At 40.6% G+C, this 72,089-nt stretch overlaps 1 protein-coding gene across 5 annotated transcripts; it reads right to left on the bottom strand.

Annotated features, from left to right (window-relative positions):
* Positions 1–16,745: 16,745 nt before the first annotated feature.
* ZNF326 (zinc finger protein 326) lies at positions 16,746–60,031 on the bottom strand. Of its 5 annotated transcripts, none has more exons than XM_081087100.1 (12): positions 59,609–60,031; positions 57,129–57,173; positions 51,124–51,159; positions 50,917–51,028; positions 48,381–48,786; positions 45,856–46,054; positions 42,049–42,163; positions 36,533–36,680; positions 35,068–35,167; positions 30,669–30,799; positions 27,969–28,064; positions 16,746–18,203 (listed from the first exon to the last, which is right to left on the bottom strand). In XM_081087100.1, the coding sequence occupies exons 1-12, from the start codon at positions 59,622–59,624 to the stop codon at positions 17,790–17,792; spliced, it is 1,818 nt and encodes a 605-aa protein (XP_080943226.1). In that variant the 5' UTR covers positions 59,625–60,031; the 3' UTR covers positions 16,746–17,789. The 5 variants fall into 5 exon arrangements, with proteins under 5 accessions (XP_080943226.1, XP_080943227.1, XP_080943228.1 ...); XM_081087101.1 differs by having other exon boundaries at positions 48,381–48,522; positions 59,609–59,763; XM_081087102.1 differs by having other exon boundaries at positions 48,381–48,497; positions 59,609–59,751.
* Between the last annotated feature and the right edge of the window lie 12,058 nt (positions 60,032–72,089).

Genomic DNA, 72,089 nt, shown 5'->3' on the forward strand with positions numbered 1-72,089 from the left:
TTTGACCTGACTGAAAAGAAGTAAGAAATGGTGGAACTTGAAAATGACTTCAGGTTTTCTCACTATGCAGAATAGAGTCAGACACTGCTGCAGTTAAATATTTTACCCTTTGTTCTCCCTGCATGATCTACAGTAATAATCTGCTTTGTGTTGATATTTACTGCTGTGTTGCTGACAATTACCTGAAAGAGAAGTTGGGGTGCTTCACTGGGCTGGAAAAAGTTTAGCTAAATCAGAAAGCAAGTTTATCAATCTATAATAATCTATAATAATAAAAGCATAATATGCTAATTAGACCAGACAGCCTTCCGGACAACCAGGAAGCCAGGGCTGTGAGGGAAGCCCAGGTCCTGGGTGCCAGAGGGAAGCTGGTGCCGGCAGCCAGGGGAAGGAAGGCCTACTCTTGCATGAATTTCGTGCATCAGGCCTCTAGTCCCATCTAATAAAAGAGAAACATGGTAATTGGCGTATGACCGCTACCCTTCCCATTGGCTAATCAGGGCAATATGCAAATTAACTGCCAGCCAAGCTGGCGGCCAGCAGCCAGGCAGCTTGAAACTAACATGAGGCTTGCTTGCTTCAGTGACAGAGGACTCCAACCTTTCCCGCCTGCCACTGCAGGCCTCCGAGCTGCAACTCTAAGCAACTATGTAACAAATATAGACGCTAAACAAAACCACAGAAACCTGTTTTAGTCCGCCGGGCTTCAGCCAGCAGGATCGCAACATTGTTTCAAATACAGAAAGTAAACAAAGGCCAGAAACCTGCTTTCAGCAGCGGAGGCCTAAGAGCTGGAACCTCAGAGCTAAAGCTGGCCCAGAATAGAAAAAAAAAAAGAAAAAAAGGAGTGGTTGGGAGCTTCAGTCACCCGCCAGCCTGAAAACAGCCCTCAGCCCCTCACCCAGATTGGCCAGGCACCCCAGTGGGACCCCCACCCTGAAGGGTGTGTGACCAGCTACAAACAGCCATCATCCCCTCACCCAGGCTGGCCAGGCACCCCAGTGGGGACCCCCACCCTGATCCAGGACACCCTTCAGGGCAAACCAGCCGGCCGTGCACCAGGCCTCTATCCTATATAGTAAAAGGGTAATATGCCTCCCAGCATGGAGATCAGCGGAGCCGCGAGGCCTCCTGGCACCGGAACCAGCGTGACAGGGGGCAGCGCCCAAACCCCCTGATCGCCCTGCGGCTCTGTGTGTGACAGGCTGCGGTGCCGCAACCCCCTGATCGGCCCTGCTCTGTGTGTGACAGGGTGCAGCGGCCCAACCCCCCCAACCCCACGGGCCCTGCTCTGTGTGTGACGGCATAGAGCCATAACCTCCCCATCGGCCCTGCCCTAAGTGTGACAGTGGCGGCACCCCAACCCCCTGATCGGCCCTGCTCTGTGGGTAATAGAGGGCGACGCCCCAACTGCCCCCACGGGCCCTGCTCTGTGTATGACGGGGTAGAGCCATAACCTCCCCATCGGCCCTGCCCTGAGTGTGACAGGGTGCAGCACCCTAATCCCCTGATCCGCCCTGCTCTGTGTGTGACAGGGGGTGGTGCCTCAACTCCCCTATCAGCCCTACTCTGTGAGTGACAGCAGGGAGCTCCCCAAACCCCTGATCGGCCCTGCTCTGTGCGTGACAGGGGGGGAGCTCCCCAACCCCCTGATTGACCCTGCTCTGTGCGTGACAGGGTACGGAGCCCCAACCCCCTGATTGGCCCTGCTCTGTGCGTGACAGGGGGTGGCGCCGCAACCTCCCGATCCGCCCTGCTCTGTGCATGACAGGGGCGGCGCCCCAACTCCCCAATCGGCCCTGCTCTGAGCTCGACCAGGGGCTGCACCTAGGGATTGGGCCTGCCCTCTGACACCTGGGAGCGAGCCTAAGCCAGCAGGTCGTTATCTCCCAAGGGGTCCCAGACTGCAAGAGGGCACAGGCCGGGCTGAGGGACCCCCCGTTCCCCCCGAGTGTACAAATTTTTGTGCACCGGGCCTCTAGTATATATATAAAAGGCTAAGTTGACTTGCTCATATGCGATACATATAAAGTTCTCACTGGCGCCAATCACACACATGTGTTTCCATCTGTCATGTCAATCATGGATTTGGTTGATACTTCTATTATAGAGAAAGGGCAAATAGCAATATTAAAATATTTCTTCTAATTAATTTCCTTTCAATGTGCAAGAATCCATGCATGGGGCACTAGTCCTAATATAATACAATACAAAGAAGGAAGACCTATTCTTTCCCATTTTGCTGTATATCTCTGCTCACCCATGAAGATACTTGTGTAGTTGTGGCAACATGGATTGGCTGATCAGTTATCTCAATACATATTTATTGAGTGCTGCCACCATTCTAAGTGCCAAGGACCCAGTTCTGAATTAAAAGAAAAATTTCCCACCTGGCCAGTGTTTCCCAATGGTTATCAACCTATGAACTAGGAGGTCACAGTTCCATTCCTGGTCAGGGCACATGCCCAGGTTGCAGGCTCAATCCCCAGTAGGAAACGTGCAGGAAGCAGCCAATCAGTGATTTTTTTCTCATCATTAATGTTTCTCTCTCTCCTTCTCCCTTCCTCTCTCTGAAATCAATAAAAACATATTTTAAAAAAGTAACCCCAGAGAGTAACTTAGTGAGCAGGTAGGTACAGGTGAGAGCAGAACTGGAATTACATTTGTTACTATATATAGTCAGTATCCACAAACAAGTGATTAATCCTAATGAAATGTAGGGAAACATTTGTAACAAGAGAAGGAAAGCTGTTCAGCACTTTTGTTTTTCTTACTCAAAATCCTGTGCTTTCTTGGAAGGCTGCATCTCCAGGCTCCTGGCAGGCGCATGTTGGGAAGAGACCAGGTTAAAGAGTGGAGCACTGCCTCCTGTTACTTCCAGCAATAATCCCACCACCTCTGACCACACTTCCTCCTCTACTGTTCCGGGGTGTGGGAAGAGCTAGGGGTCATTTACGATCTCCGGAGCAGAAGGGTCTCCCTGAGGTCTGTACGACTTGTTTGTTATGTGTCGTGTCTCTAGATCTGGCTTCTTGGCCCTCTGTGTTTTTTATTTGTTTGGAAACCAGTGTTGTCTGACAGACCTAAGTAGGTCATTCCTGAATTGTAACTGCTTTTCAATAATCTATAAGACTCCTAGGGACAAGAATTGTGCCCCTTTTGTTCATAACTGCATCTTCCCCTCCTAGCATGGGTGTCTGGCACACAGTAAGCACTCAACATATATTAGGTGGATAAATAATGCATCATGAAAATGAAGTCTCACAGGCTTATAAAAATTAAACAGATGACACAAAGCAAAATAAAGTAGCTGGACACATCTGATTTTTAAACAAAGGTCTTTATTTAGAGACATATACTTCCCAGAGAAAAATAATGGGTAACAGTCATTCTTCCAGCCAGCTCATTTTTTTGAGCCTCTTCCTTGTGCTATGCACTGTGCTGGCTGGAGACAGGAACAAAGAAAACAATATCCCTTCTGGAAAGCGAGGCCCAGAGCACGGAGTGAAGAGAGAAAGGTCTAGAGCATGGCTTATCTGTGTGTAGAGGAAGAGAGGGTCAAGGAAACCGAGGAATGCGTCCTAGAATTGCTGAATCTAAGGTGGCTTTGAAAAAAAAAAAAAAATCCCAACATCTCCAAACCGAACATTTAGAGTTCAAACCCCACACCCAACTACTTTTATCTAGACTGATGATTCTCAGTTGGGCAGAATTTTGCCTCCCAGGGGACATTCGTCAATGACTTCATGACGGCGTGTGCCACTGGAATCTATTACGTAGAGAACTCAGATGTTGCCGAACATCCTCTAAGGCACAGGAGAGGCCCCCACAACCAAGTCTCCAACCCAAATATTAACAGGCCAAGATAGAGAATCCCTGATTGAGAACGAGAGGAGAATTAGCAAGTACTATGCAAATAAACCACAAATATATCATTTAGTCAAAGTTTCTCTAATGCAATTAATGTGACAACAGAAATCATTTAATTAGCTGCTTCAAATGTAAGTCAATTAGGTAGAAATAATAAATCAATTAGTTTTTTGTGATAAATGTGAGTAGAGTACTTAAATCTCATGATATATACAATTCAAATATTTATATTAATCCGTCATATGACAAGCATTCCTTGATTAGAGTTAGAACATGGCTTGATTAGAATCCCAAAATTAAGAATGTTATACTTAAAAAAGAAATCGTGGGTTCTTTAATAGCTTTCGGCTTCTAAGATGGAAAAGGCCTAGCCAATTCCTTCTGAGTTTAAAATTACATTACACAGTCATATGTTCAGCATCTTTTAGCTGGCTACGTTTGCTCCCTATGGGAAGTTTATGTCTTGTAAAAGGAGTTTCATGCAGAATACAAATCGGGGGTATTACATGAATATCTCTTGAGGACACTGAGTTGTGCAAACAGCATCACTTTATCTGACGTAGTAGCTTTGGATTGGTCTTCCAGTTCACCCTGGAGTTGTCTGGAATTACAGATCAGGGACAAGGCTGTCATACCCCAGCTGCTACAGAAAGCTACTGGAAGAAAGGGAGATTTATGAGTGTTTTGGTTATACTGAACCAAGCATACAGGAGCTATGCAACAGGGAGCCTGGTGGCTCTAAATTGTAGGCATTATGCAAAAGGATAATGCAGGTGTGGGTGTCGAGGGAGTCCTCTTGGAGCAATAGGACGTCTTTACAAACTCTCTAAAGAATAAAGTTAACAGTTATTAAGGAACACCACCCTGCTGTTGCCAGCGCTGAACTTTCTATCACAGGAAGAGATGCAGGGGATTTTCAGGAAAACATCTGTCATTTAACAGTGACAGTGACCTCAGCGCTGACGAGCAATTCAAATCCCAGTTGAGGGGAGTTCTGTGAGTTCTGTAACTCTTTGTCGGGGCTGAGCTTGGAGCTCCAGCATGAGCAGGTTATTAATATCCTCGTCAGTTGAGGATCTCCAACGCTAAAGGAAAAAGTTATTGGGAATAACTATAATTGGTTCTGTGAGGTGAGACATTTGTGATTTATTTCCTTTTGATTATCAAGTCGTGATTTTGTTCATTTTGACCAAAGTCCTGGGGAAACTTTATAGAGTAATGAGTAGCTGTAAGGTAATCTACAAAACAAGTTATGAAAGATCAAAAATAGGTTAAAATGAATTTGAAAAAAAAACTAAATTTCTGTGTTAATTTCACATAAGGATTTCCCAAGCCAATACATCCTTTTCTCTTTTATTGCTAATCAAAAATAAATAAATTAGCTGTGACATTCAGGTAACAGTGGGAAAACTAAAACAAATTCTGAGAGCCAAGTAAGCATTCCAGACAGTGCTAGGGGTTTACTCAGACTCATTTAATTTTTGTAGCAGTGTGCAAGGACAGTAAGATCATCTTCATTTTGTAGATGAAAAAACAGGCTTTTCTTCATTTAAACGTTTTTCCCCAAGAGGGACAAAACTAGAAAATGCTACATCTGGGATAGGGATAGGGAACAGCAGGGCAGCAAGATCTGCTGCCACAAGGAATTACATTTTTATTTGTGTCAGACATACGAATATTCAAATTCATCACTTGAAAGAGAAAGCATTAATACTGTGAGTTGATCGTCAGCTCCCCTGAGCTCCATGCCCACGTGTCCCTTTCCTGACTGGCTATCACCATCTCACTGTCCCACAGGCAATACCATTTCCACATGCCCCCAGAGAGATGCACCACCTTCACCCAAACTGGCTCCTCTTCTGTCTCTCCTACTCAAGGATCAGTGTCATCACCCACCTGGCTGCAAAGAAATGTGGTCTGGGAGGAAATCCACAGGAACTGTTAGCAGTGCTAGTATCTGGTGGTGGGATTCTAGGTGTTTTTTATTTCATTCCTTATCCTATATTTTCCAGATCCTTTTAAATTATTTATAAACATGATGTATGATTATATCCTTATTGTTTAAAGACAAAAATCAGAAAGATTAAAAAGTCACCATTTTCCCAAGGCTATTTCCCTCCTCACTTGTAAACACTATGTCTTTCAGACTTTTTATTTTGTACTAGTGGCCCGGTGCATGGATTTGTGCACATTGAAAGGAAATTAATTAGAAGGTGGCTGGCAGGGCAGGACTGGGCGAGATGGGCTGGACACACCCTGGAGTCAACCTCCTGCGGTCCCTCCCTGACCGGCCACACCTGGATGGCACCAGGGCTCAAAGGAAATCTGCGGAGTGAGCAGGGTCCCTCCAGCAGGTGGGGTCCCTCAGCCTGGCCTGCCGGGATAGGGCCGAAACTGGCAGTCCGACATCCCCCAAAGGTTCCCGGAGTGCAAGAGGGCACTCTGCAAAGTTGCTGTCGCTCCGCAGCTCCTGCATTGAGCATCTGCCCCCTGGTGGTCAGTGCGCATCATACCTACCGGCCGCTTAGCTTTTTATATATACTAGTATACATAAGTATATGGGGTGGGCAAAGTAGGTTTACAATTGTAATACAAACAAATAATACAATAATTACTAATACAAGAATGAAGTTTTGCATACTCATAACTATAAGGCTACTCTGCATTTACTTTATGCATTTCTATACAAATAGTTTGGAATTTATATAGTTACATATACATATATAATTTTCCTAAGTAAAACTTTAAAACGTACATTCTACTGTAAGTAGCCTTTTTCCTCTTCGCAATATATCTTGGGATATTTTCATGTCAAAGCATAGAGATCTCTCTTATTCTCCCTAATGGCTAGAGTATTCAATTGTTATGACTATAAATAATTTATTCCCTTTATGGCTGAATATTTAGGCTGTTTCTAATTTCTCATTATTACAGATAATGCTGGGAAGACCATTCTTATAGATGCACCCTGTCTCAGCAATTCTTAGACACTTCCCGCCTGCCCCACATTTTACTATCTTTGGGTTGGAATGCATCTTACAATTGATGGTACCTTACCATTGCTGTTGGCCACGGGGTTTTTGTTGCTTAAAAATCTTTTTTTGACAACTTCTGGTAATAGTAAAAAAGCATTAGCCTCAATACATTTTAGATTAGATGAAATAAAGTATCTTTGCATTCATGTGTATTTCAGGCATTTGTGATTTCATGCTGGGGTCCAACCCCAGCAGGTCTAGGGGTCCCCAGATGTGTGGACGGAGTCGGCGAAGACTATCCACCCTCTTCCTATGGTGGAGTCCTATCCATCCCGTGTGCGGGGGGGCTTACCTAAGGGTCCCTGTTCGGGCACCAGATGCCGGGGTCAAACCCCAGCAGGTCCAGGGGTCCCCAAAGGTGTGGACAGAGTCGGCGAAGAAGGAATGACACAGAGACAGCGTTCAGTTGATCAGCAGCCTAGCCAGTATCTCTAGCCAAGTTCTGGTCAGGATCTCCAGCGAAGTTCTGGTTAGGATCTCCAGCCAGGTTCTGTGTCCATGTTCTCTTGCTAGGTTCTCCAGCCAGGTTCTGTAGCCATGTTCCCTCACTAGGTTCTCCAGCCAGGTTCAGTCACCAGGTTCTAGTCAGGTTCTCTTGCCATGTTCTATCCAGGTTCTGTAGCCAGGTTCTGTCTCTAGGTTCTTCAGCCAGGTTCTGTCTCTAGGTTCTGTGGCCAGTTTTTGTCCAGGATCTTTTGCCATGTTCTCTCACTAGGTTCTGCCTCTAGGTTCTGTGGCCAGTTTCTGTCCAGGATCTTTTGCCATGTTCTCTCCAGCGAAGTTCTTCTGTCTCTAGGTTCTGTGTAGGTTCTGTGTCTAGGTTCTGTGTCCTGTTGTCTTGTTACATCTGTATTTATACCAGTTGATTCCAATCCTATCAATCTCTATTCCAAAGGTTAGGGTGTTTCTTATCTCCATTCCAGGGAGTAAAGATTATGTAGCTTAAGCATGATTGTTCGTAGTTAAAGTGATTAATTACCCACCTGGCACTTAGTTAAGAGGTTTTATTCCCTCCCTAACTTCAGGGGAAAATCCCTACCTGGGGAAACAACCTTTCTCAGAGAGGTGACCTTGGTTAAAACACATAGTGCCAAGAAGGTGAGCAAACATATTAAGAACAGTATGCCATATATGCCAGGTCCCTTGAAACAGCAAGGATGGACCGGCTCCCGGAAATTTCAGGCAAATGAATAGTTGTTTATAGGAGAGATCAGATAATATGTGCATTTTAAATTTTGCTACTTCCAAATTGCCCTACAAATAAGATGAAACAATTTGTTCAGCCATTCACCATCTGGTAGAGGGCCTATTTTCCTCACCAAAAGTGGCTATTATAAATCTCTGAATATTTATCAATGTAATAATTGATATGCTGAAGTTCTTTATTAATTTAATCTTCTGTGTCATATATACGTATTGCAAATGTCTCCTCCCCTCTCAACTTTGCTCAGGGTCTTTCACCCTGCAGTCGTTTCATGTTCCAAATGTGTCGCTATTTTTCCTTAGGTCTCATTTTTGGGGATTATATCTTTTTTAAAATATATTTTTATTGATTTCAGAGAGGAAGAGGGAGATATAAACAGCAATGATGAGAGAGAATCATTGATCGGCTGCCTCCTGTGCGCCCCCTACCAGGAACCGAGCCCATAACCTGGGCATGTGCCCTGACCGGGAATCAAACCGTGACCTCCTGGTTCATAGGTTGATGTTCAACCACTGAGCCACGCCTTGGGTTTATATCTTGCTTAGGAAAACCTGCACCCCAAAATTATGATTTTCCTACATTTTAGCACTTATGTACTTTGGTTTTCTTAACCGTTCTCTTTAATCCACTTGAAATGTATCTTTGTGCACAGTGTGACATGGGCAGGTACTCCCAGTGTGGCTATTCTGTCTCCAATTCATTCACAGGCTACTTCTTTACCCATCATTTTTAAAACTGTATCTTTATCATATACCATATATCTACATATTATTTTCCTTTGTTTCACTGATTTTTTGATACAGTATGGTAGTTTTGTTTCTAGTAAGAAACATAGTCAAATTTTCCTCATTGTTCTTTTTAGTTTTTCTTGGTTACTTTGCATATGAATTTCTGAGTCACTTGAATGGCATATGTGGCTAATAGTAGCCTCATATCCATTTCCCCCTTTCCTTTAATCCAGTGGTTCTCAACCTTCTGGCCCTTTAAAACAGTTCCTCATGTGATCCCCAACCATAAAATTATTTTCGTTGCTACTTCATAACTGTAATTTTGCTACTGTTATGAATCGTAATGTAAATATATGATATACAGGATGGTCTTAGGCGACCCCTGTGAAAGGGTCGTTCGACCGCCAAAGGGGTCGCGACCCACAGGTTGAGAACCACTGCATAGGACCCCCTGCTTTTTAGCTGGAAACACAGACATATATAGAATAAATACAAATCCCAGCCTTCTTGGCAGGAGTGTTCGTGTTTTAAGCAATGGAATTAACATAGATACGTAGGTACAATTTCGGGCAACTGTTCTCAAAGTTAAGGTGTGTGACCGTTATTCTCTTCCTGTCCATTGACCAGAAGAGACAGGCTCACTGGAGATCAGAGGTTTGGAAGCCAGGAGCATGTTTCTGATACCTGGAAGGGCACCAGCAGCCCTAGATTGCCCTCCTGAATTTTTATGAGACACTTCAATCTTATGTAAGCTACTGTTAGTTTTAACTTGCTCTCACAGCCAACATTAATTCTAAGTAACAAAATCCCATTGGAATTGGAATTTATAAATTCATTTTAAGGTAATTGATGTCTGGACAAAACAGTTTTTATAAAGAGGAACACAGGATATTTTAGCTATTTATTCAGGCGTCTTATACCCTTCATTAAAATGTAGGGGTTTTTTTTCCATAGGTATTTGTGCTTTCCTGACTCACTCTTAGAAAGCATATAGTTCTTTACCCAACAAATACCCCGTGGCCAACAGCAATGGTAAGATGCCATCAATTGTAAACTACATTCCAACCCAAAGTTAGTAAAATGTGGGGGCAGGCGGGAAGTGTCTGAGAATTGCTGAGAGCATATAGATTTTTATTGCAAATGGGAATTTTTAAATCACATTTCTAATTGTCTGATACCGGTCTATAGAAAGCTGCAAATTTGTATGTTAAATTCTTAAACAAAAATACCTCTTATCAGAGCTAATAGTTTTCCAATTGATTCTCTCAATTGTACTGCCTCCACAATCATACTGCCTAAAATAATGGCTGTGTTGTCTCTCCCTAATATTTCTATTTCTTTGGGTTAAGTGACTGTTGTAGAGCCAACAGGCTTGCTCTGACTTGAATGTGGACATTTGCTGAACATTTTTGGTAGATATCCTTAGCCAAGTTTCTATTCCTAGCCTGACAAAATGCAAACGCTACTTTGTCATGACAATTCTTTTGGATTTAGTTTGCTAATGTTCTTTCAATGATTTACATTTGTTCCTGAGATATGTCTATAGTTACCTTTGATGGACAATATTTTAAAATATGGGGTATGCTAGCCTCAGAGACCAAATTGAGAGGTATTTCAGGTTTCTGTATAACCTGGAACAGCTTAATTAAGAGTTCACTCAAAATTTCATAAATTTTTATTTTGTTTAAACACAAGCATTCTAAGAACATGTTTTCTTTAATATACTGATTAGAGTTGTATTGGTGTATTGCTATCCACTTGTTAATTTCTAGCTTATTGGTAACAGGATGCAGCCTGTATGATTTGTTTGTGGTTTACATCATGGTCATTTTCATATTTGAAAAGACTCTTTTAAAGTTTGTTAATTGTATGATTCAAAACCAGTGTCCTCAATTTTGAACTCTTCATCTGATAACTTCTGAAAGAGGTATGTTCAAATACTGAACTCTGATTGCAAATGTGTGCCTTTCTTCTTGTTCACATTTTCATTACATAGTTTGGTGTCATATTATGTAGTTTTGAGTTAATTTATGAGTCCTCCATGTGTCCGAATTGCTAAAATGCCTTTATTTTGTGCCCTCACTCTTAAAATTATAGTTTGACTCAACATAATTCCAAATTCAAAACAATTTTCGCTCATAACTTTAAAAATAGTATCTTCTAGCATCCCAACATACCGATGACAAGTCTAAGATCATTGTCACTCTTCTCCTTATAAGCAAATTGCTTTTTTAGACATTTTAAGGTTTTTCTCTTTATCCTGGGTTTACAGAAACTTCGTCAGAATTTGTCTTAAGTGTATGTCTCCTTTTTTATTTTTCCTCAGTACTCAAGCCTTTTAATATGTCAGTCTTTCATCAGAATAATTTTGTCCCTATTATTTTCTTCACTTTTTTGTGTGTTCTCATCTTCTGGAACTCATATATACACAGACAATACATTCACTCATTCCTCAAAAATATTAAGCACCATGCACCTGACATATGTAGGTCTTCAATGGTGAATTCGCTATACATGTGGTTCCTAACCTGAAGTTTCATTTTAAATGGATGGCATTTACCTGGATCTTCTATGTCTTTTAAATTTTCTCATACTTTCTGTTTGGCCTTATATTCTTTTAAGATTCTGAAAGTATCCCTCAGCTCAAAATGCTAACTCAGTAATTTTGTTTTTGGACATGTTTTATTCAACAATTGGCCTAAAGTATTTTTATTTTATCAACTATTTTTTTTGATTACCAAGATATGAACACAGTAACCTCTAAAATCTCTTTGAAGAAATGATTTATAATATATGAGGATAACATGTAAAACTAATTATTGTAATTATGACTAATTATTATTACATATAATACTAATTATCCTTACTCGAAAAGTTCTCTTTTTTTCCTGCCTTGTTTCCCCAGGAATTATTTAAGTTCACTGCCTATCTTTCATGTGGCTCTTTTCCTTAATGTTTGTTGCTTCTGGGTTGCCTGTCTCTATTGGTAAATGAGAACCTTAGGGATCAGCAAACTTTTTCTGTAAAGGGCCAGTTAGTATCTTAGGCTTTGACGTGCATATTAGGAATCTGTCACATATTCTTTGTTTTTTACAACCCTTTAAAAATATAAAATCCGTACAATAGGCAGTGGGAAGTATGCAGATGGTAGTCAGCCAATTACTAGATTTTTCAATACTGTTTCCTGAAGTTTTTCTCAGCGTGAGTGAAATTCCCTAGCAGACTTTGATCACAAGGACCATCATCTTAAGTGTACAAGGAAGAAGGGAAGAGCAGTCAGTATGAAAAATGGGAACTAGACAGCCACCAGGTTTTTCTTTGCCTGCTTTCCAAGCATTAGGAATCGAAGCTCCATATAGTACCCACAAGACACCTACGGCATTGCCACACTTCAATGGCCCCCATACATGCTTTGGGAAACTACTATTACCAGGAGTCTCACTCTATTTGGCAAACAACAAGCTGTGTTATGGCTTTAGCTTAGAGGAATACTATGGACCAACAACTCCGAGCCAGGGACTGACATAACTATTCAGTCCTTAAAATGTGGCTTATCAAACTGCAGCCACCACTCTCATAGCTCCTCTAAAATGGAAAAAAATTCCTTAATTTCAGCTGCTTGCGCCTGTGGTCCTCCTCTGTTTGACTAAGATCCGGTTCCTTGGTTTGTATCTTCTAGAAATGTCTCACAGCACTCTTGTTGTCTTTCTACTGTGGTTAAGAATTTGCCTTCATTGCTATAATTTTCTCATTGTATGTCTTCTGTGATTTTAACAGAACTTTAGATTCATGGCTTGAATCCAGTATGCCCTTCTGATCTAGAACTCGCCACAATCCTCACTAAGCTCCTGTAGTTCCCTTCCACACTCCCAGTCATCAGGAAGCCATCTCCTGTCACCATCAACACTACCTCACCCGACCACTAATATACAACCTTTTTAGAAAAAAATTTAAACAAAAACCAGAAAAATCAGAAGAAAGGGAAATGAAATTGGAAAGACTAGTATGACACTTTCCAGAAAGGCCTTAAAGAGTGCAGCGCAGACTGAGTCCACCACTGCCAAGACTGCCCTCCAGCGGTGCAGGCTCCCTGCCTGCACACCAAACAAAGACCCAGCTAACAGACCCAGCTATAGGGCTGTAACTCTCAAAGGCAAACTGCAGATTTATGGCATGAACTGTAACTGCCACATGGACTAAAGCACTGCCAGCATGACTACATGCCATCTTATGTCCATCAGCAGAACTACGATGGATATCAAACTGTAATCAAAAGCTTTGTCATTAAGGCCTCTGAATGTGCACTCAAAAAATGGTTAAAGGTAAATTTCACATATCCATAAAAAGTCTGTATTCAAAATAAAAGTCTGGTAGGCAAAGCAAATGTTAAATAATGTAAGTCTGATAATAACGAGATAACCTGTTCAATGACAATAATCTTGTCAATAAAAACAGAATTCTCAAATACATTTGAACATGCACTACCATCATGTGCCTTTGTAGTTTTTTCTGTATGTCCATGGCTTTGGTATAGAAATTTCTGTATATATTTTCAGTTATTCCACCTCATTATTAAAAAGGATTAGAGGTTTTTAAGTTATTATATTATACTATTATAAATCATAGTAGATATAAAACATAAATAAGCATATTTTATAATAATGTGATTATATATATATAGTCATGTTATAGTCAAACCTTGGAAACTAGAAACCACTATCTCCTGAGGCAAGATGTGAATTCGTATGTTTAAGGGGACAGGCAGTTAAGACAAATAAGACTGAGATGGAAGGCAGAAGCAGGCCAGGAACAAACACAGAGAGCCAGGGATGCCACACCATAAAGCATTTCAAGTAGGGGAATGACACAAGCCAGAGAGCTTGTTATATGATTAAAGTACTAATCCTATTATTATGACTTCCCAATATGGTTGTGAGAATTAAATAATCTAATTCCAAACAGAATAAAATTAAAAACAAGTCCCAGTTTTCTGATTCCCACAGGTCATTTCAATGCTCCAATGCTCTAGTAAAAAAATATTCCGAAGACTCCTCCTATGCCTGATCACTAACAGGCAGAAGTTCTGGCTTTGATATGGAAGAGTTGTAGGCACTAGAAATTTGTTTAAGAGCCTTATAAATGTTATCAAAATGCAATCACTGATCACTACCATCAGAAACACCTGGGAAACTTCTTAAAAATACATCACCTCCAAAGAATATGATCTAGTAAATCAAATATGTAGATAACTCCAAATCCTCACTTAAAAAAAAAAAAACTTAACCATTCCCTTATAATTCCTCAGAAAAGCTTTTTCTAATATTGAAGGTGACCTGAAGGATGAAGAGTCCACCAAGGAGAGCTGACAAGTATAGGTTACAAAGATCTGGAGATAGGGAAAGCTTCATTAAAAAAATAACTGAAAGCCATTATGGCTGGTGAAAACAGTATGATAAAAGCTGGAAAGCTAGGCCAGGCCTGACTGCCATGATAAGGAGTTTGGATTGTACAGGTACAAAAAGAAGCAGATGGCCAGCATAATCTGAATTACATTTTAAAATGATTATACTTCTGTGTGCAAAACTGAGTCCAGCCCTAGCCGGTTTGGCTGAGTGGATACAGCATCGGCCTGCAGACTGAGAGGTCGCAGGGTCAATTCTGGTCAAGCCCAGGTTGCAGATTTGATCCCCAGTAGGGATGTGCAGGAGGCAGCCAATCGATGATTTTCTCTCATTATTGATGTTTCTATCTCTCTCTCCCTTTCTCTGTCTCTGAAATCTATCTATCTATCTATCTATCTATCTATCTATCTATTTTTAAAAATGAGTCTAACAGTGTCAAGGTAGAAGCGAGATTAGTTAATAAGCTATTTCAATAGTCCAAGAAAGAGATGATGGTGACTGGAACTGGGTTGGTAGCAGAAGAGATGGAAGAGTGAGCAGATAAATTTTGGAAGCAGAAAACATAGACTTTCTGATAGACTGGAGTTAGGAAGGGCTAAAAAGGGAAGCATATAGGACAGTCTGTAGACATCTGGCTTAAGCAACTGTGTAAGTTATAAATAAATTTCTTTGGTTATTAGAATTAATGTTTAGTTTTTTAATAAAGAAAACAAATACAGGGTGTCCCCCAAAAATGTATACACACTTTAACAACTGATTCTATTACATTCTTTAAATGAAATGTATTTTTTAAATATATTTTATTGATTTTTCACAGAGAGGAAGGGAAAGGGATAGAGAGTTAGAAACATCGATGAGAGAGAAACATTGATCAGCTGCCTCCTGCACACCCCCAACTGGGGATGTGACCGCAACCAAGGTACATGCCCTTGACCGGAATCGAACCTGGGACCTTTCAGTCCGCAGGCCGACGCTCTATCCACTGAGTCAAACCGGTTAGGGCAAATGAAATGTATTTTAATAAGCACTGCCCTTATAATTATTTGAAGTATGTGTAGTTTCTTTGTGACATGCTGTATTTAGATAACAGAAGTTGAATTATTAAAGATATTATATAAACCTTTATCACAAAAGTATTGAAAATATAAACATTAAAGGATCACGAAAATTAATCTGCCTGCAAATTAAACTGCCTTTTAATAATTATCAAATTGTTAATTTCTGAATTAAGCACAATAACAAAGTACAATTTATTAATACTATGTAAATAAGCTAGTTGAATAAAGAATTTTACACGTTTCCCACAAAAATTACTACTTAGATGTACTTGCCTATCTCTCATTCTAAAACCTTTACTTAGAAGTTGTTATACAGGATTCTTCCCAAAAGTTTCTTTAAAAAAACAAAATCCTACTTAGAAACAAAAGAACGTACTAACTCTAAGAGATCTATTCTCCTTTTAACTTAGCCTTTCCACAAATATTTTTTAAAAAAGGAGAAACGAAAGGATTAATCAAATCCTAGTATCCTTAAAATATAAACTTCTGAGCAAAAGACTTTCTTTCTGAAGCCACTAAAGGACATACAGACTCCTAGGTAGGCTCCAAATTTCTCCCATCTTCACTAACCTTTCTTAGCTCCAAATCCCTGTAGGTGAATATAAATGCCCATTGTATTTTCCCAGCTGAAAGATAAGCGAATCTAGTCCACAAGAACAAATTCATACTGGCCTTAATTTTAAAAAATCTCTTTAGCCAAGCTGATGTGGCTCAGTGGGTTGAGTGTCGATCAATGCACCAAGAGGTCACTGGTTAAATTTCCACTGAAGGCACATGCCCTGGTTGCGGGCTCCATCCCCAATAGGGGGCATGCATGAGGCAGCCAATGGATGCTTCACATTAATGATTCTGTATCTCCCTTTCTCAAATCAATAAAAACTTAAAAAAACTTTTTAAATCTATTTAAAAGCTTTAACTGTATGCAAAGAGAGAAATTATCTGTGAAATTCTACAAATGCCCAATTATCCATTTAATGCCTTGAAATTAGTTAATACACCCATGTCTTGATCCATTCGGTACCCCAAATTTTGAGAAGCTAATTTCCTTGAAAGAGAGCCCCTCTCAAAAGATGCCAGAGTAAAGATCCAAAGAGAGAGCACTGTTTTTCAGTGACATAAATGGTCACTTGAAAACAGATCACCTATCAATCTCATCTTCTCTTTTAGAGTATACTAGAGGCCCAATGCATGAAATTCGTGCAAGGGGCTCGGCCCTCACAGCCCTGGCTTCGTCCAGAAGTCGTCCGGAATGTCATTCGGCTGTCCGGTCTAATTAGCATATTAACCTTTTATTATTAGAGTATATAAGCATATGGCTTACAAAAAGTAAAAAGAGGAGAGAAATATTCAAAAGAAATAATTCTTTTCTTTAAAAAGTGATAGTTTGCTTCTTGGTTCTTCAACCAAATACTGACATTACAAAATAACTAACACAATTATGAAAGATTACTTGTATGCAAATATATTTTCAAAAAGATTTCAAGATTTGACACAGGCACCAAGAAATGAAATTAATTAAAGCAAGTATAAATAGGTAAGTTATAGACCAGGGGTGGGCAAACTTTTTGACTCGAGGGCCACAATGGGTTCTTAAACTGGACCGGAGGGCTGGAACAAAAGCATGGATGGAGTGTTTGTGTGAACTAATATAAATTCAAAGTAAACATTATTACATAAAAGGGTATGGTCTTTTTTTTTTTTTTTTTAGTTTTATTCATTTCAAACGGGCCGGATCCGGCCCATGGGCCGTAGTTTGCCCACGGCTGTTATAGACTGACCTCTACTTGAAATATTAAAAAATATTTAGTAATACATTTTAAAATATGATTGAGGTAAATTTTTTCTGTAATTCAAGTCTTCTCAATCATCTTCAAATACCTGTGAGCTGAACTCATGCATTAGGCAAATCCTGATTTTAAATACTCATCTAATTGCTGAACTGTTTCATGTAAAATTGCTAATCCAGGTAGAGTTTTTGTAAAAAACATTTTATTACTACAAAGGGAAACATGGTCACAAAAAGCCTTGAAGCGTATCTTAACGCAAATTACTATTCAATGTTCAATGCAGTAAAAAAATACACAGAGCACAAAATACTTGCCCAATTAATCTCTTCCAGGGTAAGTATTCAAAACATTAATGCACACTTGAATATATACTCCCAAGAGCAGCATTTAAGTTCAAATGATTAGAATAGATATACTAACAATACATATCTGTTATCCTAACACCAATAAAGTAATAAAAATTAAGCTTACAAATTATACAAACCATTTATTGAATCTAAGTTGGGTAACTATAAAAACTAAACTAATACCTTCATTTTATTTAAACAAATGCCAAACATTTAAAAATTATATAAAATAAAAATTTAATGTGTGGAATGCATGCAACATGGGTGTTAACACTCTTATTTTAAACTATTAAAATTCTTACCCTTTTCCACATTAGGACAGAAATTTAAAGCTTCTTTTATATCTAATACCTTATATTTAATTTTCTTCTGGTTGGTCAGCAGGAAGGCTTACATGCTCTTCCTTTGCTGCTTCTTCCTCTCCTTCCCCCACTCCCGTTCCTTCCCCCACTCCCGTTCCTTCCCCCACTCCCGTTCCTTCCCCCGTCCCTTCTATGTCCCCCACTCCCTCTATTCCTTCACCTTCTCCTGCTTCCTCTACCCCCACCACTTCCTCTGCTTCCCCTACACGCTCTGCTTCCTCTACACCCTCTACTTCCTCTACTCCCTCCACTTCCCCTACTCCCTCTACTCCCTCCACTTCCCCCACTTCCTCCTCTTCTTCCTCTTCTTCCTCCTCTTCAATATGTTCACCAATCTTTTCTTCTTCCTCTTCATCTCCTTCTATTTGCTGATCTTGAGAATGATCTTGAATTTTAAAAGGATTCTCACCCTAAAAACATGAGAAATAGCTTTTAAAATCAGCACATTTTATATCAGTGAAAATTTTATATGCTCTATCATCAAAATACTTTCAAAGCTTTTTATTTTCACACTAGAGGCCCAGTGCACGAATTCATGCATGGGTGGGGTCCGGCAATCCCGGCCCCAATCGGGATGGATCGGATCGGGGCTAGGCCTGTCGGGAGGAGGAGACAGCAGGAGGTTGGCTGGCCAGCCCGCCCCAATCAGGCCTGATCAGGGCTGGGCCAGTCATGGGGCGGGGCCATGACAATTGGCCGGTGGGCCTCACTCCCGATTGGGGTGGGGGGCTGATTGGGGGCGGGACCAGCCATGGGGAGGAGCTGTGGGCAATTGGCCAGCAGGCCCCACCCCCAAATGGGGTGAGGGGGCCAACCGGGGGCCAGCGGCCTGGGGAAGGGGCCATGGGTGGTTGGCAAGCCAGCCCTGCTGCTGATCCGAGTGGGGGAGCCAGTCAGGGGCGGAGCTAGCTGGGGGGAGGGGCCACGGGCTGATCAGGGTGGTAGGGGCCCATCAGGGGTGGGGCCGACCAGGGGGAGGGGCCGCAGGTGGTTGGCTGCCAGCCCTGCCCCTGATTGGCATGGTGGGGGCCCATCTGGGGTCGGATTGGCCAGGGGGAGGGGCTGCAGGAGGTTGGCTGGCCAACCCCGCCCCCTATTGGGGTGGGAAGGTGATCAGGGGCAGGGCCAGCCGGGGGGAAGAGCCATGGGGGCATTGGCTGGCTACCCCGCTCTCCATCAGGGTGGAAGAGGCCAATCAGGGGTGGGACCGGCCGGGGGGAGGGGCCACAGGAGGCTGGCCAATTGGATCCTCCCCGCGCCCCCCCCCCCCCCCTCCATTGACCAGTTTGCTGGCCGCAGTGGGCATCATAGCGACCGGTCGTTCTGGTCGTTCCGGTCACTGGCTTTTCATATATACAGATAGAAGATAGATGACAAATCCACTAAATATCTGTTGAGTACCAATTTATGCCAAAGTGAGTATATACATTACTGAATTCATTACTTTATACTCATAAACTAGAAGGCTTAAAGGCCCTATTTTTTTAACTGAATTTCTAAAATTTTTTATGTGTGTAGAACGAAGACAAATATATGGGTTTTCGTAGAAACTAAGTAGATGAAGTAAAATATCTAACTTCTGCCCTAGTTGGTTTGGCTCAGTGGATAGAGCATTGGCCTGCATACTGAAGGGTTCTGAGTTCAATTCTGGTCAAGGACACATGCCTAGGTTATAGGCTCATCCCCAGTAGGGGGTGCACAGGAGGCAGCCGATCAATGATTCTCTCTCATCTCTCCCTCTATCTCTCTGTCTCCTGCCCTCTCCCTTCCTCTCTGAAATCAATAAAAATATTTTTAAAAGATATTTATCTTCTACTTAATTATACTAGTCAATGTACTGCTGTTGCAGAGTATCTTTAAAAACTCAAATGAGCCTGATTGATGCTCAGTTGGTTGAGCATCATCCCATGCACCAAGAGTTACCAGTTCAGTTCTCAGTCAAGACATATACCTAGTTTGTGGACTCAACCCCCAGTAAGGGGAGTGCAGGAGACAGCAAATCGATGTTTCTCATTAATGTTTCTCTCTCTCTCCCTCTAAAAATATGAATAAAAACATATTTAAAAAGAATGCAGTAAGTTTATATAGCTTAAAATGTTTTTAAAAATGCAAATGAAAATGTACCTAATTTTTCTTTAAAAAAATAGACAAATATTTAATGCACTAAACATTCATAAACACAATTGTATTTTTATTTATTTATTTATTTATTTTAATATATTTTTATTGATTTCAGAGAGGAAGGGAGAGGGAGAGATAGATAGAAACATCAATGATGAGAGAGAATCATTGATTGGCTGCCTCCTGCACGCCCCCTACTGGGGATCAAGCCTGCAACACAGGTATGTGCCCTTGACCAGAACCGAACCTGGGACCTTTCAGTTCATAGGCCGATGCTCTAGCCACTGAGCAAAACCGGCTAGGGCTACAATTGTATTTTAATATTTTTATTTAAATAACTGATGCACCAGTTAGTGTGGCTCAATTGGCTGAATGTTGTCCCATGTACCAAAGGTCTCTTGTTTAATTCCTGGTCAGGACACATGCCCAGGTTGTGAGCTCCATCCTCAGTAGGGGGCGTGCAGGGGACAGCTGATTGATGTGTCTCTCTCCCTCCCTATACCTTTCTCTTTCTCTCTCTCTCTCAAATCAATTAAATAAATACTTGAATTACGTATCTGAATTAAGTCTCAAAAATTGGACCACATCAGAAGGCTATGTTAATATAGCAGGAATGAAGAGGCAATAAAGGATTTTTAAGACTAGTGATACACTTTAAGATAAACCAGGTAGGAATGTGCAGGATAAGCTGGAGCAGCAAGAAAAGAAATACTAGTGAGAAGGCTACTCTAATATCCCAGGAAAGGGAAGTATAAAATATGTTGTGGCACCAGTAACAATAGTTAAAACAGGATGAGGAAAGGAGAAGAAGCAGGTATATGCTACATATAATTAGAATTTCAGGTGTCTAAATGACTAACAGGCAGCTATAAATTTGCAACTCAGAAGAGGGTTCAAAGTAAGATGTTTAGATTTGTGAACTGCTTGCACAGAGTAAGTAGTGAAGTCAAGGTTTTAAATGGGACAAATGCAGGGGTGGGGGAAAAAGTGGAAAAAAGCTCCAAGAATAAAACCCTTTGAAAATGCCTATACTTGGGGGTAGAAGTTAGAAAAGGAACACTGAATGTAAGAGGAAACCCAGGACAGCAAAATATCTGCCAAAACAAAGTTTCAAGAATAAGTGATAGATCAGCAGTGTTAAGTAATGCAAGCAAGTAACACTAAACAGAATAGGAAAAGGTCAATAGAGTTGATAACTACTAAAGCTCTGTGAGGGATTTATTTTACTATCCCCTTATTTGATGTTTAAAATAATAAAGAATAAACCATTAAAATGTTTTATTTGAAAATTAGGTCACTGGTCATCTTAGAGCAGTTTCAAAAGGATGACATAAGTGAAAGTACTACCCAAGAATTGCCCAAGAAGTGATTGTCACAATTTTCCACAAAGCTCTCAAAAGAAAAGGCTCGGAGAAACTAAGATGGCGGCATAGATAAACACCGGGAAATAGTCGCCTCACACAACAATTGAAAAATATCCCAAAGGACGGAGCAAACATCGTCCAGAACAACAGGAAGGCTGGCTGAGTGTAATTTCTACAACTAGAAGAAAAGAAAAGCACGCTGAGAGCCAGAGGAGCTGCGGAGGTGGAGTGCAGAGGTACGGCGGCGGCTCGCACGCGCGGAAAGGGGGTGGCACCTGAGGACGCGGCTGTCTTTTTGAATCACAAGCTCCCGACTGCTCTGAACTCCGGTTCCAGGAAGTCTCTGGGGACCCAGGACTCATACGGGGAGAGGCTGGTCTGTCAGGCGGCAGCGGGCGAACTTGAGGGCGGATTTCCCTCAGAGGTGCTTGCAGCCGTTACCAGGACACTGAGACGCGCGACTCCGGGAGCGGAGAATCAGCCATAGCTTCTTTCTCCGCCCTTTTGACTCCCTGAGACCCCGCCCCACCCAGGCTGCGGCAGAGGCTTTTGCATGTGAATGTACCTAACTACAGCCCAGCCAAGCAGACCCGGAACTTCCAAGAGAAGGCCCAAGGCCCTGCAGCGGCTTGCATTGCTTCACAGCTGAGCCTCTTCGTGGCTCCGGCTGTGTGGCCTCAGGCAGGGGCTGATTTAGCACCTCCTTACATCCAGGAGCCACTGTACCCAGTGGTCAGAGGGGGACCATTCTCCCACTTCAGACACAGCTGCTTCCCACAGCCAACTGGCCTGGAGGTCAATTCCTCCCAGTGATCCTACAACAACCAAGGCACCAAGAGTGCACCAAGAGTGTCCACCCCAGGTAACTGGGGAGGCTGAGCCACTGGGCCCTACAGGACACATAGCACACAAAACCACTCTACCAACACAGGGAAGCATAAAAAATGCGGAGACAAAGAAACAGGTCACAATTGGCAGAAACAGAGGAGGGCAGACGACTGGATATAGAGTTCAAGGCCACGTTTATAAGGTTTGTCAAGAATTTTATGGAAACCGCCGATAAATTTAATGAATCCCTCAAGGACTATAGTGAGACCATGGAGGACATGAAAAAGGACCAACTAGAAATTAAGCATACACTGACTGAAATAAAGAATAATTTACAGAGATCCAACAGCAGACAAGAGGATCCCAAGAATCAAGTCAAAGATTTGAAATACAAAGAAACAAAAAATACCCAACCGAAAAAGAAAAAAGAAAAGAGATTCAAAAAATATGAAGATAGTGTAAGGAACCTCTGGGACAACTTCAAGCGTACCAACATCAGAATTATAGGGGTACCAGAAGGAGAGAGAGGGCAAGATATTGAAAACCTTTTTGAAGAAATAATGACAGAAAACTTCCCCCACCTGGTGAAAGAAATGGACTTACAAGTCCAGGAAGCGCAGAGAACCCCAAATAAAAGGAATCCAAAGAGGACCACACCAAGACACATCATAATTAAAATGCCAAGAGCAAAAGATAAAGAGAGAATCTTAAAAGCCGCAAGAGAAAGACAGTCAGTTACCTACACGGGAGTACCCATCCGACTGTCAGCTGATTTCTCAACAGAAACCATGCAGGCCAGAAGAGAGTGGCAAGAAATATTCAAAGAGATGAATAGCAAGAACCTGCAACCAAGATTACTTTATCCAGCAAAGCTATCATTCAGAATGGAAGGTCAGATAAAGAGCTTCACAGATAAGAAAAAGCTAAAGGAGTTCATCACCACCAAACCAGCATTATATGAAATGCTGAAAGGTATTCTTTAAGAAGAGGAAGAAGAAAAAGGAACTCTTACCATTTGCCACAGCATGGATGGAACTGGAGAGCGGATAAATACCACAAGATCTCACTTATTTGTGGAATATAATGAACAACATAAACTGATGAACAAGGACTGATCCAGAGACAGAGAGGCTTTGATTGGACTGTGGGGCCTTGGAGGGAAGGTAGGGGAGGGTGGGGGCAAGGGGGAAAGATCAACCGAAGGACTTATATGCAAGCATATAGGCCTAACGAATGGACACGGACAATGGGGGGGGGTGAGGGGATGAGCGGGGGGGGGGGGGGGGGGTAGATGGTACACATATGTAATATCTTAATCAATAAAAAATATTAAAAAAAAAAAAAAAAAGAAAAGGCTCAAGTCTAACACTCCCAAATTTTAATTTAGTCAAGTAGTGGACCTCTTGCTAAAAACACAAATTCCTGATTCAATTTCAAATCTCCTGAGTCAAAATTCCCAGGGAAGAAGTCTGGTAATCTGCATATTTAAGAAGCATTTCAGAGATAATTTATCAGAGATGTTTAGAATGCCCTAATTTTAAAAGTCTTAAAAAGGGCATAGGCAGATTTTTATTTGATTTGAGTCTAATAGGTGATTCTAATTACACATCACCAATTGAGAACTACTGGGTTAAAGAATGAAAGGAAGTTAAGAGCACAATGCAGGATAAACTACCTTTTCACGTATGACCAGAGACTAGGAAAAGTTAAGTCATTTTTAGTGTAGGGATCTCATAAGCATGTCTGTTTGGGTAAGATAATAAAATAAAGAGAAGTCAGATGCAGGTAAGGAAAGAGATAACCGATGAAACAAGAACACATATCAAGGGTAAAGAAGTGTCTTTTCCCTCACAGATAACAAAAAAGGTGAGGGAAAGATTAATCTAAGGCAGAGAAGGAGAGAACTATAGAGTTCGCATCTAATGGTCTCAATCACCCTAAAAGAAGAAAAAAATAAGAATAAAGGAAGTGAGGGGAGTAAGGATGAAATCTGGCTTTGTGAAGAGTAGAACAGTTTTGAAGCAGTCACTATGGGAAACATATTACATTGGTAGGTAATAAGTAAAATTATTGTGAACTACAGTAAAAATGTAGCAAACAATGCCATGATATTTTTAGCAAGACAGACAGTTAATAAAGCTAACCATAGATGGCACAGTGCTGGTGACTGGTAAGAGGCAGAAGAACAGATGAGCAGGGGGATTAACAATGGCAGCACTGCATTACTGTAAAAACTGACCGTGTGTCCAGGCCAGGGAGTAAAGAAAACAAGATGACACAATTGGAGAACTGAAAGAAACTGATGAACTGATATCTTCATGGGATAAAGATTAAAAAGGGTATTTTATCAGACTGAGAGCACTTGGAAGTAAGACTTTTAAACCATGACCAAAGCTGACTACAAACAGAGCATATTCTGGGGAATGACAATAGGAAATAGAAAATGCAGAACAAAGGGAAATCATTGAGCAATGTGACATCAGTGCTTCTTGAATTTTAATGCAAATGAATCAACTGAAATCTTGTTAAAATGAAGATTCTTATTCAATAGGCCTGGACATTAACTGAAAATAAAACTGCATTTCTAGTGAGCTCCCAGGTAACGCCAATACTGCTGGTCCATGGATCACATTCAGAGTGAAGGATCTTGAGTTCTCCTCAGTTCAGGTACTTTCTCCAAAATAGGTCCATGAGCAAGACACCCCACCTGTGATGTCTCTTTTTCCATGAACTGATTCTAAAGTGTAGCTTGAAAACCCTATGTAGAAATTCTAATTTGTATTCTCTCTTTAAAAATTATTTTCATACATCAATAGAAGCCATTAACTTCTCAAGAGTGTATGATATAGCAAGAATAAAAATCTAATTTTTCCTAATTTAGCTCCTACCTTTTTGATGCCATATGTCCCAAAAACTTGGATTTCAATTAGTGCTACATTCGCTTTTTAAAAGTGGTGTCAAAAATGTAGTAAAGCCCAGACCAGATAATTTAGTTGGTTAGAGCATCGTCCCGAAACACCAAGGTTGCTGGTTTGATCCCTGGTCAGGGCACATACTAGAATCAACTAATGAATGTATAAATAAGTGGAACAACAAAATTGATGTTTCTCTCTCTAAAAAAAAAAAAAAAAAATCAATAAAAATAAAAATGTAGTAAACAATGACAAATATGGTTAACAACTCTGAAAATAAACCCGTAAGGAATAAACCAAAAGAACTGAGATTTATTCAACTTGGAAGGCACTTAGTTGAAGGTTAACTTAATGGTTTATTAAGCATTGTAAACCTTGAGAAAAAAAAACAACTACCAAGAAAGGCTTCTGGTGGCTAACTGGGCTCAAATAAAAAAAAAAAAAAAAAGCAGAGCCTAGCAGCCATTTCTACACAGGGGCATCTCATGCAAACTGCACTTTGGGGAGAAGCCTGCACTAAATTGCCTGCACACACTGCTCCTGCCACCTGTGCCAGCCCTTACAAAGGAGTTCCTGGAGTCTTATTTCAACCAACAGGACTGAGGCTTTCCCTATCCAGTTGAAGCTGTGCAGCTCTATTATGATCAATCAGAACAGTGCCTTTGGGACCAATCAAACTGTGAGGATTTGGAGTCCTCATTTGCATGAGGATGGACAAATCAGGGACCAGAGGCAGGAACTTCTATCCATATAAGCCAGCTCCTTTGGCTCTGAAAGAGCACTTCCCCTTTCCATCTAAGACTGAATATACTGTGTCTCCCTGGCTGAGCTGAAATACCAACGATGTCTCACTGGAGTGGAGCAGAGCAGATCAGTGCAGGCCACAGCAGACTGGCATAGGACAGAGCAGACAAACAGGAGCAGAACAGAGCTGCCTCCGTAGAGAAGAACCTACACCCTGGCTGCCTCACAGCCCTGAGATTTTCACAGCCATCTGCATTACAATTAAGCTGTTTTGCATTGAATAAATTTTCCTTCTTCACCACACAACTAACTGGAGATACCTGTTGGCATTGAATTGGAGCCAACTACCATTAGTTGTGGTTAATCACAACAGCCAAAATAAACAAAACTTCTTTAATTTATCAAGATTTAGTTACTAATGTAAATAAGAAACTTTTGTAATTCTTCAACATAACTCTTTCAGTGTAGGACAGTGGTCGGCAAACTGCGGCTCGGCAAACTGCAACTTGCAAGCCACATGTGGCTCTTTGGCCCCTTGAGTGTGGCTCTTCCACAAAATACCAACTTCTGCACATGGGCCACGAAGTTTCAATCGCACTATACGTGCGCGCCCGCACGTGGTATTTTGTGGAAGAGCCACACTCAAGGGGCCAAAGAGCCGCATGTGGCTCGCGAGCCGCAGTTTGCCGACCATGGGTGTAGGATGACTTTCAAATAAAGTATCTATATATATAAAAGCCTAATCAAACTTTACTACAGAACAACCAGTCGCTATGATGCGCACTGACCACCAGGGGGCAGATGCTCAATGCAGGAGCTGCCCCCTGGTGGTCAGTGCGTTCCCACAGCCAACCTCCTGCGGTCCCCCTCCCCCCTCGCCCCTTCCCCCCCTCCCCGGCCAGCCAACCTCCCACGGCCCATCCCCCCGCTGGCCAATCTCCTGCAGTCCCTCCCCCCACCCCGGCTGGTCAACCTCTCACAGTCCCTCCTGACAGCCGGCCAACCTCCTGTGGTCCCTCCTCCCCACCACAGCCAACCTCCAGTGCTGCATGAATTTGTGCACCGGGCCTCTAGTTATTTTATAAAAACTCAAAAACTAGCCCTGGCCAGTGATGCTCAGTGGTTGGAGCATTGGCCTGTGCATGGAAGGTTTCAGGTTCAACTCCTGGTCAAGGGCACATACCTGGTTTGCAGGTTTGATCCCCTGCCTATTGAGGTGCATGCGGGGGACAACCAAACTATGTGACACATTGATGTTTCTCTTTCTCTTTCTTTCTCTCTCCCCACTTCCCCCTTCCACTCTTTCTAAAAAATCAATGGAAAAAATATTCTCTGGTGAGGATTAACAAAACAAAAAAAAACCCTCAAAAACTAAAATCTAATATGTATTTCTATTATTTCCTGAATAAATAAGTTACTATTTGTACTTTAAGTGTCCATAATATGTAAAGGATTTTATGTAATGAAAAGATTCCTCAGTACTATAGGGCAAAAATTGTTTGAGAAGCAGTGGGCCAGGTATAACTAATTGTTCACATCTGAGTTTCCTGACATTAGGGGAAAATCTTTCTCCTGGCCTCCTGATTCCATGAGGGAGGTTTTTCTGAAGCAACACAGCTTATCTCCTGCTTCCCCTCCAGCTTCATCCAAGGAAGAGGAATGACTTATCCAACTATACTTGGAAGAAGAAACTGGACATGCACAACTCAATCCCTTCTGGGCCCCTTCTTTTGGGTCTTCCTAGCAATAGAAAGGATGCATTCTAGTCTATTCTATGTCACATGGTAAAGTAGGGGAAAGCTGTTGCTATCCACCTAAACCAGTAATAGAGATTGGTGGACATAAGCCTGATGTAATTTACCAATGAAATGTTAGAAGGTTCACATAACTACCTATCTAAAACATATTCAAGTCATCCTTTTGCTAAAAATCAAGAATAAAACTGACATTGTGATATTCTATCAGACTCCTGTGCATTTCTCAAATGATCCAGAGCTAGGAAAGGGTTAAGGGAAAAATGGCTTATGGCTCTCCCGCCACAAACCCCAACAATTAGGAAAAACAGATGTTTTACATGTATGCAAGATATTAAGAACAACTCTTGCTAATGTTGTGCTACATTTAAGTATCATAAAGAGTTACTATCACCATTTAATTATTACAATACTACAATATAACCTAAAGAGCTGATACCCTAACATCTTACCTTGACAAAACGTTCATATCGCGCCTTCACTATTGGATTATTCAAAATGCTTGTAGCAGTCAAGACACTCTCTCTTTTTATTTGTTCCTTATAAACCTATAAAAAATAAAATACACTTAAGTACTTGAAAGCCATGTCATAAAAAAATATTTCTGTATTAAAATAACACTGTATGCTCAAATTGTTAGATTGAAATGATTTACTTTCTGGCAATTAAGTTATAAAGCAGCAACAGTTACTGTGACCACGTGTAAATATTCTATGGATTAAAACAATGAAGATTCAATGAGCAGATCAGCTTCAACAACACACACCCAGTCACCATATAGTTTAAGTCTAGGTATTTTAAAAAGTTGCTTTCCCTCCTTTCTATTCTTCCTCCACCTAGCCCAGTGCCAACTACTCCAACTATTAATTCTCATGCTAGAGAAAGAAAGAATAAGTTTTGAGCCAGAGTAATTAGTCTACCTCTGGGCTATAACTATCATAAGACTATCCAATCCTATCATGTATAATAAAGTATAATAAAAGGCTAAAATGCAAATTGACTGAACAATGGAACGACCAGACGCTATGACGTGCACTGACCACCGGGGGGGCAGACACTCAACACAAGAGCTGCCCCCTGGTGGTCAGTGCATTCCCACAGGGGAAGTGCTGCTTAGCCAGAAGCCAGGCTCAAGGCTGGTGAGTGCAGCGACAGTGGCGGGAGCCTCTCCCACCTCCACAGCAGCGCTAAGGATGTCCAACTGATGGCTTAGGTAGGCGCTGGCCTAAGCTGTCAGTCAGACACCCCCCAAGGGCTCCTGGACTGCGAGAGGGCGCAGGCCAGACTGAGGGGGACCCCCACACTCTGAGTGCATGAATTTCGTGCACCGGGCCTCTAGTTTTACATAAGGGAGAAAAGGTAATTTATGCAATGTCTAGTTTCCAAAAAAGTGCCAAAGGAATAACAAAAGAGAAAGACAAAGATTTTTAAAATATTATATGTGCTCAAAGTAGCTTTAAAAAAGTCTGAAAAAGCTTGAGTTAAATGAGATTCACCTTTAATACAAAATATGAATTTGAGAACCAAGCACATTCTATTTAAAACATAAGTCTTTAGCCCTGGCCAGGTAGCTAAGTTGGGTAGAATATCATTCAATATGCCAAGTTTGTAGGGTTTGATGCCCAGTTAGAGCATATAACAATCAACCAATAAATACATAAATAAGTGAAACAAGAAATTTATGTTTTTCTCCCTCTCTCCCCAACCCCCATCTCACTGTCTCTCTCCCTTTCTCTCTCTCAAATCAATTTTAAAAAAAACTTGTCTTTTAACATTTACATTTTTAAATTTGCCTTTCAAATTTTGCACAAATATTTTCACTTGAAATAAATATGACTAAATAAAAGCAACCAATAGAAGAATATGCTAACAAAAAGAAAACTCTTCTAGAATACTTTAGTAAATTCTACTTAAAAATGTAAGAATAAGGATAGCAACTGATAATCCTTTTACTTTCATTTTTCCTGACTACAGAAAAATGTTATAATCAAATCATTCCTTTTGTTCTAAAACCCACATATACACACACACACAATCATTTTGTATCAACTTAAAAAAAAAAGTTAAAAAAAGGAACAGTTCATTAACAGCTATAATTTCCTGAATGCCTACTATGTGCCAAGCACTTTTTAAGTTAAGTGCCTTTTATATTTTCATTAACCTAATCTTTAAATAGTCACATAAAAGTAAAATGATTTATCCATCCCCACTTTACACATAAAGTTAAACAAAATTAATTTACATGCATGTACTGAACCACAATTCAAACCCAAAATGTCTTGATCCAGAGTCCACAATCTAACTACTGTGTACATATTGCCTCTCTCTAGCTATCTTTTTTTTTTATGGGTTTTTTTTTTTAAATAATTTTTATTGCTTGAAGTATTACAAAGAGTATTACATATGTCTCCTTCCCCCCCCCCTTGACATTCCCCCGGCCCCAACCCCCTAGTGCAGGGGTGGGCAAACTTTTTGACTGGAGGGCCACAATGGGTTCTTAAACTGGACCGGAGGGCCGGAACAAAAGCATGGATGGAGTGTTTGTGTGAACTAATATAAATTCAAAGTAAACATCATTACATAAAAGGGTACGGTCTTTTTTTTTTTTAGTTTTATTCATTTCAAACGGGCCGGATCCGGCCCGTGGGCCGTAGTTTGCCCGCAGCTGCCCTAGTGTCTTGTGTGCATTGATTATTCTTATATGCATGCATATAAGTCCTTTGGTTGATCTCTTAACACGCCCCCCTCAAACCCTCCCCAGGCTTCCCACTGTAGTTTGACAGTCTGTTCAATGCTGCTCTGCCTCTGCATCTACCCCTGTTCATCAGTCTATACTGGTCCCCATTATCTGTCCCAACCTCACTAGAGCCGTCCCAGCCTCACCGGGGCTGTTTCATCCTCACCAGGGCCGTCTTGACCTCACCGGGGCCGTCCCAACCTCACCGGGGCTATCCCTACCCCACCGGGGCCATCTCAACCTCACCAGGGCCATCTTGACCCTGCCGGTTACGTACATCTCTCTAGCTATCTTTACAGTAATTCACAGGTGAGATTACTAGGATTGTACACAATGGCCTTTAAAGAACAATAAGGGACTGATGAATGATTTAAAGACTTCATTAGGATAGATGTTAGGATAGAAGCAAACTTACCTGCTTCCCTTTGATATGATCAGGAGACTTTAAGTGTTGCTGAACTGAGCTGTGTAAAGCAGGGATATACACACTACAAGCACTGCAGTGAACAGTCTCTACTTTCATCATGTGATCATCTGCAGACACACCTACAAAAAAATCCAATAAATAATAATAAATGACTCATATGTTTTTATTTCAGACAAATCAAGTTTTATTTTGTTCCCATAATTATTCATACTCCTTCCCAAAATACTAGTAGGACTGGAGTACACAGTTTATGTTGAGTTTTTCTATCCTATCTAATGAAATATGCTAATTGACCCTGAGGCTGTCATAAAGGCGGCTTTCCACAGCAAATAAGGAGGGAATATCCTAATTGCTGCCCCGCCCTCAAAGATGACAGCGCCCACAGCCACAAGATGGCTGGCAGGGAAGGGCAGTTGTGGGAGATCACTCCAGCAGGGGAGGGCAGTTAGGGGCAACCAGGCCAGCAGGAGAGGGCAGTTGGGAGCAACCAGGCTGGCAGGGGAGGACAGCTGGGGGCGACCGGGCCAGCAGGGAGGGCAGTTGGGGACGATTGGGCTGGCAGGGGAAGGCAATTGGGGGTGATCAGGCTGGCAGACAGAAGCGGTTAGGGCAGCGGTTCTCAACCTGTGGGTGGCAACCCCTTTGGGGGTTGAATGACCCTTTCACAGGGGTTGCCTAAGACCATCAGAAAACACATATAATTACATATTGTTTTTGTGATTAATCACTGTGCTTAATTATGTTCAATTTGTAACAATGAAAATACATCCTGCATATCAGATATTTACATCACGATTCAAAACAGTAGCAAAATTACAGTTATGAAGTAGCAACGAAAATAATTTTATGTTTGGGGGTCACCTCAACATGAGTAACTGTATTAAAGGGTCACGGCATTAGGAAGGTTGAGAACCACTGGGTTAGGGGCAATCAGGCAGGCAGGTAAGCGAGCAGTTGGGAGCCAGCAGTCCCGGATTATGAGAGGGATGTCCTATTGCTGGTCCCAAGGCATCCCAGATTGGAGAGGGTGTAGGCTGGACTAAGGAACAACCCCACCCCCAGTATACGAATTTTGTGCACCGAGCCTCTAGTATATCTCATAAATCTGCACATATATATTAAAAGCACATGAAAAGACTAAAATTATAAAGTATAATTACATTATATTTCCTAGTCATGTTATATAATTATGGTCTGAAGCCTATACATCCATCCAAAAAGAAAATATAAAAGAAAACAAATGTAAATTTTTGGTAAAATAAGAATTTTCATGATTATGAATGTGAGTAGCTAGGACTAGGGGAAAAGACATCATAATTGGATTCATGAGAAACAAAATATGTTGGACATTGAAAATAGCAATTGATGTTTATTACAGGTAAATATATAAATACTAGAGGTCTATTGCCCGAAGAGATTCATGCAATAGGCCTTCCTTTCCCCTGGCTGCTGGCACCGGTTTTCCTCCGGCACCTGGCACCCAGGCCTTCGCTCTGGCCGGGCTCCAGCCGGAGCCGGCCCCAGGACTGGCGGCCCAGCAAAGCCTCACGGCCCCGGGGCTGGCAGCGCAGCGAAGCCTCACGGCCCCAGGGCCGTTGGCACTGCTCCAGCCCCCGGGCTGTCAGGCTTCACTCCACCACTTGGAGTCTACGTATGCAAATTAACTGCCATCTTTGTTAGATTAATTTGCATACTCTCCCGATTGGCTGGTTAGTGCAGTGAAGGTACGGTCATTTTACATGTTTGTCTATTATTAGGTAAGACTAGAGCCTGGTGCACAAAAATTTGTGCACTCAGGGGGGGGGGGGTGTCCCCTCAGCCTGGCCTGTGCCCTCTCGCAGTCTGGGACCCCTCGGGGGATGACCACTTGCTGGCTTAGGCCTGCTCCCCGGGGGATTGGGCCTAAGATGGCAATCAGACATCCCTCTGGCAGCCCGGCAGCCCTCAGGGATTGTCCACTTGCCAGCGGGGAGCAGACCTAAGCTGCAGTCAGACATCCTTAGCGCTGCGGCCACAGCCGGCTAAAAGCAGGTATCTGGGGTTTGTTTAGCTTCTATAATTGAAACATTGTTGCTTCCAGAGCTCAGAGCCGGGCCGTGGCAGGCGGGGAACCTTGGCTTCCTCCATCACTGGAGCAAGCAAGCCTCATGTTCGCTTCAGCTGCATCACCGCTGGCCGCCATTTTTGTTGGCAGTTAATTTGCATATCGCCCTGATTAGCCAATGGTGAGCGTAGTGGAGGTACGGTTAATTACCCTTTTTGTCTTTTATTAGCTAGGATATGCAAAGGGTAGGTATAAGAGAAAATGGCTCCTCCTGGGAATTACAGGTAATTCAATATAGCTGGGGCACAGAGTATAAAGAAAGAACAAAAGGTGAGAACAGAGAAAAAGAGAAAGGCCTAGACCAGTGGTCGGCAAACCGCGGCTCTTTGACCCCTTGAGTATGGCTCTTCCACAAAATACCACGTGCAGGCGCGCACGTACAGTGCGATTGAAACTTCGTGGCCCGTGCACAAAAGTAGGTTTTCGGCCTGGGCGAAACAACTATACAAGATGAGTGTGGTTGGGAGAGTTGGAAGGGGTCTACCTCAGCGAACGTACCTCAATCAGACTGAGGACATTTTTAGCAAAGGCCAGCTTAGGAGTACCCTAATTAAGTTAATAGCAATGTACCTACCTATATAGTTTAAGTTTAAAAAATTTGGCTCTCAAAAGAAATTTCAATCATTGTACTGTTGATATTTGGCGCTGTTGACTAATGAGTTTGCTGACCACTGGCCTAGACCATGGAGAGCCTTTTGTGCCATGCCTAGGAATTTGAATTTTATTCTGAATGGGGGGAACCACTGAAAATTCTTGAAGTAATGATATAATATAGTAGAATTAGAGGTCAGAAAGACTGGAAGTAAGAAAACTAGTTAGCAAAATACTATAATTGTCAAAAGAGCACACAAAGGTTTGAACAAATGCATTATTTAAAAAGGAGATAAACAGACTTGATAGACATTTAAAAGATGGAACCTAAAGGACACAATGCTACAAATAGAGTCAAAATCACAGTAAGTACTTAGGTTTTAATTTCATACTTCTGGCTTTGATGGTAGGGCCACTTTCCAACATAATAAAGTAGGTATTTGTAGAGTATTTGTTTTGTTTTCTTCATGGGCTGGAGGATGCTCAAAGATAGGACAGAGTTTTTTGGATATGTTGATTTTGTGGGACTGCCGAAGAGAGATGTGAATAGGCACTTGGATGTATAACGTTAGAGTTCAAAAGAGAGATCTGTGCTATAGATGCATAAGTAATTAACAAAAGTGTTAATTTAAGCTCTGTAAATAATACAGGAAGAAATATAGAGAGATAATAATGGGATAAATGACAGAATTCTGGGAAATACTGACTTCTAAAAGTCTGATACAGAAAGAAAAGCACACAAAGTGAAAAATGTCAAGGGAATACAGAGAACATCAGGGCAGTGAGATACCAGAAAAACCAAGGGAGGAAATGGGTTCACAGAGAATAAAGTTATCAGTGAAAAATGTTGGAGAAGTAAGATAATGATTCAAAAGAATCTATTGCAGTTGGTGTTGGTAACCTTTGTCTGGGCAGTTTCAGTCAACTAATGGTAGCAGAAAATTATCTACTATAGGTAAAGTAATAAATGGGAAGTGAAGAAACAGAGACCAGTGTGGACTATGCCTAACGAAGCTTGGCTATTTAGAGAAAAAGGCGGGTTTTAGGTGAACAGATGTCCGTTTTTATTTTCCTCTATTCCTTCGGGGTTTTTTTATTTTTAAGATAAGAATAGGCTTCAGGCCGAACCGGTTTGGCTCAGTGGATAGAGCATTGGCCTGCAGACTGAAGGGTCCCAGGTTCGATTCCGGTCAAGGGCATGTACCTTGGTTGCGGGCACATCCCCAGTAGGGGGCGTGCAGGAGGCAGCTGATCGATCTCTCTCATCGATGTTTCTAACTCTCTATCCCTCTTCCTTCCTCTCTGTAAAAAAATCAGTAAAATATATATAAAAAAAAACGAAAAAAAAAGAAAAAAAGAATAGGCTTCAGGGAGGGAATTAAAAGAGAAGGAAACACAGAAGAGGATAAGTCCTTAAGGAAATGATAGGGATAAGAAAGACAGGACAGATGGTAGAAGAACTTCCATCCAGAGGTAAAGTTGATTTTTCCTCTAAAACTGAAGTGAAGGCCACAAGTGTAGGAAGTGATAAATTTGTAAACATGAGAACAAGAAGTCAAAGTTCATTTCTTAAACCCACTCAGTGCTACCAATTATAACTATGTACTGTATCACTCTAGTGGGCATCTTTACACAGAAATAGGTTACAGCATAAAATATACATGTAAATTTTCGAAAACAATGTTTACTTACCTTCCATAACATCTTTTTCAATTATTTTGACTACTTCTGTTTGATTATTTGTCTGTTGCTTACGAATAGATGTTTTCTTGAATTTATTCACCATACATTCCTAGAAAACAAAATAGGAAGAATCCAAAAATTATCAGTGAGCATTTAGCATATGCTCAGCACCATGCTTGGCCTATGAAACAGTATGCGTTATATAAGAACTAGTATCTGTTCTCAAGAAGCTTACAATTTAGTTGAAAAGACTATCATAATGTACCAATAAACTACAAAAAGTATTCACTTTTCAAAACATATTTTAAGCAGATAGAGTAAGAGAAATCAAAGCGAGTAGACTAGTCAAGGTCTTCTCTGCCCTGGCCAGTGTGACTCAGTGATTGAGCGTCAACCTATGAACCAGGAGGTGATGGTTAGATTCCCGGTTAGGGCACATGCCCCAGTTGCAGGTTTGATCCCCAGTAGGGGATGTGCAGGAGGCAGTCGATCAATGATTCTCTCTCATCATTGATATTTCTATATACTAGTATCTCTCGCTCTCTCTCCCTTCCTCTTTGAAATGAATTAAAATTTTTTTTTTTAATTTATAAAAAAAAAGGTCTTCTCTGGGCAGGTGAACACTTAAGTCCTAAATGACAGGAACCAGTTAAGGAATAATTACAAAAATTGTAATTAAGGGACCCAATTCTCCGAGGATATAGAGGAGTGAATGATCATTGTATTTCTAGCCTTCTAACAAATCCATCTCTTCTGCCCAAATTAACTGTATGCACAATTAGCAGTCCAGCTCTAGCACCTTCCTTAAGCATCCCTGAACCCAACTATCCTTCCTTACTCCAAACCCCTTCTGCACATACTATCATTCTTGGCCTTCCCACTTAACTGTGTCATCTGTGTATGGGTGTGTTCTATTTCCAACTGTTGTCTGTTCAATGAGGGTAGTGTCTGAATCTTCCATGCCTACACAGCACATTTCATAAATATTCAAGAAAAATTGTTGAACTGAGATGACCACACACTCATAATACAAAGGACACTAAACAGACACCTGACTCTCTGGTTCTGAATTCAGACTCCGCTACTTACTGAGTCACTAAACTGTTCTGAGAATGATCTTTCATGATAAAATGGGAGTTATTCTGAGGCTCAAATAAAATACCAGAGTACTCAGCACAACAACACATACACAGACCCCCTCAATGGATGATAGCTGATTCTGCATCAATAAAGTTGTTAAAGGAATTCTTTTCCTGACACCTGTACCAGAAATTACTGTAAGAAACATAAAATGTCCCTTCCAAATAACAAATCTAAATTATATTATACAAGAGGAATTCACATCTAATTGCAGGTTCATTTTAAAATAACAAATTAAAATTTTAGAAACATAATACGGGAAATGGAGAACTACAAAAAATAAGAAATTGAAATTTCAGATAAAGTGCTTTTCACTTTAAAAACAGCTACTTACATGCAAAAACTCCATAACTACTTTATCAAATTTAGTTTGTTTCTGAATATGATCTAATGTTTCCTGGTGTGAAGAACTTTCCAGATGCAGTTCAATATCTTTTTCTTCAAACGTTCGAAATTTACAAAATGAACATGTGAATGCCATTCTATAAGGGAAAAAAAGTATTTCTTTATATATTACTTTATTTACTTACAGAGTGCATATAAAGATAACAATGAAACTAATTTTAGTAGCATGATTTCCTTTCTTCCATTTTATGGGTGATGTAAATTTAGCTTAAGTCAGAAAAAAATAATATTTCGTTAAGTACCTATTTGGACAACAATGTCATTATACTACTTTGCATTTCTGACCCACCCTGGAGCTTCTGAGTATGAAAGATGGAATATCTATATTTACTTCATCTAATCCCAAACTCTCTATTTCTAGCCTAGACCAGTTAGAAAGCCAAAGCAAACCATGACAAGTATCAATTTCCAAAGTTCCACTACCTGTTTTACACTATGTTCCATCCTCCAGTTTCCAAACCACTAAAGTAGTATCAACACAGCCAGGTGGGACATGAGACAACCATAATTCACTCCCTTGGAGCTCTTGGATGACCAAAGTCCTGTTCCCTAAAGACTGCTTCAGGCCGAAACCGGTTTGGCTCAGTGGATAGAGCGTCAGCCTGCAGACTGAAAGGTCCCAGGTTTGATTCAGGTCAAGGGCATGTACCTGGGTTGCGGGCACATCCCCAGTGGGGGATGTGCAGGAGGCAGCTGATCGACGTTTCTCTCTCATCGATGTTTCTAACTCTCTATCTCTCTCCCTTCCTCTCTGTAAAAAATCAATTAAAAAATATATTTTTAAAAAAAAAAAAAAAGACCACTTCAGGATAACTAACAGTCCTGGTCTGAACAAATGCATGCATTTACAAGCTCTGGAACCATCCCAGAATGAATTCCCTCATTTTCTCCCATTTAATTGCTCCTATCTAACGTATTTTCATTTCCTTTTCCTACAATTAAAACCACCATTTCCTAACTGGTTTGTCTCCAGCCTCCATTTTCCAATTAATTCCTTACACTACTATTAGATTTATTTTCCTGGTAAAGAGTATGGGATCTGGAGCCAACTTTTGGGTTGATATCCTAGCCCCCTTGTGGGACTTTGGACAATTAACTTCCTCTGGGCCTTAATTTTCTTATCTTAATGAGACCAGGATTTAAAAAATTAATACATATAAAACCCTTAGAACAGTTCCTGGCACACAGAAATTATTCAATTAACTAGAGGCCCAGAGCAGATTCGTGTACCGGTAGGGTCCCTCAGCCTGGCCTGCAGAGATCGGGCCACAACTCACAGTCCAACATCGCTCAAGGGATGCAGTAGTGCACACAGGCGGCCGGGGAGAAGCCCAAGCCGTGGCCTGGCGCCACACTGCTCCCACTCATCCAGGCCCCACTGCGCCTGCTGCCACACCGCCACTTGGTAGGCTCAGTAGGATCTCCATGCAACTATCCTAGGGCAATACTGGCGCGCCCATGACCGAGAAGCGGCCGCAGGCTCACGCCCAGTCAGTCCCGATGCTGGTCCCAATCCCGGTCCGGATGGAGAAGGCATAGGGGAAGTGTCTGCAGGAGAGGCTTGCGCTGCCATAGCAGCACTCGCCAGCCATGAGCCGGCGTCTGTGGCACTCTCGCTGTGGGTGCACACTGACCACCAGGGGACAGCTCATGCGTTGAGCGTCTGCCCCCTGGTGGTCAGTGCACATCATAGCAACCGGTCAAACAGTGGCTTAGGATTTTATATATATAGATTATTGTTACTTCCCAAAGGAGGCAACAGCACATTACTGCTCAAAAAGCTTCATTGGCTCCTTATGGCTAAAAAAAAAGTTAAAATCCTTTCAGCTGCCATTTAGAACAGCACTTACTCTCTCTTATCTCTCTATTTGGCGTCACCCACTAATATCTTTAACAGTATCTGAACATAATATGTCTTCATTAAATGTTTTAATTAGCTTATATCTTTCGCCCCACTACAGTCTTTTTCAATCTAAATAGCTTTCCATTTCCTGAATATAAAGGAAACATTTAAACTTTTTTACCTCAAACCATGGCCTCTACCTGAGCTGCCTAACAACTCCTATTGTCACCCTCCCTCCCCGCCCCCCCCGACACCATTCCTAAATCTGTTAAAATCCACTGATGCATTTCCCTGCACCCCTATGTAGAGTCTCCTATATGACTACTTCGTACTTTCTTTTGGCCCTCTTCACCATATACTGTTTGTCTGCACCTCTCAAAAACCCATTCCTTTCCCTACAGCTCCGTACCTTTCCATCCTCTTTATTATATTAAAAACACTCAAATATCCAAGAATATATATAAGAATAATTATTTTCTGTCAATCTCTTATCCTAACTCAAAGTAAAACTGTTCTGATAAATTGAAATAATTTTTAGACTATTTAAAAAGATACTTATCCAAAAATGACAATTTAATTGAACTAATAATATTCTTTTAGTTATGTCATCAGGTTTATATTCAGAATTATGGAAAAAACAGCTAGACGAAAGCTCATTTATTTTCTCTAAATCACAATATATATTATTTTAACATGGATACATCATATCTAAACCTATAATTTTATTGGATAAAGTATTCATAGGGTAAATAGAAAAATTAATCCTATAATATAAAATCATCTTTGAACTCATAAACATTTGATACAAAACATTCATTTTAATTTATTTCTGCACCGAAGTAACTACATCCATTATCCTTGCCAAAAGAATATCAGAGTGGGAGATATTCCCAAGGACCACAGGGGTAGCTGCCCCTTAAAATTTCTTTTTATGAGTTTTTTATTGATTCTTAATAAGTTTAATTATATTGTTTCTTAGGTCCCAACAAATTAGAAGTAACAAACCAGAAAGAACACAGTTAAATGTTATTAAAGTTGGACACAAAGATTACACAAGTAATACCTTACTGACTAGTATCAAACAACAAATCTGGGAATTAGATGCAACTGAATTTTCTTTTACTACATTTTACATAAATAAAACCAATGTATATATTAAAACCAAATAATCACAAAGTATCCTGTTTAATATGGAAGAAAACTCATACATTTTAAAAATACCTCGTTGAAAGGGTTTGCAGATTCTGCTCTTAAAATGTTATCTTCTGAATAGTTTTAGACATCTAGAAAATTCATTTAGCTGAAATATTTCATTCCCTTCATGCTACACACACGTTAACCTTTACAGAGCAAAAATGTATTTTGAATGGGAAAAACACTGAATTTACTTTTTCAATTTTATATTATTTATTTCCCTACCATAAGTAGTACCTGGGCAAATTTCAGAAGGAAAAAGATAAATATCAATACTGTCTTTTTAATAAAACTTCCTAGTAGTCTCTTTTTTTTCCTATGCATAACTTTACATCTTGCATATATATATAGGGTGGGGCAATATAGGTTACAGTTGTGAGTACATGAAACAATTTATTCTTGTATTATTACTATTCACAAATTATGGTATTATTTTCCATATGAACAACTGTAAACCTACTTTTGCCCCACCCTGTATTTTTCTATTGTGCCTGCATTTTCTGCATATTGTTTCAGGCTTTATAACCAAAGGCATAAGAGCCAAGAAGGGATGTGTCTAACCTTATATATGATTGCTCACACTCTATTGCTATTTAAATAATGTTTTGGAGCTATTATAAATAATTATTATTATAAAGATGCTGTTATGGGCATATTTTCAGGTTAGACTCTTCTACAATTTTTAGGTTATTTTCTTGGAGAGATAAAAAGTATAAAAAATTCAAGACATTTCTAAAAACTAATAAAGTGCTTCCCAGTAGTTATGTTATATAGTCACCAGAAAATTATGTCTTTTGACTGTATCCCAGTTAGTTATAATCAATATTTTTTCCTCCTAGCTAATAAAATGCTATGGTATTATTTAAATTTTCAGTTTATTTGCCCTAGAATTATTACATAGCTGTTGTTCTTTCACCATTATTATGTATTGGGCATCTTGTTTCCTTATTTTTTTAAAAATTCTGGTTCGGTGATATTTATCTAACTTAAACATTAATCATTTTTCATGTTTATAATATTTTCCAAGTCTGTTTGCTTTCCTTTTAAGTTTTCAATTTGTATCTAAACAAATCTGGTCATTATTCCCTTTGTAATTTATTGTAGAACTTTTAAGCCTAAAAAACAAAATTTTCTTGCATGGATTAAAATGTTCCATTTTAGTTCCCTGTTATTTTCCATTTTTTTAAGGCTTATTAATTAATCTGGATTCATCCTTACTGGTGTAAGAAGAGGATCTAAACTATTTTTCTTGTTATTGTTCAAGTAATTCCCCTTTCAGTTGCAGTTATCTTAAGAGGCCGGGTGCACAAAATTCATGAATTCGTGCGGGGGTGGGGGGGGGGGGGCTGTCCCTCAGCCCAGCCTCCTGCACACTCTCCAATCCGGGACCCCTCAGGGGATGTCCAACTGCCGGTTTAGGCTGGATCCGATCAAGTCTAAACCGGCAGTTGAACATCCCTCTCGCAATCCGTGACCGTTGCCACCTAACCACTTGCCTGCCTGCCTAATGGCCCCTACCACCTCTGACTGCCTGCCTGATCGCCCCCTAACTGCCCTCCCCTGCCGGCCTGATCGCTCCCTAACTGCTCCCACCTGCCATCTTGATCGCCCCAACCACCTCTGCCTCAGCCCCTGCCACCTTGGCTTTGTCCAGAAGGATGTCCGGAAGATGTCCGGTCTAATTAACGAATTACCCTTTTATTAGTATAGATTACATTCTTACATATAACACATCTGCTTACAAGCTAGTAATTCAGTTACACCGATTACCTTTTTCTAGTACAGCTTTCTGTTTCAGTATCTAGAAAAGCTAGTATCTACTCATTTACTATTATTTTTGTAAAATTTAGTTTTCCTATCCAAGAGTATCACTATGGCCTTGTCCAGGTGGCTCAGTTGGTTGGAGCATCATTCCATACACCAAAAGGTTATGGGTTCAATTCCCAGTCAGGGCATGTACAGGAGGCAGCCAATTGATGGTTCTTCCTCTTTCTCTCCCTCTCTCTGAATTTCTTCCTCTCTCTCTCTCTCTCTCTCTCTCTAAAATCAATAAACATATACTTGGGTAGGGGAAAAAGAAAAAAAAAAATATATATATATATATCACTATGTCTCCATATAGTAAAATCTCAAAGACTTTGTGGTTTTCCTCATATTATGACATATATTTCTTACTAAGAGTACTGTATTTCTGAACATTATGAAACAATTATCATTACTGAATAGGACTTTTCCCCTATATTTCTAAGTGGTAATTGTATATAAATATCAAATGCCAAAAACATTCCTATATATCTTTGATCAAAACTTTTCATTTGATGCTCAGGAATTGTTTGCATTCCAATTAATTGCCCTTTCTAGAAAATGGTTTTATAATGAGCCCAATTTTCTGACTACTAAGCACAAACCTGTATCCATCTCCATATTTCTCACTGTTTTTTTCCCTTCTGCGCCTTTGTTTCTCTCGCCGAGCCTCAATTCGCCGCTTTTCTTCTTCTTCTTCATTTTTTGGGTCAATTTTTGCTAGGATATCAGACAAAAATATTAAGACTATAGATTTCCATTCTCCCTTTCCAGTCCCAGTTTATAAAGTACAGACATACAAAGTTTACTTTGTGATAGCAGATTAAACTGAATTCACCAAAAAAAAAAATATATCAGAGTTCAAGATTACCCAGTATATATAATCATCATGAATTTTGTCATATTTACTTTTCATCTATGGGAGTCTTTGCTATATACTTTTCTTATATTTTTTTCCCTCTAAATCTGTTCATTTTTCCTTATTCTCATTTTAAGCAATAAAATCACTATCACCTAAAAACAGCAATTTTTAAGTGGTGTGCCACAAGAATTTTTAAAACATGCAATACCTGACTATTTAGTCAGAGGCACTGACTTCTTTTTCCTCTGTCAAATTTAAAACATGACAACAAACACAACAATAGCCATCTGGCGTGTATGAATCAAAATTATACCTATTTTTTGGTCAGATCAGGAAAACGTATAATATATATTCTGGTGTGTAACAAAATTTTATTAATTGGTTTATGGGTTGAATACCGCTGACCTCAAATCATCTTGAATACCACTTTAAGAAACACTGAAGTAAACTGACCCTGCATTAAAATGGAATTAAATGAAAACTAGAGAGCTGTGGACACAAAAACTCATATATATTATAGGTGCTTCCCCAAAATTTCTCAAAATGTGTGAACTCTATATAAAAGCAGTTTCTTCCTCTTTTTAAGAAAGCATTTTAATGCAAATATAATCCTATATAATAAAAGCCTAGGTGGCGTCACGCAGCGGCACCACAAGATGGCCCTCACAAAATGGCCAGCAGGGGAGGGCCGTTGTGGGCGATCAGGCTGGCAGGGGAGCAGTTAGGCATCAATCAGGCTGGCAGAGGAGCAGTTAGGGGCAATCAGGCTGGCAGGCAGAAGCGGTTAGGGGCAATCAGGCAGGCAAGCGGTTAGGAGCCAGCAGTCCCGGATTATGAGAGGGATGTCCCAGATTGGAGAGGGTGCAAGCCGGGCTGAGGGACACCACCACCACCACCACCACCACCACCACCACCACCACCACCACACACACACACACACACACACACACACACACACACACACACACACAACCCTCCTGTGCACGAATTGCGTGCATCTGACCTCTAGTAAAGTAATAAAATATCTGGTATAAAATTTACCATTTTAACCATTTCCAAGTGAAGAATCCAGTGACAGTAAGTACAGCACAATGTTATGCAACCATCATCACTGCTTAGTTTCAAATTTTTTATCACCCCAAATGGAAAGTCCGTAAGTGGTCACTCCTAACTTTCACTTTCCCCAACCCCCTTGGTAACTACTAATCCACTCTCTGTCTCCATAAATTTCTCTGTTCTGGATATTTCACATAAATAGAATCATATAATATGTGGCTTTTTTGTCTGGATTCTTTTATTTAGCATAGTGTTTTCAAGGTTCATTCGCGTATTGTACCATATATCTGTACCTACTTCCTTTTTAATAGCTGAATAACATTCCATTGTGTGGACAGATCACATTTTCTTTCATCCATTCATTTGTTAATTAACAATTGCATTGTTTCTACCTTTTGGCTACTATGAATAATGCTGCTATGAAAATTTATGTACAAGCTTTTGTTTGAATACTTCTCTTCAATTGTTTGAGGTATATACCCAGGAGTAGAATTGCTGGGTGACATGGTCAGTCTATATTTATTCATTCAAAGAACTATCAAAATGTTTCCCACAGCAGCTGCACCATTTTATAGTCCCAACAGTAATGTGTGAGGGTCCCAATTTTTCCACTCCTTGCCAACACTTTGTTTTTATTATGTCCATCAACTTCACATGGTGTGTAGTGGTATTTCACTGTGAGCAACTTCTTTCATATAGTACATTTAACTTTAGACTTAAAAAAACTAATCTGCCCTTAAAGTTTTCCTTTTAGATTGTTTGTAAAAATACCTAATATGAAATCATGAATACCCAGGGATTCATAAACTTGACAGTAAACAAATATTTAGGCAGCATTTGCTATGTATACAGTGGAATGTTTCAAAATTATATAAAATCAACACCTTAAAACTCAATATCTAGATTACTTTTCATCATTTTATAAGAGCTTAAATGTATATCCTTATTAATCAACCATTTCCATATTCCCATTGGATTTCCCTAAAACTCTCTACGGAAAATCTACAAGTATATAACCTCAAACTAGAAGTAATTGGGTTTCCCTTTCATATGCTAAAGCAATGATATATTAGTATATTGTATCTCCAGCAAAATGACTGAATATGGTTCCTTCTACTGCTTTTCAACAAATCATAGCCTATACTACAAGACCTCTTATTCCTGAATATTTTGCATACTTTTCAAAATGCCTACCTCATGCCTAACAATAAAAGGATGAACTGGGTACGGAATTTTGGCTTCATTCTTAGCTATACTACACTATTATCAAATATTGTTAAAAAGGGGGAGAGAGGAGCATCCTGGACAGTGTTGTTCAGAGTTAGAGTGTTGGCCCATGCACCAAAGGGTTGAAGGTTTGATCCCCAGTCAAGGGCGTGTACCTGGGTTGCAGGTTTGAGCCCAGCACTTGTCAGGGTTCATACAGGAGGGAACTGATTGGTATGTCTCATAACTCCCTCTCTCTCCCTCTTTCTCTTCTTCCCTTCCACTCTCTCTAAAAATCAATGGAAAATATATTCTCGGGTGAGGATTAACCACAACCCAAAAAAAAGTCATCATGTCCAGAAGATTAAAAGCAAATTAATTTTCTAGAAGTGTAGATTTTCCTGGTACTTATGACCATGAAACATTTCGTCCCTTTGTCCTCATAAAGAGCATTCTGCCGAAACCGGTTTGGCTCAGTGGATAGAGCGTCGGCCTGCGGACTCAAGGGTCCCAGGTTCAATTCCGGTCAAGGGCATGTACCTGGGTTGCGGGCACATCCCCAGTGGGAAATGTGCAGGAGGCAGCTGACCGATGTTTCTCATCGATGTTTCTAACTCTCTATCTCTCTCCCTTCCTCTCTGTAGAAAATCAATAAAATATATTTAAAAAAAAAAAGAGCATTCTATGTAATATAACATAACATTTCCTCAACAATACCTCAAACAATAAATACACTGTAACACCCAGCAGCTTGACTCAAAATCATGTGTGAGGCCATTTTAAAAATATAAATATTCTGACTCCACCCTAAACCAGAATTTAGGGAAGAGGGATAGATCAGGGCATGTGAACTTAAAAAAGTATCTTGTGCCCTGGCCAGTGTGGCTCCGTTGGTTAAGCGTTGCCCAGTGCACTGAAAGGGCACTGACTGGTTTGATTCCTGGTCAGAGCACATACCCAGGTTGTGGGTTCGATTCCCAGTTGGGGTGCATGTGGGATGCAACCAATCAATGTTTCTCTCTCACATTGATGTTTCTCTCTCTCCTCCTTTCCTCTCTCTCTAAAATCAATAAAAACATTTTTTAAAAGAAATAAAGTATAAAAATTTTAAAAATAAACAGTATCTTGATAATTTTGATGTTCATTACTAATAACTGCACTAGGGGTTTCACAAACCTAACCACTATAATTACAATGCAGCTTGTCTATATAAACATGAAAAATTATCTACAAGCACTGAATTAAAAAAGGTAAAAAGTATCCACAGCAATTGTATTTTCTTACTTACTAGGTGATTTGCTGAGGCTTATCTTCTCCACAGGTTTTGCTAGCTTGGGTTTCTTGATGAAGGTTCCACTGGGCTTATTAAATTGTTGCATCATTTTTCTCTTTATTCCTCTTGTAGCAGCAACTGTCACATTGGCGGATTTATTTTGATAGTCAACAACAATTCCAGGTCTATGAATGCTTCCAAAATCACTCATATGCTGCAAATTTGTGAAATCAAGAAATATTAGCATAATATCCAAAGATAAAGAATGAATTCATACAAAATTTACATGTTTTCTATCTAATAATTTTTACCTAAAAATTCCTAGAATGTAACTAAATTTACATGTCCACTCTTAATAAACACATTGGAAAACTTTGTAAATTATTACATGAACTCGAATCCAGTCAATTAGTATTTTTATTTCCAGTAGAACAAATATGTATATTAGCTATTTTTATTTTTACAATTCAAAATTAGTTGAGATCATAAACAACATATGTGCCTGTCAAAATATTACCACTTGTACAACTCTCTGACAACTCCTCTTCAGAGTTCCTAATTGATATTTTCCCATGAAAAGACCTTAAAAGAAATCTTTGTTTTACTAAAGCCTGGCTTAAAACTAAGAAACACAAAGAAGACCATATTTGAAGTTTGAAGTTGGAAGTAAAAAAGATCCAGAAATCACTTATGATTTCTCCCTGTTGAAAAAGGGAATGAGAAAGCGAGATGGAACATTAGTATGAAATAGGAGAGTTAAAGCATAACCATGCATCAACTTCCAAGACACACTTCAGATAAAGAATTACATCTGACGTTCCATTCACATTCTTACCTAGAGAAACATATTCTGACCCAGAAGCCTGAGAAGCAAAAGTTTACAGACGAAGAGTCATGCAACCAAGCGACTCTGTGTCCCTTCCTCTTTTAGTCATTAACAAAATCCACTACACCAAGAGGTCACATGTCCAAAGGAATTTGTTCTTCTAACCCTACTTTTATAAGATAAAGAATGAGGAGTAATCTGAAGAGAAGGATCCAATGGGAATTGTACAAGTGAAGATTAAAAAAGAAAACCTATTGGTTCATCTACTTCATTAACAGGAGGAAAGAAAGAAAAGTCCATTCAGACTAGAATGGTGAATACAAAGTACAGGAATACCTGTTTTTCTATTGTGAAAACAAAATTGATATTTGAAGTCTCATTAAGAAAAAAGTCATTTGCCTATAAAGTAATAATACAGCATGGAAAATGCTAGGTGTTTTCAAATTTTACCCCAACTATTTTCATTTAACCTACAATCATAAAGTATGGTGGAATAGCAACATATTGCTTACATTTATATATTATGCTTAGGATACCTATCTAACCTAGTGGACTGGAATAAATTAGTGTTTCCAGGCAATGTATACAGTCATATTAGAAAAAAATCTTGATTAGTTATCCATTAAAGGTGCAATGCATTTTACATAAGAGTTAACTGTTATAAATGCAAAATTTCTAAAAAAGTATGACACACTTACACTGATGTATCAAAAGCTAGTAAACAATCAAAATGTGTGCCCTACTACATTTTTTATCAGAAGTACTTCCCTCTGCAAAGAGAATATTAAGAGCCACTGACTCAAAAAATAAAAAAAAACACATTTCTTACATTATAGCAAAAATACAGTATTCTTTATATGACCAAACTAAATAATAACTCCATAATCTACATACACTTACTAGGTAAAATTTCATGTTAGTCAAGTTCCCTAAGAACATAGGCATAATCTTAAAATTAACACTGTATATCCTGAAATTAAACACTTGAAGACTACTATATCTGCTCATTTAAGCAAGGATTTACAAAATATTACTTCCTAAGAAGGAGCCATAAACATATACAGGTAGGAAATTATTTTTCAATATTAAAACTGATGACAGAGAAAGTATTATACCCAGCAATAGGACATACTTTAAGAGTGAATTAGCAAAAATTATACTGACCACAAATCATTCTACAACCTATTTTACATACCAACTTCTTCACCATGTAAACAAAGCTAAGCTACCCTCAACTACCACCAACTTTTGATCTCTTATGTTTAATGTGAAATATGGAGCTTTGAAGAAATAGAGTTTAGTAGCAAAGTATAAACATTTTATCATACATTGCACCTTTAACCTACTCAAAAAACTCCAAAAGGGTTGTTACCCTTTACAATAATCCAAGAACTGTCCCACTAGCAAAACTGCTGGTGTTTACAAGGAAAAATGCAACTCCTTTTAACCCCTTTTAGACCAAATCTAACATCCTCACCTTTTTAATAAAGGGAGATTTGGCAAAACTTTATGAACAATCATCTCACACTGTCACTTATTTTCTGAGGTGCTGGAGAAAGTTTTACAGACAACCTAAAAATTATGCTTATGACTCAGCTTTTGCTTCAGAATACACTGGGATGAACAGTGTTTATTCTAGTTGAAAACCACGGTCTTGAAAGGGTTTAAAAGAGTGACTAGTGAAAAGAATCTGAAAAGATTCTGTTGTACTTACTCCTCGGCCTCGGCCTCTGCCTGTTGATGGTCCTCCAAAAGCATCATAGTTTCTGCTTCCAAACGTACTTTCAGGATAAGCAGGCGTTCCTCTCCCCCGAGAGCCTACAGGTGCAGGCTTCATATGGGGTGAAGAAAAACTGCTGTAGGAAGAGTAATTCTCTCTTCCTCTGTCCTCCATAAACCCAGGCCTCAATTTTGAACGGGAGTAAGGTGCTTCCCAGCTAGACCCGCCCTGGTTTCTACCTCCGAAAGAGTCAAGGCTATTCCGGTAGGAGCTCTCAAATCGACCACCATAACTACCTCCGAAGCGGCTTTGTTCGGGTTCATTAAAACCATAGCCAGATCTGTATAGATCTCGCCCACCCAGAGAAGACCTGGAGTCGTAAGACTCATAAGGTCCAAACCTGGAAAAATTGCACAGTGAGGGAAAAAACAAAAGTAAGCTTACTAATGTTAGACAATTCAAAAGACAAATTATCAGATGACATTTATCAACTAAAATTCATTTATACCATACTGGTTTGCACAGTTCTACTTTTGTTCACGCTTGATTAGGGCTGGGCAATTCAACATGAGACCAGATAGAAAGCTACCTGAGTCAGTTTTTAAATATGAATTGAGTTAAGTAAAGTTTAGCTTAAAAATCTGCTTTTTAGCAGCTTTTCTATTTTATTAAAAATAAAAGATTTATCTGTAATTATTTTAGCCCAGCCCTAGTCTTAGAAAAAGTCATTTGCTAAATTTCACAAACTACTCAAACTTTCTTTAAATCCATCCTCATTATTGGAAAAAAAAAAAACAAAATATTTACAGCATTTTGGCTTTCAATAGGGACACAAATTGAAGACTACACAGATGCAGGCTATTATGACACAGAAGAGATCCTTTTGCACCCTCAATAATCTATATCACAAAACTGCTTCATTATATTTATAGTAGTTCAAATTTGGAGAAAAATCTCTGGTTATAAAATTTGACAATCTGCCAAACTTTGGCTAAGGTCAATAATCAATCCTCAGTCACTTTTCACTTATAGACTAGTAAATCTAACAAATCTAGAAGGATAAGCACATAAAATAGGACATAAAAGTAAATGACCACCAGCATATACCCTCTGCATATAAATTTTCAAGGCAGATGAGAAAGAATATACTTTATAACATCATCAATTATTTGAAAAATTATTTCCTGGTAGGAAATTATCACATGAAACTATGCTAAAAAAAGGAGCACACAATCTCAAGGTTTTAATAGAATCAACAGAAGAAATCAATCATCTTACTTCTCACAAATCCAAAGTATGCTTGACACTTTACAACACAATTTTATAAAGGCCCACAATTACAAGAGATAAACAATAACATCTACATAATTTATACGCATTACATTTACAATGTAACAAGGCAATAATTGATATATTAAAACATTTAAATGTTACATTACTGTATTTACAGATAACTAAATAAATAGAAGGTACTATTTACTTCTAAATCCTAGTAACCATATAAAAAGTATTCCCCTTTCCAACTACATTTTTCAAAGCATCTATCTTATAAGCAAAATTGTCATAACTGTTCATTTTCTTGAACATAACTGTTCCTCTACTATCAACCATAGTGGCACACTTGAAACAGAAAGAAGAAAGTAAGCAAGATTCTGTCCATCCTTAAGGAATCTGGACCCTTCAATTTATGAAGAAGGACGATAGTTTTAAATGTTCTCTAACTAGTTTTACTATTTGGTAGGAATCTTTGTGTCTCAAAAAGTAAACTCCCTTTGTCTTAAATAAGATCAACTTTAAAGCCTATCGTAGCTCAACTAGGTTTATGCTTTCCACAGTATCAACAGCAAAATATAAATACATTCTGAACTCTAGTGCATTAAAATAAGCAAAAGGTATAGTATTCGTGGCTTTAATATAATGCTACTAGCCTAGAGCACAAGTGGTTTTTGGTTTCAGTAGTACCTGCCAATAAGTACCCTAGATATGATATAAAGAACTTTTTACTATTATAATATACTCTTCCAACTTACTTTAGAGTTAAATTTAGAGTTAAAAGAATAGCTATCTTAAATATTTCTTAGAAATTGAACATGGCTAGGCTAGTTCAGTTAAACCCATTCTAGTCAAAGACTGTTTTGCTGCTTTTAACAGCACCCCACATTAGGAAAGATTTTTTTTAAATCATTAAGAAAAAGCTTCCTATATAATATTTCAAGTAACATTTTACACCATTTATTCAGGACATTCTGATTAAGAATTAAAAGAAATATTCACTGCTAAAAACAGAAAAATCTTTAATGATTTATGTACTGAAATGGTAATAGTTATCTGAGGTTCTTAAAAAAATGTCTGCCCGTAATTTTGAGATAATTTTTATAACCATCAGTTAACACCTTTAAACATTTAAGGTGATTATTCAGTATCAAATAGTGAAGTTCAAGTATCATAACGTGCCTAAGGAATTCTTAAATTAAAATATCCAGAATCTTATAATCTTCTAATTATTTGGCTAAGTGATTAAGCAATTTACCTGCTACCCCCACCACCACCACTGTGATTGTCCATGCCATATGACTGGTTTAGGTAGGAGTCCATGGATCTTTGACCCCCATAGGATCCATGGCCATAGTCACGATCCATCCCTATAAAGGGTTTAAAAAGAAAAAAATTAAATGATGCTCACCTTTACTGGCACCCAAAAGAAGAATTTTTAGATAAATATCCTTGAATGCCAGACCTCCATAAGATCCAGGGCCATAATCTCGATCCATTCCTAAAAGAATCAATAACAAAAGGTTGGTAAAATATACCATTCTATTCAGGAATCTTTGCATAAGACACAAGATATTCATATTAATCATCTGAGAAAATAGTTCATCAATAACATTTAAGCCAGTCACACTAGACAATGAAAAAAAACACAGAGATGACAATTTACTGAAAATTCAGATTTCCTATAGAAACCTAATGTTTCAAAGAAAAACCGCAACTAAAAACTTCTATATTAGAATTACTTTCAATTTAACCAATATTTATTTGACTAGAGTACTCTTATAAGGCCTGGTATTAGATACTACAGAGTATATAATTAATAATTAAAAATTACAAGAAAAATCAGCATTTAATGTCGAAAGAGAAAATTTTTGTTGTAAATATATTGTTCTTCATCAATCTGTTCTCTAAATGTCTAAAAAACCCAGAAGCAACCATATTTTCAATTAGCCGAATTTCAATTACTTCATATGGTAACTGAACTAGCTATTTTTAAAAAGTAAAAATCAGTGGGGCCAATTTGTGGTACTGGCCCTGTAAATAATGATTCAAGGAATATTTAATTCCTCAAATACTTTGAATAAGGGAATTAATGTGAATTCTAGTAATGCACACACTAAAAAAATGTCTAATACATACAGTAAGAGCACTAAATATATCTTATTACACTGCAATTCTACCTCTATTTCAATCTCTGACATAAAAAATAAATACAACAGATAATAAAATGAATTTATTATTATAAAAATGAAAAAATTTAAAAACCATTTAGAATGTTTCCTATAAATTTTATGCACTAATAAATGCAATAGTATACACAAATTTTATGCAAAAATACAAAGCAAATATCTTAATTTATATTTTTTAAACATTAAATACATTTTAATTACAATCATTTAAATATTTCCGTTCCTAACAACAATAATAACGATGACAGCAAAACTTTACAAAAATAGTACTTGAAATCTTGCAACTTTAAATCTGGAAGTGAACTAAATGATCAAATTCCATCTTCTTGTTTTATAGATTAGAAACTGAAGTCCCAAGACATGAAATAATTTCCCCAAGTCCCATAAGTATCTACCCCTCTAGCTTCGTGCTGCTGCTTCTACCTGAAACACTCCCTTTACTACCCCAAGTATCTGTTTGTTGAAATCTTTTAAAGTCCACTTCAAATACCAATCCTATTGATATAGCCTCAGCTGATTATCATCTTTCTTCTGAATATCTACAAGTCTGTAGCTCTTATCTGATGCTCATTATACTCTACCTTATATTCTATTTGTGACCTCATCTTAAATGTACACTAGTCTTGTACAGGGTCTGACTTTTAGTAATTTTTTATATACTCTTGAGCAATAGTTCTCAAGAAATAGTGTGTTGACCACTGGAGGTTGCCAAGACCCTTTCAGAGGTCCACAAGGTTAAACTATTTTCATAAATAATACTAAGACATTATCTGCCTTCTGAGCAGGGTTGACATTTGCACTAAAGAATGCAAAAGCAGTGATGGGTAAAACTGCTGGTCTCGTAGCACATAAATCAAGGCAGTGGCACCGAACTGTATTAAGAATTGCTGTATTCTTCAATACTACACACTTATAGTACAAACAATAAAATAAAAATGCCACCTACACTTAAGAATGTCCCTGATGAAGCACTAGAATGATTAGTTTTATTAAATCACTAGAGGCCCAGTGCACGAAATTCGTGGACTGGAGGACGGGTATCCCTCAGCCCAGCCTGCACCCTCTCCAATATGTCATCCCTCTCATAATCCGGGACTGCTGGCTCCCAACCGTTTGCCTACCTGCCTGCCTGATCGCCCCCTAACCACTCCCCTGCCAGTTTGATCACCCCCTAACCACTCCCTACCGGCCTGATCGCCCCAACTGCCTTCTCCTGCCGGCCCAGTCGCCCCCAACTGCCCTCCCCTGCCAGCCTGGTTGCCCCTCACTGCCCTCCCCTGCTGACCCGGTCACCCCTAACTGCCCTCCCCTACAGGCCTGGTCCCCCCCAACTGCCCTCCCCTGCAGGCATGCCTGGTCCCCCCCCAACTGCCCTCCCCTGCAGGCCTGGTCGTCCCCCCCAACTGCCCTCCCCTGCAGGCCTGGTCACCCCTAACTACCCTCCCCTGCCAGCCGTCTTGTGACCACATGGGGGTGGCCATCTTGTGTTAAGGGTATGACAGTCAATTTGCATATTACCTCTTTATTATATAGGATTATAGAGGATGATAGTCTGTGTAGTAAAATGGGAAGTGTGCATAGCACCTAAAGCAGTTTTGCTACATATCAAAGTCCCACAGTTCTCTCCAGGAAAAGCCATTCTGTGAATGTTTTGTGAGCTGAATTAACCACATTTTACAAGGAATATTATTTAAGGAATACCTTTCTTATTAGAGAGAAAGACTGACATTCAAAAACTGGCTTTCGGTGAGGTCATTTGGCAGGAATTTTCTCAAAAATGAACAAAATAAAACTGTCACTTCAAGGAAAGTAAGTGAAAATATTTGTTGCCAATGATAAAATTCGAGCAAAAATTAAAATTTTATAAAACTTTACCTACCACCTTGAGTTTGACAGCTTCTCAATATTTAAAGGTTTTTCTGATAAAAACTGGTAGCAGTATTAATGACTTTTTTATATTGTACAATAAAATCTGTCAATATATATTCGGAAAATCTGAATAACTTAGTAAACCAATATTTTCCCAATCTAATCCCTGATATTACAGGATCATACATAGTAAAAAAATCCAGCAAGAGTGCAAGACATACCAATAAATTTCAATGTAATAGAGTACAAAAAGTTAATCAATGTACAAAATGTATTGACGTATTTTACATTTTTATACCACAATTTCAAGTTGGGTGTGCAATATAATTCAAACTATCCACATTGCAAGTACTCAATAGTCAGTCACACATGGCCATATTAGACAACATAGTTCTAGACTAATAAAATAGTCAATTGCTTATCTTTAGAGTTGGTGAGCATACAATGATTTTATGCTCATACATCATATACACAAGATAATTTTGAGATTAAGTTTTCAAAATAAAATGCTCTTCTCTAAGGCTTCATCTTATATAATAAAACCCTAATATGTAAATAAATCAAACAGCGGAACAATAGGTCGCTATGATGCACACTGACCACCAGGGGGCAGACGCTAAATGCAGAAGCTGCCCCCTGGTGGTCAGTGTGCTCCCACAGCCAACCTCCTGCAGCTGGCCAACCTCCCATGGTCCCTCCCCCTGGCTGGCCAACCCCCCGTAGTCCCTACCCCTGGCCAGCCACCCAGACCGGCCCTGATGAGGGGGGCAGGCAGCCAGCCAACCTCCGTGGTCCCCCCCAAACTGGCCAACCTCTCACGGTCCCTCCCCCCGATTGGCCCAATGGGGGGGGGGGGTGGAGGGAGCTGGACAGCCAACCTCTCGCAGCCTCCCTGCCCCCCGAATAGGCTCCGATCACTGGCCAGGCCAAGGGCCCCCACCCATGCACGAATTCGTGCACCAGCCCTCTAGTATTAAAAATAACCTTAGAGTTAGGTTCAGTCAGGTACACAAAACAAAAATCTTTATTTTACTATTTGTGCTAGTTTCTATTTGGAGTTAGCAGAGGGTGCCTTTAGTTTTTTGACTTTGTGTTTTTATCTCATAAGGATAAGAAGTCATAACTTACTAATATTTATTGAACACTCACCTTGTGCCAGGTACTGTAGAGTACCCAAAACTTAACAGAACTACTTTTATATAGCAATGACCTTGCTTTATTGTTCATAGTACTGTTACTATTCAGTTAATTAAAATGAAAAAGAGACAATATCTTTCTATTATATATAATTAGTGTGATTATAGAGATAGTCCCTGCATTATTTTTCTCTCTAGCAACTGCCATCTTATATATATTACTTCTTTACCATGTTTACTGTCCATTTCATCTTACTAGACTGTAAACCCCACAAGGGCAGGAGTATTTGTCCATTTTTTTCACTACTAGTATATTGTCAGCTCCTTGAACAGTAACTGATACACAGCAGTTACTCCAAAAACACTGAATGAAATCAAACTGTATCTTTGAAATTGATGTCTTCATTTACAAAATATAGGTAACCCAGACCTCAAAGTAATCTTTAATCAGTTACATTCCAAAATCATTCAGAGTACTTTTTTCATAACATACACAGCCAGGGACCACTTGCCCTATAGTGAAGATTCAAGAGGACTAAGGTATGACCTGAACAGATATACCTGGAAAGAGCTTCCCAGGGGAGTCTAACCATCACCCTCAAATAAGAACCGCTGTTGGAGCTAAAATTTAAAAAATAAAAGTACTAACATCAGTGATAGAAATTTCTAAAGCTCTTTTTATAACACTGTATATCAAGAAAATAAAATGTCTGGCCCTGCATTTCAAAATCCTGTATTTAGACATTAAATCCAACTCTCTAATAATCTTACTAGAAATCATGGCCTTCTATCCTTCCAAATCACTTTCTTCAGTAAAAACACTAGTCCTACGCCAGTTTAAAATCCCGGATTCATTTTTTATTCATGCCTCTCAATTTTCTACACATTACTAGTCAGCCTGCAAGCTCTGCTAATTTTCTCTAGAAATGTCTTAATTTTTTTTCTTAATATTTTTTAAATTACTATTTTTACTTCCCAAGTTCAAGATCGTAAAATTCTTATACCTAAATTTATGAAATGGTTTTCTAGATAATTTTCCAATTTTCAGTCTAACCTACATATGGATGCAAATTAAACAATTATAAGTAATAATAATACAAGAATGAACTTTTGTATACTCACAACTATAAACCTTCTTTTGCCAATCCTGTACATTGAATACTTCCTATATATTAAGCCTTCTAAGGCCACATCAAACCAAAAGTTTCTCTAAATTCTTAGAGATGATAAATTAAAATTAACTGGACTGTAATTATCCCCATAAAATGGAATCATTTATTTAGTAGTACATTTGCTTCAGTTTTATTTGTGAATCTATTATATTTTGTACAACAATTGAATTTAGCATTTCTCTGCAATCAGAATTTTAATTCCACTACCTGGGGTCCTTCATGCAATGCTTTTTAAAATATATTTGATTTGTGGCCTGGCCGGTGTGGCTCAGTTGGCTGAGCATCATCCTGTGCACCGAAAGGTTGCCGGTTCAATTCAAGGTCAGGGCACATGCCTGAGTTACAGGCTCAATCCCCAGTCAGGGTGTGTGCAGGAAGCAACTAATGGATGTTTCTCTCTCACATTGATGTTGCTCTCTCTCACTCTCCCTTCCTCTCTCTCTAAAATCAATAAAAAACATATTTTTTAATCTCTTTAACTTGTTCCATGTTCTTTTTTGTGTGGTATCATCCTGCTTAATAACTACCAAAATGACATCCAATTGTATTCTGCATACCTCCCTAGATTTTACCTAACTATGTAGTCACAACACCATCATGCTTATGTTAATAAGTTATCAGGCTTCTTCATGTGCCCCTCTAAACAGCTCCTTAAACACTAACATATTTGAATATATTAAAGAAAACGACCTCAAAAAACAAGGTCAAACAGAAGCAATACAGAACCAGGCCAATAATCCACGTAATCTAGACTACTCAATAGCAAAGCCTCTAATTCAACAAAAATATCTCAGCCAGTTTCTTGTAACTTATCACTCAAAATGCAGTCAGAGCCTTTTGAAATAAATTAAAGCAATCATTATTCAAAAAAAAGTTAAGCTAATATGAATAGCCCTAACTTTTCCTGATCCCAAATTCCCTAATTTAAATACTAACTATAGTAGGACAACATTAATCCTAAGAAGTGATATATCAAGAGGCAAAAAAAACACCAATTAAAACAAGGTAGAACTGGCTTTTTACATTAGTACTTTATGTGCATGAAGAGAGAAACTGAAATGTATCCCCTAACATATTTAACAGCAAATGAAAATGGATACTCACCATTAAAACCCTGATAAGTATTCCTGCAAGCAGAGTGTGTGTAATCTATGAAGACATATCAACAGAAAGAAATTAGTGCAATATTAGCAAAAAATCTTACATTATAAACCCATCTATTTAAAAGAAACACTTTTTTTAAATGTCATTAACTTAATTATCTGCAAAAATGGGGTATAATTATTAATATTTCATATGGGAAAACATATTATCTCTTTCTCTGCATTATCTCACCAAATAGCAGGTTTATCATCCAAAGTATGGTAATGTAAAAATTAGTTTATAACACCTAATATATAAAAACAGCCAAAAGATAGGATCCAGTACTGATTTATGCAGAGTAACAAAAGGGCAGGCAGATAAATTATGTATCAAATAATGCAAACACAAGGACATATGAGAACTGATTCTATGAAGTGTATAATTTTTCAAATATTTCTTTTATCACTTAATTTGCTCTCTAAAGATTTCGGAATCTTATTTGAAAAACGCGCACGTGAGCACACTATTATCTATCCAGGATGTGACATAACCCAAAATCATATTGGTAATTTCCCTGTCAAAACTAATTTAGCAACTGCTAAATCTTTTAGTTAATTTTACTAATAAATACTGAAATGGTCATGTGGGTGCAACAGAAACCAGGTACACTACACGGGATTGGATTCAGTTAAATTGTCAGTCAAATACCATCCCCTAAATATAGTGATGGTGTGACGCGGGGGCATGAGAGAGGGAGTGTTCTCACTGACACTATTTAGAACTGTAGGTACACGGTAATCATGAAGAGCAAATACACTGTTTTATTCCTGTTTTTCAATTCTCTACAGAAAATGAATTCCCTGACGCGGGGAGGGGACCACTCTCATTGTTCCCCAACCCTCCACCTTAGTAGCTTCTGCTGCACCTGGGTGTTGGCAGTCACCCAACTCGGACATGAAAACATCATACATTTTTCAATTTAATTCCCAACTCTGGCACTTCAACTACTCATTGTTTAAAAGTTATCTCTATCAAAATGAGTCAGAGTCCAGCTCAAACAAAAACACCAGTGTGTTCATAGGTGACCTTTCTACTACAAAGTAACTTACAAGTGTCCACAAAGGGGTGATACCCGTCCTCTTTCATATCAATTTGGCAGAACACTTTGTGGCATGATATCAAAGATCAAAAGATCATTTATGAAGACTCAAATGCTGAGATCACACCACATTCAATATTAACGATACTTTTTTTTTGGCTTGGGTTGCAGTGGTTCTCAACCTTCCTCATGCCGCGACCCTTTAATTAATACAGTTCCTCATGCTGTGGTGACCCCCAATTTCATTGTTACAAATTGAACATAATTAAAGCATAGTGATTAATCACAAAAACAATATGTAATTATATATGTGTTTTCCGATGGTCTTAGGCGACCCCTGTGAAAGGGTCGTTCGACCCCCAAAGGGGTCGCGACCCACAGGTTGAGAACCGCTGGGTGAGAGGCTTACAAACTAGTTGCTAGCGAGCTGGTTTTCTTGAGAAATAAACGCCCGGTTCCTCGGGAGGAAACCCAGCTGAAGCACTCGGGCCCCCTCTTACGACTCCCTCGTGCCGTCACTACACATTCATTTTGTCTTGGCACCATTTCCTATCCGAGTTGGGCAAGATTCGACGGGGCGAAGACCCCCTCACGTTATTCTGGGAGGGTGTGACCGTGGCGTCGGGAGCGGAGGGAGGGACGGCGGGAAGGGGCTGCCAGGATTCGGTCATGGAAGCCCGAAGCGCAACCCCGGCGGCAGCGGCCGGGTCCGGGTCTGAAGGGCACGGAGCGCTGCGCCGGAATCCCAACTTCCGCGCCCTCCGCACGCAGCCCGGGGAGACGCGCTTCGGCGCGGAGCGGCTTCCAAGGCGGGACGAACCACCAGGTAGTGCTCGCGGGGAGCCACCGGCCCCGCTTCCTGCCCGTGCCGGGAAGATGTCTACCTATACGTGCCGCCTGGAGACGCCCTTAAACTCGTCTCGAACTAAGACAGCCAGGGCTCTCGCTGCGAACAAGCCTCTGAAAACTGTACCTGGGGCTGAGCATTTACTAAATGGGTCGCTGCCCTGCGGGCGAACACGAGCCGAGGCGGGGCGGCCCCGCTCGCCCGCTCGCCCGCGACCGGGAAGTTGGAGGCGTCGGGGCAGTTTCCACGCAGCGGGGCCGTGCTGGGGCCGGAGGCCGTGGCGCTCCGGGCGCGTCCGTCCCCGCCCAGGCCCGCGCGGAACTCCCAGGTCCCCGGGGACAACGGGCGCGGGGGGTGGGGGAGCGGGGGGACTCGGGGCGCGCGGGTCCCCCAGGAGCCACCCCCGGGCACGGGGCCCGCGGCGGGCGGCGGGCGGGCGGCCTTGGGCCCGCAGAACAAAGCCCACACGGCCATCTTGAGACGGTAAACAGACCCCCAGCGCAGGCCACCCCGCCTCCCGCCGACCGCGGCCACCAGCCAGAGGCGGGCGCTCACCGTCCTCGAAGTCCATGGCGGAGACTCCGGGCCGAGCGGCTCGGCGGCGCGGGGCTGAGATGGGCCGGCAACGAGCGTCGGGGACCCGCGTTTCCACACGAGCTGTTCGCGCGACCGAGAGCGACGCTACCGGCCCGGGAGCCGCAGGCCACAGCGAGGTTGGGGGTGGGGCCAGCCGGCGCTGCCAGTCGCCCTAGTGCGGCCTACGATTGGTTGGCGCGGACTAGTGGGCGGGACCTCGAGTGGGGGCGGGAAGCAGGTCCGCTGTCAAGCTCCCAGGTGCTGACCCTCTTGGAGCCGCGAGGGGGAGGGTAGGTTAAATAAAAAACAAAAAAAACCGGGAGCGCTGAAGCCTGGTGGGGGTCGCGGGAAAGCGGGCTAGGTGTTCTGGAAGGTAGGGCTGCGGACCGCCATGTTTGATCCTGGCAAAAAAGAAAGGATCTGCTTGGAATACCTTCCTCCTGCCCGAACTAATAAACCACGTGCCGACCTTTGGCTTTTTATTGGCTGGTCAGGAAATGTTGAAGTACTTGGAGTTTCTGCCCTGAAGACACATAAGTCCGAGACTTTTTTTTTTTTTTTTTTTTTAGAGAACTCTGTATGCAGAGAACAGGTTGCTAAATAGGGAACAATTATGGAAATGATTGAAGACGGGCTGTGCCCTGACCGGTTTGGCTCGGTGGGTAGAGCGTGGGCCTGCGGACTGGGGGGTCCCAAGTTCGGTTCTGGCCAGGGACATGTACCTTGGTTGCAGGCACATCCCCAGTGGGAGGTGTGCAGGAGGCAGCTGATTGATGTTCCTCTCTCATTGATGTTTCTGAATCTCTGTCCCTCTCCCTTCCGCTCTGTGAAAAATCAATAAAATATATTTTTTTAAAAAAAGACGGTCTGTTATCAAGTTCTGAGTTTTAAGGTGCAAAATAAAAGTGTACAAGTTCACAGACAGGGAAGATTTGTGGCAGTGGTGTCCAGAACTTAAAGGATAACCACGTGCAAACACACTCAAATATTGGCATGGCATCACTGCCACTTTGCAAATAGTGTTAGAAGCAGTGGGCAGTTTTTCACCCATAGGACAATATGGAAAAACTCAGCTGTTTGATCATTCACACCATGAGCAGCTTGAGCTCCAGGTTAAAATTTTATTTTTATTTTTTGCATAGAGCAAATGGTGTCAACATTGAATTGATCACAGGATAGGAAACGATGAATCAAACCATTTGCTCATCATCCGTGTCCAACCAGTCGCTGGGGCCAAGTTCCAAGAAGGCAGTCTCTGGAAATAGGACTGGAGGAAAAACAGATAACTATGTGCACTACTGTAGCCCCAAATATGGGCAGGGCATTGTTTATCACTTTCCTTCGGCACCCTGATTTATTCACTGAGCACTCCACCCTTTCCTTGTTTTCTTCTTTTTTTTCCCCCTCCTATACCTGTTTTCTACTCACCTAAACTGAACTCCTAATTTCCCTCTTCAAACCTGCTCATCCTCCTTTACTGTTTCATCTGTTAGTGACATGGTGAGCAACCACCCACTAATGCCAGCCGGAAAGAAGCCTGCAACTCATCTAGTCAAGACCCAGCCCTCCCACACCTTCCCATACCTAATCCAATACTGAGGTCTTTCATCTGCTTATTGCCTCATGAGATGTCTTAAACTCCTCTCCATCCCCACTGCCACTACCTGAGTTAGGCTCTCATCTCTCTCCAGAACTATTGCTGCAACTGCCTAATTAATTTCTCTGTCCTTTGACCTTTACGTTCCCAAGCTCCTCGGGGCTGTAGTGATCTAAACGCAAACCTGAGCATGTCCCCATGTGTCTCTGCCATGGATTAGGTGGAGATAAAGCTTGTTAACCTAGAGCACACCCAGCAGGATCTGGCCACTGCCTGACCTGCCATCTTTCTTCATTTCTCCCTCCCGCTCTCTCCCATACTCTCCGGTTTGGTCAAGAAGGTAAACTACTTGCAGTTCCCAAACCCTGTACTTTTCCTCACCACTGAACTTTTACTTACGTTGTTCCCTCTGTTTGGAACACTACCTGGGTAACCGCACTCCTCTTCAAAACACAACTCAGGATTTACTTCCCCTAAGAAATATTTCCCGGGCTCATCCCCACCTCCTAGGCCAGTACTTCTCAAATGTTAATGTGCGTATGATTCATCTGGGGATCTCGTTAAAACTCAGGTTCACATTCAGTCAGTCTGGGCTGGAGCCAGAGAGTCTGCATTTCTCACAAGTTTCTGGAAGATGCTGCTGCTGGTAGCCAACCATACTTGGAGCAGCCAGGCCCTGGGCTGGATTGAAAGCCCCTCCTCTGAGTTCCCGGGACTGACCTCTGTTGTAACACTATGTCCCTGCGTTACATATCTGCTTGGCTTTATGTGTCTCCACACGAAAAGCTCTTTGAGATTAGAACCAAGTCTTCTTTTTATCCTAAGTGCCAAGTGCATATGTGAAACGGAGCTTTTCCTGACATTTTTAACTTTTATGTTCTTGTTACCTCCCCCACCCCGATTTACCTTCTGGTAAAGGAATGAATTTGTAACCTGAGATCTTTCAGTCTTGGAATGACTGGAGAGGAATAAGCACTGGGTCTCTTTGCATTTGTGCGTCATGTGCATGCACACATGTGTATGGGCGCGCGCACACACACACACACACACACACACACACACACACCTTTCTCCCCTGAAAGAGAAACCTACCAGACAAATACTGCTGACTCCAAAAGAAACCTGGGCTTGGCACAAATGCGGGGAGAGCCAGAATATACGGGTCACTCCTCCCCTTCCTTCCTGTTTTCCATACAGGAAGTGTTTTTTGCAGGGGCAACTTTATTGAACAAATATTGATCGAGCACCAACTATGTGCCAAACATAGCTTCCTTACTTCATTGTTATCCCTTTCATATCCTCCTCCACCCCAGAATCTAGCCAGGCTACCCGGCCTGTTCCCACGTGTTAGGCTCAGATTTTTATCCTGAGGAGCCAATGTTTTGTACAAATTCTCATGCCATTTTGTCTTCCATATATTTTGTAGTAAGTGACAGGTTAGTAAATGCCATACCAGTGAAGTCCTTTGGAAAAAAGAAGAGAACAAGAATTTTGAAGTGCAGAGGTATAAAGGGTGTGTGGGCTGAGGCCAAGAAAAGACTGAAGGAAATGAGAGGTTACACCTGGGACCTGACCCTGAGGAAGTTGTCAGAGAAGTCCCACCATCCCATTTCCAGAACCTGAGATCTAGATGAGCAGACTCCCTGAAGGCCCAGAGACCTTTGCTTCTCATCTCCTAACCCCCAGCCTTCATACCTTCTGCTCCATCTACACAGGACCATCTGCTGTTCCCTGAATAAGCCATGTATTTTCACATTCCTATGCCTGTACTCATCTTGTTCTCTCTGCTCCTATTGTTACCTCTCCTCCTCTGCCATTCTTCAGGGTTTATTGTCAATGTTGCCTCTTTTTAAACCTCTCCCCAAGCTCTTAGTCAGAATCCCCTTCCCTCTATGTCACCCTAATAGCGGTTATCACCGTTGGATTCTTGTTATAATTCGTGAGTTTGTAATATCTTTGTCTACTCCTTGTTTGTACTCCTTGGATGTGGAGAGCCTTCTTTTTACCCCTTTATGGGGCCTGTATGTAGCACGTTGTCACTATGCATTAAGGGGAAAGAGCATTAGCCAAATCGCCAATAAAGAAAAGACTTACTGAGGCTGAAATTGGGTTCCCTGAGCTTCAGCTGCAGAAAACCTCAGCATCCTATAATTATGCTGTAGGTAAGTGACGGTGGGGTTACAGAGAGGAGTTCTAATTCCACAGGGCTTTCCCGATTTGCTCCAAATAATTCTTCCCCCTCACGTTCTTTAGGGAATTCATAAATGCTTAGAGAGGGAAGTCAAGAACGAAGAATTACTCATTTATAGCAAAGCAGAGAAAGTGAACATAAATAGTTCCTACAGAAACCTCTGAGGACTTATCAAGAGAGAGCTGGTTACAAAGCCAGTTCTCTGGGAATCTGCTGATAACAGCTGGTGTGACAGTGCTGATGGATGTTTTATACATAAGGGAAGATGTCTCTCTCTCTGCTTTTAATATACAACTTCAAAAAGATGCCAGTGTCTCTGAAAGCTAAAAGGAATAGCCATTAAAATAATAACTAGCCTTTACTAAGTCTCTATTAAGTCCTAGCCTTTATTAACAAATGTTCAAACGCTCTTTATATGTATTAACTCTTTTTATTCCTGCCCAATAAACCCATGACGTAGGCACTGCTATCATCCCCACTTGAATGATTAGGAAACTGAGATCCAGAGAGGTACAGTTACTTGCCCAAGTTCACACAGCTTAAGAAAGAGTAGAGCCAAGATTGAAACCCAGGCAGCCTGGATCCAGAGCCCAGGCTTGTATCTCTGTCATTCTGAAATGCCTACTGTGCTCTACTGAGCAGTTACTGGGGTGCCAGAAATTTTCATAGACACTCCACATTTCTAATTCTTACCAAAAGAATTAAGCCCTAACCAGTTTGTCTCAGTGGATAGAGCGTCAGCCTGTGGACTGAAGGGTCCCAGGTTCAATTCCGGTCAAGAGCATGTACCTTGGTCGGGCACATCCCCAGTAGGGGGTGTGCAGGAGGCAGCTGATCGATATTTCTCGCTCATCAATGTTTCTAACTCTCTATCTCTCTCCCTTCCTCTCTGTAAAAAATCAATAAAATATATCTTTTTCTAAAAAAGAATTAGGTTACATGGTTTTCCAAATGAATAAAATTAAAGAGGAAGGTAAGTTACTAATCCAAGACCACACAGTCAGTAATTGCTGGTTCCATATGCATGGTAAACAGTTGATAGCCGTGCTTAGGTTTTTGGTGTATGGAACAAATCTTGGAAACCCAATATTATCATCAGGGCCTCAGATTTAAAAAAAAATGACTTACTAATCTACAGATCATCTTGCATAATTGTACATACTGTAGCCAAGGAGACTGTATACCAAAAGGAGTGGCCATGAATGCTTCAGAGAATCCCCATTTTTTTGTCCTGTGCTTTAGGCCTTCCTCAGATTAGAAAAACTTGACTAGTGTTATATGCATTTCCTTTCCAGAGGAGCAAGGTAAAATTCCAATGCTAAGGTGCTTTCAGAATGTCAGAGCTACCTTCCGTTCTTGGGTATACCTTATATAAAGTCCTGCACATTTCTAGGAAGTTAGATTTACTCCCTTTAAGGGGCTCAGTTAAACATCTGATTTATTGCCACTCATTTTATTTTACTAATGCATTATAGTCCATCCTATATTTTAATTTACTAAGCAAATTGAAAGCAAGCTGTCTGAGACATCTGTCAAGCCCACGGAATCGATTTGGTGGTTCTGCTATGCTGGGAAGGTGTCCCTTTTCTTCTTGGCTCTGTCACATGTGTCTCTCCCCGAGCTGCACACTTATTGAAGAGGATGATTTTCCTAGATAGAGGAGGATAAGGACCTATAGGGAATCAAGTTCTTCCGCTGGAATATCCACCGCTTGTGTAGTAGGTTGTCTCACCTAGCTGTGTCTCTCCATGGAGATTTTGTTTTTGTGCCTCCAGCCCCCTAGCATGATACTACACGCATGGTAGACTATTTAAAGTGTTTGTTGAATGAATAAAAGAAAACAGACTCAGAGTTGTCTCCTGTATTTATTTTTTAAATATATTTTTATTGATTTCAGAGAGGAAGGGAGAGAGAAACATCAATGATGAGAGAGACTCATTGATCAGCTGTCTCCTGCATGGCCCCTACTGGGGCATGGAGCCCACAATCAAGGCATGTGCCCTTCACCGGAATAGAACCCGGAACCCTTCCAACCCACAGGCCGACGCTCTCATTGAGCCAAACCAGCTAGGGCTGTGTTCTGTATTTCGATAGCTTCAATTCTACATTAAGGCACCACATATAAGTAAAAATACAAATACACAAAATTAAAACATGCACACATACCATCTAATCCAGCGTTCGCCAACCTTTTGGACCTCACAGACCACCAGTGCTCTGCAGACCACCAGTTGGCCACCGCTGAATTCTAATCCTTTTATTTAGAGTCCTTATCCACTACATATACTATTCACAGAGAAAAAGGCACAGTCCTAGTATAGCCAGTAGAGGGCACCACACACCAGATGTAGATACAATTTCACTGCAGAAATGGAGCACATGTTCCAGTCCTGCTGGTCTAAGTATTCTACATGGACGCAGGGTAGAGAATATTCCCGTGGGCCAGTGCTCTGCAGGTACCTGAATTTCTTTTTTGGTTCAACTGTGAGCATAAGTTTTCCTGGTTGCTTCATTTCACTGGATTTCAATTTTAGAGATGACTATTAAAGTGTGAAACAATGGAAAATGCTTACTAAACTTGAAATGCAAGATACAAAATTGTATATGGAACCTGATCATTGCTATGTCAATAATCTTTTTTTTAAAATATATTTTATTGATTTTTTACAGAGAGGAAAGGAGAGGGATAGAGAGTTAAGAAATATTGATGAGAGAGAGAAACATTGATCAGCTGCCTCCTGCACACCTCCCACTGGGGATGTGCCCGCAACCAAGGTACATGCCCTTGACCGGAATCGAACCTGGAACCTTTCAGTCCACAGGCTGATGCTCTATCCACTGAGCCAAATTGGTTAGGGCAATAATCTTTTTTAAAAGACAAAGCATATCTCAGATAAGAAAAAGCTAAAGGAGGTCATAGCTACCAAGTCAACAATACAAGAAATATTAAAGGGACATTTTTAAGAAGAAGGGGGTGAGGGGATAGGAGCAGGAGAAGGTTAAAAATATGAATAATAACATGACAATACCTACATACCCATCAATACTTACTTTAAATGTAAATGGATTATCATATTTTTCCGTGTATAAGACACCCCCCACTTTTCCAACCCAAAATTAAGAAATCAATATTTTAAACATAAAACAGAATACATTTTTATTTAGTAACTAGAGGCCCGGTGCACAAAAATTTGTGCACTCGGAGGGGGAGGGGGGTCCCTCAGCATGGCCTGTGCCCTCTCGCAGTCTGGGACCCCTCGGGAGATAACGACCTGCTGGCTTAGGCCTGCTCCCGGGTGGCAGAGGGCAGGCCCAATCCCTAGGTACAGCCCCTGGTCAGGCTCAGAGCAGGGCCGATTGGGGAGTTGGGGCACCGCCCCCTGTCATACACAGAGCAGGGCGATCGGGAGGTTGGGATGCCACCCTCAGTCACGCTCAGGGTAGGGCCGATTGGGGGGTTGGGGCACCATCCCCTGTCACACTCAAGGCAGGGTCGATGGGGAAGTTGTGGCGCCACCCCCTGTCATGCACAGAGCAGGGCCAATCAGGGGGTTGGGGCATTTCCCCCTGTCACTCACAGAGCAGGGCCCATCAGGGGGTTGGGGCTCTGTACCCTGTCACACACAGAGCAGGGCCTATCAGGGGGTTGGGGCGCCGCCCTCTATCACCCACAGAGCAGGGTTGATCAGGGGGTTGGGGTGCCGCACCCTGTCACACATAGAGCAGTGCCAATCAGGGGGTTTGGGCGCTGTCCCCTGTCACGCTGATCCCGGTGCTGGGAGGCATATTACCCTTTTACTATATAGGGTAGAGGCCTGGTGCATGGGTGGGTGCCGGCTGGTTTGCCCTGAAGGGTGTCCTGGATCAGGGTGGGGGTCCCCACTGGGGTGCCTGGCCAGCCTGGGTGAGGGGATGATGGCTGTTTGCAGCTGGTCACACATCCTTCAGGGTGGGGGTCCCCACTGGGGTGCCTGGCCAGTCTGGGTGAGGAGCTGAGGGCTGTTTTCAGGCTGGGGATGACTGAAGCTCCCAACAGCTCCTTTTTTAATTTTTTCTTTTTTTATTCTGGGCCAGCTTTAGCTTTGAGGCTTGGCTCCAGCTCTTAGGCCTCCGCTGCTGAAAGTAGGTTTCTGGCCTTTGCTTACAATGTTGCGATCCTGCTGGCTGAAGCCTGGCAGGTTTCTGGGGTTTTGTTTAGCTTCTATGTTTGTTACATAGTTGCTTGCAGCTCAGAGGCCTGCAGCGGCAGGCGGGGAACGTTGGAGTCCTCCGTCACTGAAGCAAGCAAGCCTCATGTTAGTTTCAAGCTGCCTGGCTGCCAGCTGCCATCTTGGCTGACAGTTAATTTGCATATTGCCCTGATTAGCCAATGGGAAGGGTAGCGGTCATACGCCAATTACCATGTTTCTCTTTTATTAGATAGGATTACCACAGGTAATGTTTACATACCAGTACTATGATACTATGCAGCATATCACTTTATTCAGCTTCTGTTGCATCACTGCTCTCTTCTTAATCACTATTAGTTCCAGACATATCAATTTCTTCAACTTCTATTGTATCACTGCTGTCTTCTGAGTCACTGTCTATATATGAAATCATCCTCATAAACTGGTGGCATTTTCTGAGCTAACTTTGCTCATGTTCTCATGGCCAACCCTTCTCTACTCATGAAATTGAATCACCATTTTGCCTTTCCTATAAAATCAACAATGTTCTTTTCGCTTGCAAACATTCTTGCCTGACATTGAATAAGCTTGGTTGATACACATAAGCCACTCTGGCGCTGCTCCATAATCCAAGTCTTAAGCCTCTGCTCCAAGTTTGCCCATTTTGCTGGTTTTCCTCTTAAGGCCTTCTTCTTTTTTGGCATCTTAAGGAGTTGTTCTTCCTGTTTTCTCCACTGTCTGATCATACACTCAGTGGGAGGAGGTCCAAATTGTCTCTCTGCAGCTCTATGCCCATGCTCTTTTGCATAGCTGATTACATTCAGTTTGAATTTTGCAGAGTAAGACAATCACTTACCAGTATTTATCTTCTTATTTTTTGACATCTTTATGGGCTCAGAACGCTCAGGCCCCTGTTGCATCTGCACACTCTCCACCTCCATCTCCAAATATGGCATCAGCTGACATCAGTAACAATAAGGCTCCTGATTGGAGGAAGCCTGTTTGACAAGGTATGGGCAGGTATGCATTCATGCAACTCCCTCCTCAGCTGACTTCAGTGTATAAGAGGCCCCTCGATTTTCAGTCTAACAATTTTAGGAAAAAAATAGCATCTTATGCACAGAAAAATATGGTTCTTTTATAATGTAAAAAATATATTTGATACAAAACAAGATGTAATATTATTAACAATCAGTATTTATAAAAAGTTCTCTCTATCCAAATATTGTATTCATTTTCTTTGTAGATATAGTTTTGTTGGGGCAGGGGAAGGAGTCTCTATTGGCCATGTAAGTCAGGAGTTCTCAAGCCTACTTCTACTCTAGAATCATCTAGGGCACTTTTTAAATTAAGTTTATTGGGGTGACATTGGTTAGTAACATTATATAAGTGTCAAGTAAACAATTCTAAAATATATCATCTGTATACTGCATTATGTGCTCACCACCCAAAGTCTAGTCTCCCTCTGTCACCATAAAGTTGACTCAGTTTACCATCTTCATCCTCCACCCCCATCCCTTCTGGAAGGCCTCACTTTGGGGATTCTGATTTAATAATGAACCTAAAACTGTTAACAATGTTTAGCTCTTTTCAAGATACTTACAAGACATGCTATTAAAATAATTCTCTTCTGTCTCAGTAAATTGTATGTCTTGAGAAGATTTGGAGTCTAGAGGGGTCGGAGGGAAGTTTTGGAGACTGATAACCACACATTAACTGATCAATCCTTGTGCAGGAAGTAAGATTACAGCTACACCCTGAGTCAGGGCTGGTCCAGACACATGAGCATCTTCCAGCTCTAAACGCTGGATGGGTTCCAATACTGCCTCTAACTACCCTGCAGCCCTTGGGAGGTAATTAGCTAATGACAGTAAAGGGCTTTTAAACTAAAACATGCTGTATAAATGCTAAACACAGGAAACACACAGAGGATTTCACTGACTGCCAGTACTTTTCAGCCAGAGACAGTTGATTCATCTTTCAGCCAATTTTGCTTTTGCAACTGAAATCTTCCTAATCTTTATTCCAAGGGAACAAAGAGTTCTTTTTTAAAAATGTGTTTTCCACAAACCAAAGACCTAAGAAGATTATCCCTTTATCAGAAATGAGGTTCCTGCCTCAACAAAAGTGTTTTGTGCTAATGAAGTTTCAGGCAGTTGGCTGGTTGGCTTGGGTCACGAAAGGCAGGTGCTACATAAACTGGGCCATCCTCGGTAGCCCAGTATGAGTCCTAGAACCACTCTGCACATCACGTGGTTTTAAAGCAGATGATGTGTGCACAGGGCAGCAAATCAAGTAGTAGAAAAGAACTTCCAAGGATAAGCACCAGCCTTCCCCTCCTCGCTCTGCTCTGGTTCCCTCTGCAGAGGAAAACTCTGGTGTTATCCAGGGGGAGGTGATTTGTGGTTGACAACCTCACTCTATCTCTCTCTTCTGGGATTAACAACTGTAGTCAATATCAGCTGATTCCACTCTATGAAAATGAGCAGTCATCTCAAACTACCTTCTTCTTCCCAATGTTTAACAGCAACGATGGTATTTTATTTCCTCTATTGGGACTAAACCTTTATATTTTTAAATGACGACTCAAATTTCTTTTTAGTAGAGTATCGGTGGATTTCCTATTCTATAAAATGGAGGTGTTGGTCCTCTTTTCCATTCCTCGACTTTTCCTCTTTTACTTTTGTCAGCGACATTTTACCACTAGCAAAATTGTTAATGTTTACATTCTATGCTGCAAATGCACAAAAAATGCTTTCCCACTTATTTACAGGCTGGCTTTAGAGGTTAAAAGCCTATATACTCCCTCCAAACAGTACAGCTTAAAAAGGCAGGGGTTGGGGGTTGGGGTTTGGGGGTTGGCTTTATATTTACATTTACTGGTAAATACTACTCCAGTCAGGTTATCAAGGTCCACATGGTAAGTCATGCAGACAGTATGTAGCCTTGACGTGAGGTGACAAAATGGCATTTTACCTTTGTGGTCTTTCCTACAAAACCCATAACCCCAGTCTAATCGTAACAAAAACATCAGACAAATCCCAAACGATAAGGTATTCTACAGAATACCTTATCAGTATTCTTCGAACCTGTCAAGGGCATCAAAAACAAGGAAAGTCTAAGAAACAGTTGCAGTTCAAAAGAGCCTAAGGAGACAGAATGATTAAATGTAATGTGGTATCCTGGATGAGATCTTAGAATGGAAGAAGATAGGTAAAAACTGAAAAAAACAAAAAAAAAAAACACCTGAGTATAAAGTATGGACTTTAGTTAACGATAATATATCAATACTCGATCATGAATCATAACAAGTTAACGGTACTTATGTAAGATACAATAATAGGGGACCTCTGTAATATCTTTACAATTTTTCTGTAAATCTAAAACTGTTCTAGAAATAAATTTTATTAAAATATAAAAATGGGAATAAGCCAATATACCACATATACTTTATTATGATCCATACAAACAATGCCCAATGTTAATATGCTAGGATGTTATAACCCCTGGGCCTCAGAAATGAGGTCAAAGTCAAGGGGACTGCCTTTTCTTGCTCTATTAACAGTTTATATTCATGCTGGTTGTAGTTTGCTTCGTGTGTGGTCTGTGACTTTATTGTTCAGAATTTGTTTTTTCTTAAGGTCCTCATCATTGTTTTATCTTGTGTATTCTAACCTGTGGCATTTTCTGCCCAATTGAACCATTAATCCCACCCCTTTCACTTTTTATCTTTTAGAAATTCATTGCAATCTCTAGTCTACTGGTTTCTACCTCTTCCCTTCCCATTACTCACTTTTGTTTTGTACTTGCTGACTTGTATTTCAAGTGGAGTCATGGGGGGAGAGGGAGGAGGTAAGAATCTCTCCTGTCTTGAAAAAGAAGTGTACTTCACCTTTCCACATCAATCCTCACTAAGAGTGGACTAGCTGAAATCTGGCTTAAAGGAAGAAAAGGTCTATGGAGTCATACTCTGACCAGTATGTAGTCCTTAAGGAAAAATAAGCAGCCCTTAGTATGATCATTCAGTGGCCTTACTGCCACCATATATTTCTCGAAGCACATTATTCTGATCAATCCAATCCTTTTATACTTGTTTTCAAAGAAACACATGACTAGGAAAATGAGTTGTTATAAAAGGAAGGTTAATGGATCTTTATTAACAGACGCCTACTAAAAGCACATGCTGCTTCTTACTGTCTTGGAAGCAGCAAGCAGCATTAAATGAATCAGACAGGAGTCATAGTTGTCAAGACTCGAAAGGCATTCCCACATCATCTAGCTCTAATCCAAATCCCCGACTTTTCCACAGGAGGACAAGAGGGCCTAATGAAGTGAAGGTATTTATCCAAGATCACTCAGCTGATAAGTGAACGCACTAAGATTAGAAAATGAGTAAAGTTAACCCAAGGAGCTTTCTGACACTCATCTCATCCTGAGTCTCGAATATTGCTTTTTTCTCTTGCTTCTCTACATTCTTCTCACTTGCAATGACACCCTTTCCAG

The sequence above is a fragment of the Myotis nattereri genome, assembly GCF_964212035.1.
Source record: "Myotis nattereri genome assembly, chromosome: 3".
NCBI classification, from domain to species: domain Eukaryota; kingdom Metazoa; phylum Chordata; class Mammalia; order Chiroptera; family Vespertilionidae; genus Myotis; species Myotis nattereri.

What these genes read in the sequence shown, in the direction of transcription:
- ZNF326 (XM_081087100.1), bottom strand. An exon ending in GGTGGTGGTGGGGGTAGCAG is followed by an intron (nt 48,787 to 50,916) that starts GTAAATTGCTTA and finishes CAATTTTTCCAG; the next exon opens with GTTTGGACCTTATGAGTCTT. An exon ending in GATATGAACGTTTTGTCAAG is followed by an intron (nt 18,204 to 27,968) that starts GTAAGATGTTAG and finishes TCATGTTTTTAG; the next exon opens with GGTGAGAATCCTTTTAAAAT.